The 61522-nt window shown below is 39.9% G+C and overlaps 6 protein-coding genes and 1 long non-coding RNA gene across 13 annotated transcripts; 4 read left to right on the top strand and 3 right to left on the bottom strand.

The window, feature by feature from the left end:
- Positions 1-5725: 5725 nt before the first annotated feature.
- On the top strand, positions 5726-9324 carry LOC121807219. 2 transcript variants are annotated; one of them, XM_042207436.1, is made up of 6 exons: positions 5726-6080; positions 6949-7184; positions 7261-7519; positions 8398-8577; positions 8646-8801; positions 8880-9324. In XM_042207436.1, the coding sequence occupies exons 1-6, from the start codon at positions 6051-6053 to the stop codon at positions 9051-9053; spliced, it is 1035 nt and encodes a 344-aa protein (XP_042063370.1). In that variant the 5' UTR covers positions 5726-6050; the 3' UTR covers positions 9054-9324. The 2 variants fall into 2 exon arrangements, with proteins under 2 accessions (XP_042063370.1, XP_042063372.1); XM_042207438.1 differs by lacking the exon at positions 5726-6080 and adding an exon at positions 6706-6789.
- A 941-nt stretch (positions 9325-10265) lies between these two features.
- On the top strand, positions 10266-13731 carry LOC121809704 (polyadenylate-binding protein RBP47-like). Its single transcript, XM_042210462.1, has 6 exons — positions 10266-10756; positions 11544-12051; positions 12285-12373; positions 12455-12585; positions 13066-13162; positions 13467-13731. Exons 1-6 carry the CDS (start codon positions 10406-10408, stop codon positions 13605-13607), a joined length of 1317 nt encoding a protein of 438 aa, XP_042066396.1. The 5' UTR covers positions 10266-10405; the 3' UTR covers positions 13608-13731.
- Positions 13732-14193: 462 nt separating this feature from the next.
- On the top strand, positions 14194-16675 carry LOC121807262 (serine carboxypeptidase 1-like). Its single transcript, XM_042207479.1, has 8 exons — positions 14194-14212; positions 14717-15136; positions 15227-15489; positions 15563-15805; positions 15881-15999; positions 16081-16176; positions 16254-16359; positions 16444-16675. Exons 1-8 carry the CDS (start codon positions 14194-14196, stop codon positions 16591-16593), a joined length of 1416 nt encoding a protein of 471 aa, XP_042063413.1. The 3' UTR covers positions 16594-16675.
- Positions 16676-25488: 8813 nt separating this feature from the next.
- Positions 25489-27365, bottom strand: LOC121806175. 2 transcript variants are annotated; one of them, XR_006051644.1, is made up of 3 exons: positions 26684-27326; positions 26174-26594; positions 25489-25976 (listed from the first exon to the last, which is right to left on the bottom strand). It is a non-coding gene; the product is annotated as an uncharacterized LOC121806175 (long non-coding RNA). The 2 variants fall into 2 exon arrangements; XR_006051643.1 differs by having other exon boundaries at positions 25489-26594; positions 26684-27365.
- A 2098-nt stretch (positions 27366-29463) lies between these two features.
- On the top strand, positions 29464-31881 carry LOC121806174 (serine/threonine-protein kinase SRK2E-like). Its single transcript, XM_042206117.1, has 9 exons — positions 29464-29919; positions 30019-30093; positions 30169-30270; positions 30352-30405; positions 30486-30578; positions 30658-30750; positions 31125-31229; positions 31305-31403; positions 31470-31881. The coding sequence occupies exons 1-9, from the start codon at positions 29776-29778 to the stop codon at positions 31761-31763; spliced, it is 1059 nt and encodes a 352-aa protein (XP_042062051.1). The 5' UTR covers positions 29464-29775; the 3' UTR covers positions 31764-31881.
- A 17089-nt stretch (positions 31882-48970) lies between these two features.
- LOC121807282 (pollen-specific leucine-rich repeat extensin-like protein 1) lies at positions 48971-51287 on the bottom strand. The gene has a single exon (XM_042207498.1). The coding sequence runs from the start codon at positions 51283-51285 to the stop codon at positions 49123-49125; it is 2163 nt and encodes a 720-aa protein (XP_042063432.1). The 5' UTR covers positions 51286-51287; the 3' UTR covers positions 48971-49122.
- A 1131-nt stretch (positions 51288-52418) lies between these two features.
- LOC121809535 (zinc finger BED domain-containing protein RICESLEEPER 1-like) lies at positions 52419-55922 on the bottom strand. 5 transcript variants are annotated; one of them, XM_042210231.1, is made up of 5 exons: positions 55503-55922; positions 55148-55425; positions 54841-55071; positions 53735-54567; positions 52419-53544 (listed from the first exon to the last, which is right to left on the bottom strand). In XM_042210231.1, exons 2-5 carry the CDS (start codon positions 55158-55160, stop codon positions 52627-52629), a joined length of 1995 nt encoding a protein of 664 aa, XP_042066165.1. In that variant the 5' UTR covers positions 55161-55425; positions 55503-55922; the 3' UTR covers positions 52419-52626. The 5 variants fall into 5 exon arrangements, with proteins under 5 accessions (XP_042066165.1, XP_042066167.1, XP_042066166.1 ...); XM_042210233.1 differs by having other exon boundaries at positions 55344-55425; XM_042210232.1 differs by having other exon boundaries at positions 54841-55425.
- Positions 55923-61522: the final 5600 nt, after the last annotated feature.

The following is a 61522-nucleotide window of genomic DNA, read 5'->3' as shown; positions in this document are numbered from 1 at the left end:
AATAGTAATAACTTTAGATCTTTTTTCACACATTTTTTTTGTTTGACCACAGGTATTCCGAACTCGCCTTCGGCGGAATCTGAGCTCGAGCTCGACCCGGCTTGTGGATTAATGCCTATACATATATTCAAGGGGAGTTTTCTAGAAACTTACATAAATGCTATTGTAATTAATTTAAATTTATATAGTAGGAATAACTTTAGATCATTTTTGCCACATATTTTTTTTGGTTTTACCACAGGTGTTCCGAACCCGCCTTCGGTGAAATCGGATTAAACCTACTCGACCGGGCTTGAGGATTAATGCCAAAAGTCTCCCAGCGGGTGGTGGAGTTTGAATCCATGACCTCAAGGTCATCACAGTTCCACGCTACCAACTGCACTTATTCTAATTAAATCATTCTCTTTGATCATTAGTCACACATTTTCTCTTTGTCATTATCTTTATTGTTTTTACTCCACTTAAATCATAAATTAAAATTGTATAAAATCATTTGTCGAATTTAAAATGTTTCATTTATTAGGGAGTAGTAAATTATTCATTTAGAATGAAACAAGATAAGTACCTTTCTGTTTTTTAAATCTTCTAATTACTTGGAATTTTTATTTTCTATATATTCATTATATTTTGTACTATTATTGTTTGAAGTTCTTATGTTCCGTGCATAGCACGGGTGTTAATAATAGTTTCAATATACACCAGCCCGGTTTATTTTTTTCATCTGACGAGTCTTCTGATCTTGCAGGCCATTTAAGACCCGCCATCGTTGGAAAGTTCTCGCATTCCATCCCTACTGCCCGTCAAATTCAGAAAGCCTTGGGAAACATCAAATTGAAAGGTACTTTGTTGTGGAACTTTTTAAATGCGAAGCATGTTTTCATTCAATTATCTGAGATGAGTGATTATGTGAAAATTTTAAATGGTCCAAATAATTCTCCTGTTTGGTATATTGAGCATCATCCCATGCGTGTCTTTAAGTGGACCCCCGATTTTGATCCATTCTTTGAGATCCCCATTGTTGCTTTGTGGTGCAATATTCTTGCTTTGCCTGTTCACTTATTTGAGGAGTCCGCCTTGATTGCTATTGGGAATTTGTTTGGTCACGCTGTGCAAGTGGATCGGGCCAAGATCACTAGATCACGGGTTTCTTTTGCCCGTATTTGTGTTGAGGTTGATATCTCTCAGCCTATCCCTGAGGAGATCACTTTGGATATTGCTGGGAAGAGGGTCACTTTGAAGATCAAGTGGGACAAGATATCTTTGTATTGTCGAGAGTGTCAGCATGTGGGGCACAGTGCGGACAACTGTTATGCTTTTGGCAGGCGCCCAATGCCTCCAAAAAAGGACTACTCTCATGGGGCGCCTAGTCAGCTTGGCCCATCCCATCATTGGAGGGGGAGGATCAGCCCCCAGCAAGGTAGGAGAGGGGTGATCAGCACCAGGAGACCGCTCCCGGCAGGGGACATGAGGGACAACCTCGAGGTGGGTATACTGTAGACTCCCATCACATTGGGGTCCCACAGGTGGGTAACTTTGGGGGTAAGAAACAGACTCTTGAGACACGGCAGCCAGAGCAACATCAGGTACAAAGACCAGACGTTCGTATCCTTCAGAGGGAGACTGCTCATCTGGAGCACGGCCCGAAGGCCCCGGGACACTTCTTTGATGCTGGGCATTCAGGAACAACCCTAGGGACACGTGAGACCGAGGATGATGGATTCATTGTGCCTAGGAAGAAGAAGAAGACCCGCAGTGCAGCCAGCCGGGCCAAGCAGAGGGAAAGGCGAAGACTGAAGAAGAAACAATAGCTTTTGATTCCGACAGAGGTTCAGTCAGAGGGGGGTGGTGATCATGACACAGATCGCCAGGATTCAGCTTCAAAGAGTGAGAGCGAGGGTGGATCTCTTTCTCCATCGTACAGACCCCGACATGTGAATGACTCTTTGGCTATTGTTGCGGTGGACAACAACATGTTTGGGGCATTAGAGGACTTCCCGTCCGATGATGAGGAAGAGCGACTTGTTACAAAGTTTCAGGACACTTTGATGGCTGAGGCTTCGATATCGTGCATTAGATTACTTGAGTTTGCGGCCCATGGCACCGGACACACTTCCCCTCCTTCCGAGGGTAGATTGAAGAAGGCGAAGCTCAAGGCTTCGGGGACTCACTGATCTCCTCATGTCTAGCCACTTCGTGATTTGGAATGCCAGGGCATCATGAATTCTCGCACCCAGGGCACTCTGAAGAACATAATTGATATGTACAGTGTGATGTTTGCAGCCGTGATCGAGCCTCAGACCGATCCCCGTCCTTATTTCTACAGTAGACGGTTTGGCCTTCAGTTTGCGTGTGCGAATACCAGCAGCAAGATTTGGATTTTTGCACATAGAGACTGAGAGATTGAGGTGGTTGATGACTCAGATCAGGTTTTGCATGTGAGAGTCGCGGCCGCCACCTTTCCAGTTCCCATTCACATCTCGATTGTGTATGCCAAGTGCACGAGGGTGGGCAGATAGCTTGTGGGACAAGCTCAGAGAGATGTTCATGTTGACAGATGGATCACCTTGGCTCGTTGGAGGTGACTTCAACATCTTCCTCACGGAGGATGAGCGACGGGGTGGCACAACACAGAGACACGGTGAGATGATGGATTTCGCAGATGCGATTGCAGATGCGATTGCAGATTGTCAGCTTTTTGATCCTGGCTTCCATGGTCTTGATTTCACTTGGACACGGAACGGGGTCTGGGAGAGACTGTATAGAGTTTTGCTTGGGGAGCATTGGACGACGGTTTTTGCAGCTACCCGGGTCACTCATCTGCCTAGGATTTCTTCAGATCACGCCCCCTCCTGGTTAGGTGTTAGGCTTCTTTATAGATTCCGAGGCCGTCTTTCAGGTTTCAGAACATGTGGACCCGGTATCATACTTTCAAGGAAGAGATTGCCAGGGATTGGGAAGTAGACACATGATTCTTTAGTATGCTCAATCTTCAGTTCAAGCTCAGCCGGATTAAGGGTTTTTGTCAAGAGATGGAACTGAGACGTCTTCGGGAACATCTTTGAGAGGCTGAGAGAGGCAGATGAGGCAGTTACCTTGGCACAGACGGCATATGATGGGGACCCCACACCCCCGCATAGGGCTGAGCTCAGCAGGTGCACTGCAGAGTATGTCATTCGCACTAGGATGGAGGAGGATTTCTGGAAGCAGAAAGCTGCCATTCGTTGGGCAACAGAGGGGAGTGGAATTCCAAATTCTTCCATGGGTGGGTCCGACAAAAGAGGGTGAAGTCCAGAATTCACGTGATTCAGGCAGGCGGCCAGAGCCTCACCTCAGAGGAGGAGATCAGACAGTCGGTGGTTGGGTCTTTCAGCAGCTCCTCACATCAGACATCGAGCAGCTGGAACAGCCCGACCTTGACATCCTGCATAGTTTGCCAGATTCAGTGGACCGCTAGGGTCTTTGCGCAGTTCCAGATTCAGATGAGGTCAGAGCAACAGTCTTTGGCATCAGTGGAGACAGTGCTTCAGGTCCGAATGGCTTCTCGTCCCTGTTCTTCCAGCGCTGTTAGGACATTGTGGTGCCGATGTGGTCGCCGCAGTCAAACACTTCTTCCTGGGTGCCCCTATGCCTCGCAGTTTCACAACCACGACGATCATTCTCCTGTCGAAGAAAGCCAACCCAGAGACTTGGGCAGTGGAGTACAGGCCGATCAACCTTTGCAATGTGACCAACAAGATCATCACTAAGATCTTGACTGCGCGTTTGGTGCCACTGTTTCCTCTTGTGCTGGTGTCGAACCAGAGCGGTTTTGTGAAGGGTCGCTTGCTCTGTGATAATGTTCTTCTGACTAAGGAGATGATTCATGACATCGGCAAGAGGATCCTCCAGAGGGCCCCATCACCTAATCTAGCACTCAAGCTGGACATGGCAAAGGCCTATGATAGAGTGCAGTGTTCTTTTCTCCTTATGGTGCTTGAGAGGATGGGATTCCTGTCGGGTTGGGTAAGTATGATCAGACGGTGCATCTCCTCGTACTGGTTCTCGGTCCTGGTGAATGCGACCTCTGCGGGTTTCTTCCAGTCGACGTGGGGCCTTCGCCAGGTAGATCCTCTTTCCCCATCTCTCTTCGTCCTCGCAGCAGACTACCTGTCTAGGAGCTTGGGCTTGGACAAGCTGGTTGATTCTCATCCCGATATGGCATACAGAACAGTTCGATCATCGCCTACCATCTCCCACCTCTCCTATGCCGACGACATCATCATCTTCACCAGGGCGCATAGAGAGGCGGTTGAGAGACTCGCGCACTGCCTTGACCACTATTCGGCTGTGTCTGGTCAGATGGTGAACCAGGGAAAGAGCCATTTCTTTTTGCACCCGAGGTTTGAATCATGGGCTCGTTCCCTTTCACATACCTCGGTGTGCCTATCTATAAAGGCAACCTGAAGGCTGACTACCTCCTTGACATCCGACAGAAGATGGTCGACTGGATCCACAATTGGTCCCACAGACATCTCTCTCTCCGGGGTTGCCTTGCTCTGATCAAGAGCACCTTGATGACTATCCCACTCCACATCCTTCAGGCCATGGAGCCCTATGGTTACTGGCTGCGGGAGCTAGAGCAGATTATAACCAGATTCTTTTGGGGCACCGTTGGACAGCAGAAGAAGATTCACCGGGTCAGTTGGAAGAACAAGATCTGCTTGCCTTTGGATGAGGGAGGCCTTGGTATCCATCGCCTCCCCGAGCTTGTCATCGCTTTCAGCATTAAGCTCTGGTGAAGATTCCTCTCACAAGATTCCTTATGGCGCAGTACCAATTTCAATTTCAATAAGTCATGCATATTCCTCGTTGGCGCAGTACCAATTTCAATTCCTTGGGGTTTCAATTTCAATATACACCAGCTCTGCATTAAATAACTGATGCATAATCATCGAAAAATTAGTGTCATCAGACCATCATCTTTTGGTATGACCTAAAATGAATTATTATTATACTACTACTAATAGTGTGTGTATGGGTGGCTCATGCTAAAATATCATCCAAAAGAGATAGGCAATCGTCATAGATTGGAGGACTCATATAGTCCTTGAGTACTACCTTCGTTCTAAGGAAGTTGGGACATTTCTTTTAAGAATGTGATTTATGAAATTGATTTGTTAAAGATTGAAGTGGAGAGATAGAATAAGAATAAAGTAAAATAGAAGTTAAAGTTTTTGTCAAAATAAAAAAGAACTCAACAATCTTGGTACAACTCGAAAAGAAATACTAATAACTACTTGGACTTTGTAGGTTTCATTAATAGTCGGGAAATGAGAAGGAAAGAAAATACAATAACTTTTAATTTATTAATTTCGGATTGCATAAAGCATAAAAGAAATCGAATATGGATTAGGCTAATTAATTTTGTTTTTTTCTTATTGTTCTCTTGGTATATAATAAAGAATCAATTGAATTAATTTGTCAGTTATATGCATTCTTACAATATTTTAAAAATCATGATTTGTTAATATTAATGAATCAATTAAAGCTTGTGTATATCAATTGGTATCATAGGCAAACTCGAATGAGCTTAACATATACTCCAGGAATTTTGAGACATAAATAAACAAAAAATTAATTGACTTCCGGTTCTAGTAGTTATAATCGATTGAAAATGATTAAATACCAACATAAATGATTAACAAAATCAAAGTGAGCGGCACGACGTCGTTTCAGTCAGTTAGAAGTCTCTAGTCGATATCATTTCCCACAAAGGGAGAAATAGTCTAGAGAGAGAGAGAGAGACTGTGTATGGGGAGGCGCAAATCTGATTGAAAAACAATCCTTAATCTAGGATACTGACATAGAAAGAAGGGCGCGACAACGGTCTCTCATAATTTTGATGTTCTCCGCAGAAAAAGATCATGTTTTTTGTGTTTATCCCGTCTGTAAATAGATATCTATACACGTATTGTTGCATGAAAAAAAAATCACATGAGAAACGATGGATATAGTGAAGAGGAGAAGAGTAAAGGAGACGTGAATCGAGCTCTACCTTTTGGGAATTAACAATGGCGGACGATCTCTGTTTCTGGGCCAAGGCACGCCTTTTTTAAATTCTTCTCATACTAATTTTATATCTTATTGTTAGCTCGGTTTTAATTAACGATTTGCTCCTTGATTTGTGCCCTAATAGTGTGTAGTTTTGTGTATACAGATCAGTGTTGATTCTTGATTTGGTGTGTCAATTTCTACCGTAGTTGTAAATGGAAGCTCGTATTTGTGATTTTTTATTAATTATTTTCTGTATAATGGGCAATTTTAAGATTTTGTTTAAATTAGTGGACTTTATCCTGTTTACGCTGATATATTTGAATATCATGTATTTTTTCATAAAGAAGGAATATACCTTTTGGTTATGATGTTGTTGCTCAATGAATTCTTCATTGGAGCTTAATCCTAGATTAGCTGCCATTTACTGGGATTTAGAGAGTTTTGTTAGTTATGAATTTATGCCAATTTATTAATAAAAGAATGCCTTTTTGGTTCACCGTTCAAATCCTTACCCTCACTAATATTTTGTCGCTCGGTGGCATCTTCGTTGGAGCTTAATCCAAGATTATGTGTCATTTAATGGGTTTTAGAGAGTTATGGTGATGTGCATTCATGTCTTTTTATTAAGAAAAGAAAGCCCTTTTGGTTCACTGTTCAAATCCTTACTCTTACTAGGATGTTGTTGCTCGATGGCATCTTTGTTGGAGCTTAATCCAAGATTATCATTCAATTACTGGGATTTAGAGAGTTTTGTTAGTAAGTACTGATAATTCTTTGTGGCAATTAGAATTTATGCCATTTTATTAAGAAAAGAATGCCCTTTTGAGAGATTTGTGAATAAATTATTCAGGTTTGTAAGTCTTGGATGAAAAACTGTTCTTTTTCTTATTGCTGTGATGTTTTCTTGAGTTTCAGGATAGCTTGACTGTGAAACATCCTAAGAAAAATCCTCTGGCATTGAGGATGCTGGTTTTGATTTTCGTGCTGGTGTGTGGAGTTTACATATGTGCAGTCTGTCTCAAGCAAAGTGGCGGGCACGCGACTGTGGGGTTGTTGAATTTTTCGGTGGCTGAGAGGCCTTGTGATGTAACGGATATCGATCCCTCTGAGAAGCCCTATGTACATTTCCCCAAACCAGAGACTTTTAGCAGGTTAGACTTTGTCTAGAGCTGATAATCGGGTTTGGGTTGCTGCTGGATTTGCTGATTGTTGTTTGGTAACTAATAGGGAAGAATGTGCTTGCAATCCTGTACGTTACTTTGCAATATTGTCCACGCAGAGGTCTGGGAGTGGATGGTTTGAGACGTTGCTGAACAGTCATATGAACATCAGTTCCAATGGGGAGATTTTCTCAGTTAAAGTTCGAAGAAGTAACATATCCACAATCGTGGAAACATTGGATAAGATTTATAATCTAGATTGGGTTACAAGTGCCTCAAAAAATGAGTGTACAGCTGCAGTTGGATTGAAATGGATGCTTAACCAGGTGAGCGCTCGATCTTCGGAAATCATTCACATTTGTGCTTTCAGTAATCTGTATGTGAAATAAAATGGCTGCAATATCTTTCTTTGCTTTTTCGTATCTTGAAACCTGTTTTTTAATCTACCCACCACCTTGCTGCAGAGAAGAACTTTTTCGTTTTTTTAGCACGGGGTTTCTTGTGTTATTTGGAGAAATGCTGTGTGCGTCTTCTCTTCTAAATAGAAACTTAAAGTTTCTCTAGAGGCTGTTGATGACTAGCTGACCTAGAAAAATAACCATGGGAACCTGTCTAAATAGTGCAGCTCTTGTCTATAACTATTTTACAACTGAACAAGCATTGTCTGAGCATGAATTGTGAACGATATCTGTTCTTGATGTAATTGTTATTCCAAGTTTATACCAGCTTGTAGTTTGGCAAGCGATGATCGCAATTGTGAAAGTTTCCCAGTAAATGCAAAATCAAAACAAAACTGCTTTTCAAAAGCAAATCACGAGAAGACCACCTGCATCGATACTGGTGATAAATTTTCCTCGTTTCCCTGCAATAAATATGAATCTGTAGAATAACAGGAACTACATTTGTTTCTGTGTTTTTTGTTATAAACAAAATATATTAGCTTTCTCCTGCCTTTAGAAATTTTTGTTGGCAGGCAGTCAAATTTTTTAATTGGAGATCGGCTATGTAGTTTTTCAGCTTTGTTGTTGAGATAAAAAATTGCATAAGGCTCCAAAATGGCTTGAGATTTCTGGTAAATGCCTAAGATTTTATTCATCACATTAGTTATTAGCAGACACTAACACTAACTTTAGATTGTTTTTGAAACAAAATGCTATATCTTCTATTGTAGATGATATTCTTATAGTAGTACATCTTTTTGCAGGGACTAATGCAACATCATGAAGAAATAGTGGAATACTTCAACTATAAAGGAGTTTCTGCAATTTTTCTTTTTAGACGGAATCTGCTGCGTCGTATGATTTCCATCCTAGCAAATTCTTTTGACCAGAACGCCAAGCTACTGAATGGCACTCACAAGTCTCATGTACACTCAACCCATGAGGTCCTTTCCTCACACCACCTTTCTCTCTCTCCATAATGCAGGTCATAAAATGTGTATAACCAATGCAGGCCGAGATACTTGCCAGTTACAAGCCAGTTGTTAACACAAGTTTGCTTATACCGAACCTGAGGCTAGTGGAAGATCTCGTTAATAAATCAATGGAGTATTTTAAAAGCACCCGCCATATCATCCTCTACTACGAGGATATAATAAACAATCGAACTGTAAGAGACATTTTAACAAAATCTATATTACTTTTGCTTTTTGCATCTTTAAGCTCAAGTTATCTCCTTTTACTGCAGAAATTAGTCGACGTTCAGAACTTTCTGAGGGTTCCTCTCCAGGAGCTGAGTAGCCGACAGGTGAAGATACACAAAGGATCGTTGTCTTCGCAGGTCGAAAACTGGGGAGAGATTGAGAAGACGCTTGAGGGTACGCATTATCGAAGTTATTTACATGAGGATTACAAGTTGTAGGAATATGCACCGTGTGCTTCGGCTGTATATATAAATTATTTAGGTTTATTCATTGATTCTTACCAAAGCATAAGCTAACAGGTATTTGCCCCTGTTGGAATTTTGATAGCATAGTTTTGCAGGACAACTTATCAATATTTGTTTGTTTTATTTTTTAGTTGTTTTTTTGGTAAGCAAGGTAGACTAAATTTTTTTTTCTGTATTTTAAGCTCTTTGGATTGAGATTCTGTATTTTTAACCACATTTTAGCTATATAGAGTATTATGTAAAAGCTTGAGAGTATTAACCAATCTATTATCATGATTCATGAATGGACAATCTCTGTAAATTGGTTTGGAAGTGTTTGGATTTGTAGATGTCGGTGGTGAAAAGTGGATGAATGAACTATGTAACCAATCAAATATCAAAAGTCTACGTCCTTAGCTAAGTACTACTTGTATTTAAATGAAATGAATGAAGTATAGTATAAGCAAATCTCAATAAAGTAAGACCACAAAGCCATTATTCCATCTAAGCCACTATATGTTGGAATATTTGAATGTTCTATTCCATGCACCTAACTCCAATCAAATGTATCAAACCATCCAATTTTGTTGACCCACCCCCTAAAACTAGAACATTTTGACCAGTGTATATGGTGGCCAATAAGATATCCTCGTTTTGACTACGACCTTGCCCAACCCTACCATACAATACTTCTCCATTTAACCTTGAGAAAATGGCCAATTTCATGTTGGAAGAAATAGTAGGACAAGATTCAACTTGTTTTCAATGTTCAAATTTGAGGAAGAAGAAACTATTTGCATAAAAGTTTCAATATTTTATGTTGGCTTCATTAGAAAATACGGATTAATAAGTTTCTTGAATTTGCTATCATTGTTGAATAGTTTCTTGAATTTGCTAAGATTAAACATCATTGTTGAATAATTGAGACGAATAAAATTATTTCCATTAGATTCTATAGCATATTAGTACTCCACATTGGTTTAGTTTCTCTAAATTATTAGTACTCCACTAGTGTAATTAACGGCATCTTCCAGCCGTCAATTCAGATCCAGTTGATCTTTGCTGTTATTTCCACACCAAATCTTAGCCGTTGGATCAAAGCGGGTCCCCCATTCATCACCGCAGCCCAATCGACGGCCATGATTCATCACCACACCCATCAACGGCTCAGACACGGTATCGTCAAATTCAATGCCACACGTTGAATCCACCCTAGATCCCTCACACACTTCTCTCGCCAGCCGACTTCTCTCTCTAATACCTGGTAGCTTCGACCAGGTAACCTAATCTATTGAGAGGATTTGAACTCGAGCTGAGAGGTGATTGATTTTGCTTGTGGAGTCGATATGAACGGCGGGGATTTGAATCAGAATCAGAACCAGAACCAGAACCAGAACCAGAGCAACCCGCAGCAGCAGTTGCAGCACCAGCAGTGGGTGGCGATGCAGCAGTACCAGCAGCAGTGGATGGCGATGCAGTATCCTGCTATGGCGATGCAGCAGCACATGATGTATAATCAACATTACGCCCCGTACTACCATCCGCAGCAGTATCACCAGCCGGCCGCGGCGCAGGGGCAGAAGCAGAACAATCAGATTCACAACGGAGCTGAAGATAACAAAACGATCTGGATTGGAGATCTCCAGCAGTGGATGGATGAAGCCTATATCCACTCCTGCTTTTCTCAATCTGGAGAGGTAATGGAATGTTAATTTCTTCAAATTGTTGTTCGGTTTCGGAGATTAACAATTGCTAGGTTGGTATATGATTTTACTTACTACTATCATTTTATTAGAGTTGTTATGCTGAAAGAATTATGTGTTTTAGTTGGATTTTTTAGTCATCTGTAAATTTTATCTGTATGTGTTAAGGATGGCGACTTAGAAAAACAAACAATGTTTCTATGTGATTTTTCACCATTAAGGGTGCTTAAAGCTGGATTAGAAGACCAGGGAGGTATTCAAATAATTGATGTTGGAATTAAATGTGCAAACAGTTCATGATTCTAATGAAAATCGAGCCACTCTTAATTAACGTATTTAGTAATTAAAAGAAAATTTAATACTCCTACTAGATTGAAGGCCAATTTAAGTTAATTGAGAACGCAAGATTCCGGCTTTGGGGATTCGAGATCTTAGCAAAGTAGTCTGTATTCTACAGACTAATAAACGTGAGACTACAACTCAGATATTGCTATATTTTTTTATATGATGTCTGATTGAAATAAATGGAGTAACTTAGAGCATTACAACCATGTCATAACACCACATAAGATTACAGCACTATAAACATATCTGTATCCATGAGAGTGTCCTAGTGAAAGGCTTGGATTAATCGATGGTGCTTTCACATGTGTCTTAGAACATTAGTCTATCAGTTATGAAGAACAATAATTAAAATAGACTCTAATAGAAGATATGTAATAGTCATTGTTTTGAACCCCTTGAACACTAAAATTCTGTTCTCCTGCATCATATTTTGTAGGTTGTCTCAGCCAAGGTAATCCGCAATAAGCAGACAGGGCACTCCGAGAGATATGGATTCATCGAGTTCAGTTCTCATGAAGCTGCAGAGAAAGTTCTGCAGAGCTTCAACGGAACCAACATGCCAAATACAGAGCAACCATTTCGCTTGAACTGGGCAGCCTTTAGCGCTGGTGATAGGCGCCCTAACACTGGTGGTGGTGGTGGTGGTGGTGATATTGGTTCTGATCTGTCAATATTCGTTGGAGATTTGGCCTCTGATGTTACTGATGCAATGTTGACTGACATCTTTGCTGGTAGATATCCATCTGTAAAAGGTGCTAAAGTTGTGGTTGATGCAAATAGTGGGCGTTCAAAAGGTTATGGGTTTGTCAGGTTTGGAGATGAAAACGAGAGGACCCGAGCCATGAATGAGATGAATGGTGTTTATTGTTCTAGCAGACCTATGCGAATTGGTGTTGCAACCCCTAAAAAGACTTCTCAACAACAACAACAATATTCTTCCCAAGGTGTGAATTACACATTTGTGTTAGATTGTCTTTTGTGATCCACTGGCCATTCTGGTAATCCACTGAATAGATTTCTGTAGCATAAAAGATTCCTAATTTAGTTCAACTGGTCCTTCGATTTATGTGTATTAATAAAGCATCTTTCTTTGTGTGAAAAATGTTTCACATGTTTTCCTTTGGAGTTTGTAATTTTATCCACTTCATAACATCTTTATTTCACTTTCTTGATTTAGCTGTCATATTAGCTGGTGGTGGTGGTGGTGGATATGCAAATGGTGTTGTCCCCCAAGGTCATTCTGAGAATGACTCAGCTAACACAACAGTAAGTCCTGGACCCTCTTTTACAAGTCAATTGTATAATGCTAAGTTACCGAATAATCTATATTGTCCATGCTTTCCATAGATATTTGTCGGAGGACTCGACTCTGATGTAACTGATGAAGAACTGAGACAGTCGTTTACTCCATTTGGAGAAGTTGTCTCTGTGAAAATACCAGCAGGAAAGGGATGCGGTTTTGTTCAATATGCAAACAGGTTAACTCTGATGTTTCTTTTGATAGTAGACTGTATGGAATTTCTGCCCTTGCCAAAAGAATGGACAAAACATTCCATAAAATGTCTCGATCAAATAAAACATTTGTTCTTTGGTAATTCAGTTGTGGGTAGGCTTCAGTTTTGAGTAGTGAAACTCAATGACATGCTTTTCCTTCCAATTTCCTTTATCAAAAGATAGTGATTACCAGACCAATTGCACTTTTACCGGAATACATGCATAACACACAGCATACCTTTAACTGATTTGTGGAATCGGTATATAGTTTGTATACTCATCTTATTTTCATTTAATGTACCGGTGAGTGCTATTTACTGGTATATGTGCAAGTGAAATTATTTGTGTTAGAACATATACTATATCAGATATATGCATGGAAGTATAGTTGTGATTGTTGGGCAAGTGTTGCTATGTCGGAAGTTGCATAACCATGGAATGACACTAGATACTCTCTTTGACAGGAGCAATGCAGAGAATGCTATTGAAAGACTAAACGGGACGGTTATTGGCAAGCAGACTGTTCGTCTATCATGGGGTCGAAGTACGGGTAACAAGCAGGTAAGTCTTTCATCTTCAAGTCTTTCTGTGTGATTGGATTAGTCCTGGTATATACCTTCTTCAGATTACATTGTTTAGCCTTGACATAAAGTGGAAGCTTGTCATGACAATGTACAGTAAGTTTGTTGAACCATATCAGTATCCGGAAACTATTTCTACTAATACACAACCGTACACTGATAAAAACAAATAATAGAACGGAGATTTGGCTCGAACAAATCCTTGGCTACACTCAATTGCTATTGCGGCATTCTTGAATATGAGATGTAACAAGTCTGAAGCTTTTCTTCATTTCCATTTGCAGTCGAGGATGGATGCTAACGGTCAGTGGAACGGGGCTTATTACGAGAGGCAAGGGTACAACGGCTATGGATATGCTGCAGCAAGCCCATCATACGGGGCTCCTTCAAATGGTCACGGGAATCTCCAGCAGCCGGTCAGCTAAAACCTGCTCGATTGTGTGTCTTCGAGCTCTTATTTATCGAGGGAAAAAATGTATCCAAACCCAGAGGTTGTCTGGGGAAAAAGAATTTTGTAGCTGGATTTATATATCGCATGAGACTTGCTTACTTTTCTTCTCTTTCTTTTTCACTTTTTTGAACTCAGTTAGAGATTTTTACTTCTAAACAGACTTACAATGGCTCTAGTTATTACCTGCACACGGTTTGAGGCCTCATAATGATAAACAGAAAATTGTTGTACCATTTTTTATCGTCATTTTCGCCCTTCCATTAAAAGTGGTGTTTCCATTTTGGACGTATTTTTTTTATACTTTAGGCATCATTAATACTAATTATTTATAATAAATCAACACTTTAAAAACTGAAAATAAAACGGTAATTAAAATAAATTCGTTTTTAGTTTTATGTATATGAATAAATCGGTGTGTTGCGGTTGGCCGACATGGCGGTGCATTTTCGACTTGCGAAGGAAGCTGCAGTGCGACGAGGCATTGGCCCTGCCCCTACATTGGCAGTTGTGGATGCTCAAGGGAGGCTAAAAAAGTGTATGAGACAGTAGAAAGAAGACGTATGCAAACTAGTGTTGGAGGTATTTATTAAGTATTTAATTTAGAATGAAGACGTATGCGAACTAGTCTTGGGGTATTTAATTTAGATTTCTCTCTTCTTAACTTATACACTTGGTCTCATCATCATTTTTGGAATATGTAAGTCAGAAACTCACAAACACAATCTCTACATATACTAGGAGTACTCATTTTGCAACAAAAGGCCTGAACAGATTTTTCCATCAAAGCCAAAGAAGAGAAACAACCAATGAAATACTAAATAAGCCGGCTGTTAACCTATCCTTTTCTTGATAATGAATAACGTTTATTAACTTGTTGTAGCTTTGAAACTATTACTATAAGTCCAAAAACATAGGCCCTCAAAACCAAAATACAAAAATTTACTTAATAAATTCCTAAGCCATAGTTGTAAACAAGAATTTCACACCCCCTCTTGTTATATAACAAGAATGTTGCTCTTATTCCATTCATTGCAAACATGATCAAAGCTGCAATTCTCCTCCTCTCTCTTTTCTGCATTGCAGAATGCCACCGAGGGAGTCCATACGACCCCCTTCGAGTGCTGCAAAAGTCGCATGCAATATCAAGAAAATCATCTCAACAGCACACCCAAGATGTCTTCAAATCAACCCAATACTCACCGGTTTACATGGCATCTCAGGACGGCCTCAAGGAAGCCGACATGATCGATTCCTTGCCCGGTCAGCCACCTGTCGGATTCTCACAATATTCCGGGTATGTGACAGTCGACCCCAGTGCTGGCCGAGCCCTCTTCTACTATTTTGCTGAGGCCGAGGACCCCTCCACCAAGCCCCTCGTGCTGTGGCTCAACGGAGGGCCTGGGTGCTCTTCACTAGGGGCAGGGGCAATGACAGAACTCGGGCCATTCCGCGTGAATCCAGACGGGAAAACGCTGTGGTACAACAAGTACGCTTGGAACAAGGGTGAGTTTTAGGAAATGAATTATTACAAGTATATACTTTACTACTTTTGTGGCAAGTTTAATTTGTTGAAAAGTGTTTGGCGCATTGCAGTGGCAAATGTGGTGTTCTTGGAATCACCGGCTGGTGTGGGATTCTCGTACTCGAACAGATCGTCCGACTATGTGACGGGGGACTCAAAGACGGCCGCGGATGCTTACACCTTCCTAGTGAACTGGGTGGAGAGGTTCCCGGAGTACAAGACACGCGATTTTTACATAACCGGAGAGAGCTACGCTGGCCACTATGTGCCTCAGCTGGCTGATTTAGTCCTCCAAAACAACAAAGTGACAAACATAAACTTGAAAGGCATTGCTGTAAGTTAGTCACTCTGTCCTAGACTCCTAGCTCCAAACCAACCTTGTCATTACCATATCTTTTCCAAAACAGATTGGCAACGCGTACATTGACTACATGGATAGGTGGACGGGCACGTACGACCATTTCTGGACGAGCGCGCTCATATCAGATGAGACGCACCAGGGGATTCTGGACAACTGCAACTTCACCTCAGATACCACCGTTTCGGATGTGTGTGACGACTACCAAGACAAGGCGTTTGAGGAGAGCGGAAACGTGTACATCTACGACATCTACGCGCCCTTGTGCGGGTCAGCTTCCACTGCTCCATCGGTATGGCATATTAGGATAGTGTATTAGTGTGTATATATGGTTGGTAACTAACTAGGTTTGTGTAAGTGGAATCAGTTATCTAGTTATGATCCATGCTCGGATGTGTATGCAACCACTTACTTGAACTCACCACAAGTTCAGAAGGCTCTCCATGCTAACATTACTGGCCTTCCTGGCCCATGGGAGCTTTGCAAGTGGAGTACCATCTCTAATCAAATCCCTCTCTCTAATCAAATTTAATCCCGACTATTAATTGTCCGTTAATTTATGTGTAGTGATCCGATATTCTATTCCTGGAATGATTCACCTCTCACTGTTCTACCAGTGATCCAAAAGCTGATGGCCAGCGGCATACGCGTCTGGATCTACAGGTGATCACCATTCCGTTACTCAACAAGAGCTATACATATATATTTACTCGACTCCTATATATGTATTGGAATTGCAGTGGAGATACAGACGGTATAGTTCCTGTAACCACCACTAGATACTCAATGCCCAAACTAGGGGCACCGGTCAAGACTCCATGGTACCCATGGGACTTTCAAGGCCAGGTAATTAACGAATCCTAATTAAACTCAAAACATTTTTTTATTTTTTATTTTTTCGTTTTAGCTAATTTTACCTTGCATATGTAGGTGGGAGGATATGTAGTTGGATATGAGAATGTGTCATTTGTGAGCATAAGAGGAGCTGGCCATTTCGTTCCAGGCTATCAACCTCAAAGAGCTCTTGCTTTCTTCTCCAGCTTTCTTCAGGGAAACCTACCTTCTCCTCAGAAGAACTAAATAAAATTTCAATATATGTTGTACTACTACCTTTTTAAATTACTCCATATAAAGAGAGATGCCATAATCATCTTCACCGCTTTATCATTTTCAAAACTGCATTTCCTCAACGTGTGTTTGTGAGAGTAGAAAGAAGGAAGCTAGGTATGTAACTAAATATCCATACCAATTGGATTCTAGTTACTAGTATAAAAAAGAAGATTATCTTTATTGAATCTCTCTCTCTATATATATATACCTTCTCTTTCTACATTGATAGTACTCCTATTATTGTAGATAGTGAATAGTGATGATAGGTGTGACGCATAGCTCAAGACAAGAAGGGAAAAATAACACAACTAAAAACACTCAAAGCCATCATTTTCTTGATTTAAACAAAGCTGAAGCAGATATGTTATAATGAAAAACAAGACATTTCCTTCTTTTCTTAAAACTATATAAGATAGATATAAGCCATATCGGGTTCAATTCAGGATAAATAGAGTAAATAGTAGTACGTCGGTTCAACGCATGCATGCACCTACAAGTATAAACTAAAAAGAAAAACAAAACAAATTGGGTCAGATAGTATAATTACGACATTTAGAAACAAAATGCATCGGTTCAAGAACCTAATGAAACAAAAATTTGTATAAGAACCTAGTATAATACTCCCACAATCCCATAAAATAGGCTAATTGGAAATGACACGGACTTTAATATATCCGTAAAGTAAGGTTGAAGAAGAAAAAATAGTTAAAATAGTACTCCCTCCGTCCCGGGCTACTCGCTCCTTTCCTTTTCGGCACGGAGATTAAGGAATGAGTGTATAGGAAAGTCAAAAATGACGGCTGTAGGTGAAAATTTTTACTAAAAATGGAAAGAGTGCAAGTAACTTGGGACGCCCAAAAAGGAAATAAGTGCGAGTAGCTTGGGACGGAGGGAGTATATGGAATTGAGGGGGCCATAAATAATAAAGTAAAATAGAATTAGAAAAAATTTCATAAATAAATATAGCTTATTTCTTTGGAACGGACAAAAAAGAAATTCAGCTATTTGTGTGGGATGCTTAAGAGCATTAGCAATGGGGCGCCCTAAGGCGCGCCACGTCAGCAGTTTTATTCTCCTACCTCCCCACCTGCAGTGGGGCGCCCTATGGCGCGCCACATCATCATTTTATTGTTTTGTTTAATTAATTTAACTGTTTTCAAATAATAAGTAACGAGTAAATAAAAAACAGTCAAAATAACAAACGACGAAGTTTTAATAAAAAATAGTTACATCATTGAACTAATAAAAAAAAAACTAAGTCGGACCAATTCCCAACTTACGACGCAGCTCACCGAGTAACGCCCGGAGATATTCGGCTTCGTCGGGGTCGGTACACTTCTTGAGGGCCCTGTGCGTCTGCAACATCGTCCTTGCCATCGACGCTGTTGCTAACGACTCAAACGCGGTGGCCGTCTGGGTCGGGAGCTCTACCGGGACCGAAGCTTGGGTTGCAGCGGTCGACGATGAGGTCGCCTTCCCCTTGACCTTCGCAGCCTTGACGCCGGGAGGACGCCGGACGGACACCGGTGTGCCGGAACTCCCTTCATCCACGTACGTCCGGTTGAGGTCAACCGGGTGATTGCCGCTGTCGCTGCTCGTGTAATCACCAGCTTCAGTGGTCTTCATCCTCTTCGGCGCACCAGTGTGCAGAATTCCACCTTGGAACTTCTGCTTGTCCCTCAAGAGCGCCCAGATGGCCTCGTGCTTGAAGTCGCCGTACATCGACCGGTACGACAACAGCGCTTTAGCGCGCACGTCGCTCAAGCTCTCGCCGCTCCCCTGTGACCGCGTGAACTTCTCGAACTCCGCCGCGTACAAGTTCACTTGCTTCTTGACTTGATCCCAGTGCTTGCGGAGTTGTTCACGCTTGCGCTTGTACGTGGTCGGCGGCTTGACCGAATTGTAGAGGTCCGCGATGCGTTCCCAGTACGCGATCTGTCGCTGGTTGTTCGCGAATATCGGATCTTCCGATATATCTACCCAACACCGGGCCAAAGTGAGAGTTTCGTCGTCGTTGTAGTTAGTACGGCCGAGGGCGTACTCATCGCAATCACCGGGAGGCGGCAACTTCTGTGTCCGTTGCCGGTTCCGCTTCTTTCTGGCTGGGGCGGAAGCGGTCGCGGCGGGGTCGGGATCGGCCGCTGCGGTTGGGCGGTGCGGAGACGGCTCCATGTCAGACAACCCATACGATTCCGTACTGAAATCAGGATCGTAATGGGTGTTGGTGTCGAACGAACGATAATCGCCGGGTTCTGTACCCGGCCAATGCGCCCCTGCGCTAAACGTAGGACTATTGGGGCTTGAATCCATTTCGTAGTAATTATGTAAATGTAAGTTTCAAAAATGAAATCGAGTGAAATGAAATGTTACAAATGAACGGTATTTATAAAAAAACGAAACCGCGTGCCATCGTCCGCGGTTGATCGTCCGCGACCTCCACAATGGGGCGGACGATGGCGCGGACGATGGCAATCGTCCGCGGCCATCGTCCGCTACAGCCGCAATGGGTGCGGACGATGGATGGCGCGGACGATGCGCGCCATCGGGCGTGCCATCGTCCGCCCATTGCGGATGCCCTAATAGTTAATACAGAGACCTCTAGATATATATATTTTACCAAATACAATTGAATAAGAAATAAAATTAGAAAACAAAGCCATTGTTACTTTGCAAAATCTTTTTTAAAAAACGATAGATGGAGATGGAGGCTTTCAGACATTGTTCATTACTACAGAGACGGCCAATAGGAGGAAGCGAAGGTTGGGACGATGCCACGGGGGCGAACTCCGTTGGTGGGTGGCGCCGCTGCACATTCCTCGACAAAAGCTGCACATTCATATGGTCAAATTGAATCCATAGAGGAATCTCTCTATAAAATGGTAGTTAAAATTGTTACAAGCAAACTTGAATGTCATCTAATAGTTCTGTTTGGGTGGATAAAAAGGGGACACAAGCAATAAAATGAAAGTGCGCCACCCACTTTCTAAAATGAGTGCATTACAGTATTCACAATAGTGGAGCCCAAGGGAAAGCCCAAGCCACCAAAACTTGATCAAAGCCGAGAAACTTGGCCATTCCACAAATAAATAATTTTTTTTTCATTTTTTCATTCATTTTAATTTAACTAGAATAAAAAATTTTGGACTATAATAATTGAAAAAATTTGCATAATTTAATAACAAAAAAAAAAATCAAAAATGTGTAAAAAAAATTGCATAATTTTTTGGAATCATCACCTCCACCTTGCATTTTTGAGAGTATAAAAATTGTAGAGAAGGCAAATTAGGGTGTAAAAATGTGTGAGAAGTGAAAATGGATGGAATGAGTATATATAAACAATTTTAAAAAATTATTAAAAATTAAATATGAAAAATGGCGAGGGTCGCGGCTCTCGGCCACCGCAATAGGGGGCCGTGCCTCGCGCCCAAGGGCCCCGGCAGGGCCGGCTATGCGGCTCTCCCATGGGCTACCCCCCCAGCCACGCCTCTCTGTGGCTCCAGCAATAGGGGGCCGCGCCCGAGCCACCTCCGGGCCGGGAGCCGCAGCCCCCTATTGTGGACGCTCTTATCGCTTCTAACAATTCATTCTTTGCCACTTTTGAATTCTTATTATGAAAAAAGGTCCAATAAGAAACACCCTTTTTAATCTGGTATCATATAAATATTCTGAAAACTCATCTTTAAAATAGTAGTAGGAGAAGGAGTAGTATTTTTATTTCTGAGATAGAGATACTGAAAAAGAAAAAAAAAAGTTTAAAAAAAAGATACAGTAGAACTTAGTAATTAAGGGGGCTCAGTGACAGTACAAAAATCATAAAAGCAAGCAACTGTAGCAAAACATAATTGAGGTAGACTGAAAAATACTTTGTACTATTTGCAACAATTCCCTATTAATTTTTATACGAAATCAAAACCTTAAATCCATACATTTCTCGATCAATGTGTACAATTCGCAGGCTCCCTAATTTGATTATGAAACTGGTTTTTACTCCATAACAATTTATCAAATGTAATCTTATAGCACCACCATAACATAACATAACATAACATAACATAAATTAATTGGTCACAACAACATTAACAGAATGTCACATCATAAAAATAATCAGCAAAAAAAAAGAAGGGAGCGAAAAAGACCTTGGATTTGATATGAAGATCTAGTCATGCTGTTGTTGTTTTTGAGTTTGAGGATGAGGATGATTAGGCACAACCCGGGGAGGAGGCGGGTCGAGGCCGCCATCAATGCAAGAGGCGCATATGGTCTCGACCCATTTCTCGAAATCGTAGCGGGCGTGTCCCCTTATGCCCCGACCCGAACAGAGCCGCCCGATCATGACCGCGATTGCCCTGAGAATCGTTATCACCACAAGAACTCCAATCACGGGCCCCTTGCCCGGATGCATCGGCGCCGCCTCTAATGGCTCTATTACCGGACCGGAATTCGCCATTTTTAGCTTTGATGACTCAGAAAACAAGTCAAGGATTAGAGGATGGTAAAACAAGGAAAATGGCATCAAATCTTAGGTTTTCTCAAGAATGTTGGATAATTAAAATGAACCTAAAAAGAGTGGGAGACTCTTTTAAACTCTTTCTCTATTGGTCGCATTGTTTTAAATATAAAACCTTGAGAAATCCAACTGTGAAAACAGGTAGGAAAAAAGTGGAGGGAAAGGGATTTTTCTTCCTATCTCTTCTCTGTCTTTATTGTTGTTGTCTTTTTTTTAAAAATCCAATACTCTTAATTCTTAAACATGGCACTCATAAAATCAAATAGTTTTATAAATGAACTTTGTTAGGTGACAAAAGATCACTCTTTTTTTGCATGGCAATTTCAAGAAATTTAAAGAAAATATTTTGTGCAGTAAAGGGACTAGAGAATAGAGATGCAGATAGCAGCTAGCAGCAGGCTGGTTTCAGTCTCATGTTGTGTATACATCCTTATATTTATTTTCAACTTTTTTTTGGTAATCATTTATATGGGACCACAGTAAAATACTTAATTAATTTGGTTGTGGGATTTATTTATGGTTGATTTTGGACATTGATTTCTGTCCAATAACATAGGTATTGGTGGGTTTCCAAAATGGTTATTAGAAGCTCCTATTCATGGTCCACAAATATTGCTAGTAGATTTTTAGACCTTAGGATTTTGGGTTCCAAATATATTTTGTTTCTTGAGTGACAAAGGAGGAAATTTAGAGTTTGTGTTGTAAGGTTTTGAGCTTTGGGATACAATGAAAGAAGCATCACAACACTACACTAATTCCACGCACTTTGTGCATGTTAGCGGAGAACAAACACGGGGTGCTTACACACAACCGATTGTACGCATAAGCATTTAGAATCACTTTACCTGTGCATGCAAGCTAGCCAAGTACATGCATTCATTGTGGCGCGTGTTGCACACGTTGTGCTCGTGCGTGTGGGATCAAATTGTATCCGTTTTGATATTTTTTGTCGGTGAAAAACTGGTTTTTTAATCCAATTTCGTCTATAAATACCATACTTCCCTTCGCATCATTCACACCAAATTCCAAATCTCGATAATTTTTTTCTTCCGAATCCTCCCATAATAAATTTCTTCTATCATTTTTTTTGCAAATTTCACTATTCCGAATCCAAATAAAGTAGCTCATTCCTCGGCCATTTTAGTGACCAAACCAAACAGCCAATTCCAATTTAGGTCGTAGTCAAGTTTAAAAGCTTCAGCGGTTTCGTCTATAAATTGGATTTTATTTATATCTTTGATGCAATTTTATATTATTATATATAAAACTAGTATATATAATTTATTCATAAATGAATTTAATTTAAATATATTGTACTATATAATAGTAGTAGCTTATTATGTGAATAAATATATATGTATACGTATCGATTAGGAATACAAAAAAAAAAATTGCCAATTTTTTGTGCCATTTATTTCCAACTTTTTGACGATATGCAAACGATGGAAAAGTAATGATCGGCTGAAGGGAAAGTTTTCTTTTGGCGGGTTGGATCATATCTGTAATTAATGAAGTTATTCTATTTTCAATGTAGAGATATAATTCACTGTATAGGAGTACATTTTATTTCTCTTTTTTCAAACAAAATACACTGTTATAATTAATACCTCAATAGTTGAACATTTTATATTTTGATTCTTTCGTATCAATCATAGCCCAATGTGATCAGCTTGAAAATTGGACTAGTTGTCACATACTTATATGCTTATACAAATATAATTTTTTTTTCTAGAATGAATATTGTAGTTTAAAACTTAATTAGAAGTTACCGTTGAAAGTTTAAAGTCTTAGACGAAACATTTAATTCTTAAGGAAAGTAATTAAATAAATTTGAAAATTTCAGGGGCAAATATAGAAGTGGACATATATGTATTTATGATTTGCGCATTATTATATCTATTAAATTACAAAGCGACATAATTATAATTGCCTTACAGTTATTTAAGTTGAGCCGTAGTTTGTTTCTTTGTGTGAAAAGTGAGTAATAGATAATACCTTATTAATTAGGAGATATACATGAAATGCACCGGCCACCTAATTAAAGAAGAGGTATTTAAATTTTATGAAAAGTCTAAAGGGAATCTTTACGAAATTTACCCTTTCATATAAATAAGTTATTTATAAAATAACTAATTACAAAGAAAGTTAATTTTTTTGATGTAAAAGATAATGATGCAAAACATGACTAGATGTTAATGAATTATCGCACACAACTCAAATTCCTTAATTCTAAGTAGGCCATTTTAACATCTAATGATGTATAAAATATTTAACCCTTCAAATATATTACAGTATTTAATAAAAAAAAATTAAAATAATAAGAGAAATTAGGAAAATGTAATGATCTTGTATGCAGTCTAGTCCACTCCGGCCTGACCCAGCCCACTTACTAAGTAGGCATATATTGGGCTTGTTCTAGATTTATAGAAAGAAACATAACTTATCAATGCTCAACCCACTCAAGCTATGCAGCCCGAGGTGGTCTGGGCTGGGCCGGCTCACAGCCCAGCTCATTTGGGAACTCTTAGTTGCTAAAGCTTGTTATACTAACAATGGTCGATTTACTCGTAATAATGTATACCAGGTTATATAGGCAAGTTTTAAGGAGTTTGAGTTGCGTGCAATAACTCATTCTTCAGTTTGTTCATGCATGAAAATAAGTTGTTCAATTTGCCTTTTAAAGCACAATCAAGAAACGAAGGCTATGGAAATTTCAAAAAGTGATTGCGTGAAATAGTTAATTTTTATATGGGAGTATTAAGTAATTCCAATCAAACAAATCTCCCTCACTACAAGAGTCACATACATGATTGCATGGAACTAGATTCTCTATTTTACTTAAATAACTATGACAAGATCAAATTATGGACAATTAGAACATTCTAATTTATGTGATGGAAAACTAATTTAGTTAATTCAATTCAAATTTATCCATTTCACCTAACATTTTTTGGGCATTCTATAATGGAGCCACCAATATGGGCCAACACACTATATGATTATATCTTATCGTGAAGATTCTTCCTCCATTATTTTGTTTGTGAAAGAGACTCTGTTCTACATTTTTGGACAAATATAAAAACATTTTATTTTTTGTAAAGTGTGATCAGTGATTAAGGACGGATCATTATATTATTTTCTTGTGACTTGTGGCTTTCAGGGGTTCATTTTCTTATCCAAAGATCCATATAGTATTATGAATTATGATACTCCCTCGGTCCCATATAATTTGTCATCATTTGACTAAACACGGGTTTTAAGAAATATAGTAGCATGTGAGTCCTACTTTTATATATTAATTTTATAATAAAATATGAATAGGAATGAGTTAGTGAAATGTGTAGTCCATTGCTAAAAGTGAAAAGTGGCTAATTTTTAGGGACGAACGAAAATTAAAATAAGTGATAAATTTTCAAGTAAGGAAGGAGTATCAATTATCACACGCATTAAGATTCTTCAATTTCTTATGAAGTCATTTTTTCATGATAGTTCGTTGGATTAAGTTTTGTTTAATGGATTGATGACGTTGATGTCGTAACCAATGTTTATTATTTTTCTAAACATGATAAATGTATATGTAGCTGACTAGCCGCTGATACTAGACGTTTGGACATATCATTCAATAAATTAGTATCTAAAATACGAATGTAATAGTAGTACATAACAAGCTCTCCACCATGATTCATTGTTTGCAATTGCATTATATATATTTGGATTCATTTTACGTTATCTCTCTATTGCTTTATTGTAATTAATAGTATTAGTTTTTCGTTGCTTTCTTTTTTATAGTATTATATACCTAAGAATATACTATTTCGCTTGTAAAACATCTCTTTACGAAGATGCCTGTCAAAAATTCATTCTCTCTCAAAATGGCTTTTCATTTCCTTTCACTCTACCTTTATTCTAGTCCTTCCTATCTGTTGTTTGAAGTTGAATAAATCAAGATTCCCCTCTTTGTCTACTTGTGATTTGTGAAATATAGTACTCCATTAATCTATTTACTCAAAGAATATATATTTTAATTCTTGGATTATCAAAAAATCTCCTTTAGTTGCAAGAGCAGGTGGATTAAACAATGAGTCAACGAAAAAAGCCATATATTGCAGCATTTTTTTTACAAAAAAAACAGAGACGATATTTATAAATTCCAAACTCCAAATCATGGGCTAATCCCCACTGACTGATTAGTTTAACCAAGCAGATTATTAAAAGTACAGTAATAAACAAGAATCACAAATCACATCTATATGTATAGTATCCAGTAATAACTGTTTAATTTAAATAACATAAAAAGGTGGTGCCTTTTCAAATGGTTGATTGAAAATTTGGATTGTCCTCGTTACATTGTTTAGATATAAAGATCAAATTATTGAAAATTCTGTATTCAGAAAAGCCGATGGGGTAACCTAATGCTGCAAAAATTTGATACAACTGTGCCTCATGATATTCGATTCGTATTTTGTGTATTTTAGTAAGATCAAATCCCTGCCATGTACTATATCTGCAAAACTCATGGTGGCCATTTATACACTATTGCACCCATGATATGAGTAAGAGTAGTATGCTGATCATTCTTCGTCCAGGGTGTCACTCGATAAATGAAGAGGGCCTTCGGGGGAGCCATTGCTATGCTCCAAGGATTCGCCAAATTGTTCTCGGACCAACAGATTGGGGGGATTTTTCTCATGTGCAGCCGATACTTCTGAAAGGGAAGTCAAGAAGCAGTAGCATCAATTTTGTCTTACAATGAGAGATAAAAACAAAACCTGTAAATGACTCTTCACTTGGTCATTGGTTAGACCATCTACTTGCATATGTTCTCTGATCTGCTTGGGAGTAGCAGCTGTAAAGCATAGAGCGACAATTACAAGGAGGCTATTCAAAGGAAACAAATTTGTAAGGCTGAGTTTAGCAACTTTGTCCTGATAAATGCAGAGCCACAAACATTGATTGCACCAAAACTCACAAACACTTGATATTTTTTTTCTCATCAGTAATTCAGCACATTTGAATGGAGTGATAAGTTTGCAAGTTTCAGACCTTGCGGGCCTCCAAGATGCTGCAGGGCATTGACAAAGATCAGGCGACAAGCATCTCCGTTGCTTCCTAGGAGATGAGCTTGATCTTGATCTGGTAAGGCTGGATTGATTGAATTCTTGATTCCAGGCGTACAAAGAGAAAGAGGCAACTCATCCATGTCCTTCATTACTGGGAGAAGAGGCACAAATCCGTTCTTCTTCCCACTCTCAGATAAAGCATCTTGAATAATTAGCACTATCAAATTAAATACTCCCCATCTCTACTACTCCTATTACCTTTGTTTTTGTCGCTAGTGTAATCAGCATTTTGATCATCGGAGTTCCATAACTGCACACAACTCTTTTTATCATCAAATAGGAATCAACTCTTCCAGATTTTAATTTCTTACACACTGCTACCTCCTCCTGAACTATCATAATTCCTGTAATCGAAGAAATCATCAAAACCTAATTATCTTCAGTAAAAATCATACAACTTCATATCAAAATCAATAGTATAATCAAAATAAACCTAAAACCAGAGAAAAAGGATGAACGGATTGCACTGTCGGTGATGATAAGCATGCAAAGAGGTAGCTCGCGTTTGAAGGCGTCGATCTTCTTCATCTCGTCTATCAGCTGATTAACAAAACCGTCTAGCTGCAAAATCTTATCCGATACGTCGGCCAGAAACCGGCCGATTCGTTTCGGAAGCCACGATTTGGTTGAAAATCGGGAATCCAGATTGATTAGCGATACCATTTCCCCATCAGATCTTACAGATTTCTCCGATTTTCGTTATTTTCCAGTGGATTTATTAAATACTACTACTACTACTCAGTAAGGAGAAGTGATTTGAGTGAGTTTAGAAATCAAAGATTCTGTTAAACAACGCCGAGTTTTGACAAAAATCAAGATGTGTGTAGATATAGAATTTATACGTATTCAAAAAAGTCATTTTCTAGTCCTCACATATGTATACTACTACTATCTCTTTTCTTTTAATTTCTATGCTGAAGATTTTTCTTGGAATCTTGGAATATAAATACAAAATATTAGGCGATTATAGATGCTTGTTTTAAAAAAACGTGTGCTGCAATTAATAATCCACGATTCATAATAAGAATATTAATACTCCATCTTATGAGAAGATGTAGATATTTTTGGCTTACCTTTCCACGTCCTAACATTTTGTATATATTCCAATTGATATATGATCTCTCAATATTTTTTAAATAACTATTCGTTTGATATTTTTGATTGGATATATATAATGTTAGGTGAAAAAAGCATGTTATTCTATACTTGCATATAGTGGTTAATTTTTTATTACTAGCTGTTTGTTCCACTAAATATTCAACAATAATATATATTCATATTTAATTAGGGTTCACATAGTATTATCATCTCTGTTTCTCTTCTCAACTCTTTTGATCCATCTCAAATCATAGTACATTTCCTTCCTCGAACCAAGTTTATCCTCTTCTGTTGTCATCTCCACACGCGATGAAGAATTTGAGCTAGATTTTCCTAAATCAAGAGCGAAGCAACTATAGAGTTTTGAGGCCCTTATAATTTTTATAGATATAAAATATTTATATTTAAATTCAAAAGAGTTTTCAACTACTTAGAGCAAGTTAGTATATTAAAAAGAGTTTTTACATATTCTTAAATTCAGGGACGGATCTAGGAATTTATATGAAGAGGGGCAAAAATATACGTAGATAATATTTAAGAGATTCAAGAGGGGCAATTAGTGAGAAATTAAAACAAATATATTTTATAATGTATAATTTATGTATATGTGATGAAATTTGAGGTGGGGCATTTGCCCATGCTAACTATTAGCTGGATCCGTCCCTGCTTAAATTCAATATGCATTCAAATTTACACTCTATTAAACAAAAGTTATTAACTGGGTTTCCTTATTGTAGGCCCATTATATGTATATGAAACGGACTATATCCGTGCAGTAATAACCCAATTGGTAATTATTTATTTTTATTATTATTACTCCACTATCAACTCTTATAAATAAATCTGGAACATGGATAAAATGAAATCATTTACGTTTAATGAAACTAGCCCAACCAAGAGTGATGGACTGCGGCCCATCATCACACGTGTCATAAAAAATGCAAATGCCTTGAAAAAAAAGGAAATACTGTATTAAAATATGTTTGCGTATTGATCCTATAGAAGCATCCAGTACGCACGCACGCGGTTCCCCCACCGTTCCTTAACCGTTCTTTAAACTACTATTTGCGGGCCTCACTGTACTTTTTAACTTCATTCCTTAACTAAGGAACGAAACCTGCAACCCTCCATTCCTTATCCGTTTCTTAACCGTTCCTTAAATTACTATTCATTCAATTTAATTTATTATTTTTATTTCCAACACAATTCAATTAAAACAAACACACTTCATTAAAATTAAAATAACATTATAACTTAAAATTCAAAAAAATAGAAAAAAATATAATTAAAATCCTATAAAAATAAAAATGACATAATTTAAAAAATAGAAAAAGACATAATTAAAATCCTACATCGAAAGTGGAACATAAAACATTCAAGAATGTCTCTATAAAAGAGAAACAACCAAGAGTGTGTTTGTCCCACATCGAAAGTGGAACATAAAACATTCAAGGATGTCTCTATAAAAGAGTGAGTTTGTCCCACATCGAAAGTGGAACATAAAACATTCAAGGATATCTCTATAAAAGAGAAACAACTATGAGTGAGTTTGTCCCATATCAAAAGTGGAACATAAAACATTCAAGGATGTCTCTATAAAATAGAAACAACCAAGAATAAGTTTCATAAATTCGCAAGCCCATCAAATATATATGGGCTATTACGAATTTCTTGTATTTATTTATTTGTAAAAATTATTTTTAAATATAAAAAACAATTTTTATAAATAAAAAATATTTTTTTTAAAAAAATGAATTATTGCGTCAGTACGTGACGACGCCCACTCGCGGGCCGGCGAGTGGCCGTCACGCATGCGCTGGGAGCTCGCCACGTCGCCTCGGCGCGTGGCGAGACGTGTCGTGCCGCGTCTCGCGGCTACGACTCACGGCACGGCATGGGGACGACACGGGCTGCTGCAATGCGTGTCTCCGCGGTTTCGTTCCGCAGATACGGAACGCGGCACCGTGAAGGCACGTGTTGGCGAATGCCCTAAAAAGCAGTTTCACTTCACGAGCTCCGTCTGTCTCTCATCTCTCTCTACAGACACATTGATTCACGCATATAGAGCAGATAATAATGAGGGGGAGGGGTCGGGGTCGGGGTCGGGGTCGGGGTGTGTCTCTCAACTGATGGATTCCACTTTATTCTAACCTATAACGCCAATAAAGCGACGCACTAGGATCATGGAAATCCGATACAAAAGAGGAGGTTATGGTGAAATTATTGGTGGTGAGGTGTGAGCTTGTTCACGAGGGCATGCTGCACACCTATCTCTATCTTTACTCACCTCAACTCGTCCTTCCGTGATTCACCTCTCGCCACGTCGCTTCTTTTCTGGGGGGGGGGGCTTATTTTACTGGGATTTCCAAGGTTTTTTGGGGTTAATGGGAGGTGCTTGATTGCGGCCATCGTGCTTAATTTGGGGATATGGACATGCCGATCATGCACGATAGCGACAGGTATGAGCTGGTTAGGGATATCGGGTCTGGTAATTTCGGAGTCGCTCGGCTCATGAGGGATCGTCAGACGGGAGAGCTTGTTGCTGTTAAGTACATCGAGAGGGGGGAGAAGGTAACTTTTTTTTTTTTTTTTTTTCCAATTAAATGCTTGTAAATGATGGTTTCTTTTATCATTTGTTGTTGTCTAACTCTTTTGTGCTTCTTGTCATAGATTGATGAAAATGTGCAGAGAGAAATCATCAACCATAGGTCTCTCAGACACCCAAATATCGTCAGATTCAAAGAGGTGGAACACTTTTAGTACTAGTATCTATTTCTTGATCTTGATGATAATATCTCTCTGCATAAATTTCTATTTTAGGTTATACTGACGCCGACACATTTAGCCATTGTGATGGAGTACGCATCTGGAGGAGAACTTTTCGAACGGATATGCAATGCAGGCCGATTCAGTGAGGACGAGGTACCTTAGCTTAGCTTCTTAATCTTATATACGACTACGACTATCAAACAATGTACTCACATTTTTGTATTTGGTATTTAGGCAAGGTTTTTCTTCCAGCAACTAATATCAGGGGTCAGCTACTGTCATGCTATGGTATTTGGTCATCAATCTGTCTTTTCTGTGTTCCCATATTTCTCAACTGTTTTACTTATTTATGTACTCCATGTATGAAGCAAATTTGCCACCGTGATTTGAAGTTGGAGAATACGTTGCTCGATGGAAGCCCAGCTCCTCGGCTGAAAATTTGTGATTTTGGGTACTCAAAGGTATCCACTTGATCACTTAATTTATGCCCCTTTTCTTTAAGTTGTTATTGAATGTTGAGACATTGCTTGCTTGTTTTAGTCGTCTGTGCTTCATTCACAACCAAAGTCGACAGTCGGTACCCCTGCATATATTGCCCCAGAAGTGTTGCTCAAAAAGGAATATGATGGAAAGGTGAGTAGTTAGTTTATGAGCTTCAGTTCTATGCAAACTGAAACTCAAAACTTTCCTTTTCCCATTAGTCTATAGCTATAGCCTATAAACAAGTGTTATGTTCCCCCAGAAACATACTTTCAAGATAGAGTTGACTAAGTGAAATAAAGAAATCGGTTAGGCAGTAAGTAGTTCCACTAAGATCTGGAGATTGGTCTAGAAGAACGTAGAAAGATTCCGAAAGAGGAAATAAAATAGTAAAATACATTATGCCATGACAGCTTGCTCTAAAGAGGAAGTTAGTTGAGCACAGAGAGAAGTCAACACATTACAAACAAATGTTATATTGTGCAGTGTAAGATAAATAATGGGTTGTTTATTACTATTATATATAGATCGCAGACGTCTGGTCTTGTGGAGTAACTCTGTATGTGATGTTGGTTGGTGCATATCCATTCGAGGACCCTGAGGAACCCAAGAACTTTAGAAAGACTATACAGGTACCTAGTGATAGTGCATCCTAACTCCCTTTGTGTCTTGTCCTTTCCTCATTGGGGCATTGGCGTGTTTGGCAGAGAATCTTGAACGTCCAGTACACCATCCCAGACTACGTTCATATATCCCCAGAATGTCGTCATCTGATCTCAAGGATCTTCGTGGCGGACCCTGCAAAGGTCGGTAGTCTATCATCTTCACAATCTTGAATATCATCCTTTTATAATGTACGTTTGTTTCGACAGAGGATTTCAATCCCAGAGATCAAGAACCACGGGTGGTTTCTAAAGAACCTGCCTTCGGATTTGATGGACAACAACATGGAAAACAATCAGTTTGAAGAACCAGAACAACCTATGCAGAGTGATAGTGAGATTATGCAGATAATAACTGAGGCTACCATCCCACCTGCTGGAACCAACAGTCTTAACCAGTATCTCACGGGAAGCCTCGACATTGATGATGACATGGACGAGGACCTTGAAAGCGATCCTGATCTTGACATCGATAGCAGTGGAGAAATAGTGTATGCTATGTGATTGGATGTTTCTGTTAGAACATGGATTCTTTGTTTCCAGCTCTCCATTGTATTTAGGCCTGCAAGCAAAGAAAGTTTGTTATTTTCTCTAGAAATGGCATTCTGTAGTTTGATGATGATTTCCAAATCAACTACTAGTACTACTTTGGTTGCTGTGTTTCAACCTTACCACTGTCTTAACTGCTGGAATTAAGTATTTTTATAGAATTAATACTTAGTTGTGGATGAATTTGAAATCATTTCATACAGAAGCACAAATGAATAAAATTAATTTTGAAGAATTAACAGCAGGCGCTTAATATACATTTGTTCATATATGTATGATAAAAAAAGTATTCCCTCCGTCCCGACTAAAATGACGCATATCTTGGCTGACACGGAATTTTAGGACTTACTGGTTAAAGTGTTTAATTGGAGAGAGAAAAAGTGAGTGTAAGTATTAAAATAGAGAGAGAAAGAAAGATGAATATTTTAATATGAATGAGAAAAAGTGGTTGAATGTATGAATTGGAGAGAGAGAGAGTTTCTAAAAAAAGAAATGTGTCATCTTAATTGAGGCAAACTAAAAAGAAAAACGTGTTATCTTAAGCGGGATAGAGGGAGTAATACTCACTCCATCTCAATTTGAAGAGTTCTAACACTGGGCCTTATTTGGCCAACACTTTAAGTCATTTTGTCAAGGACAAACCCAATTATAAAACAGAAAAAATGCAATGGACTAGTACTCCCTCTGTCATTAGGAGTCCCACTCTTTGGCGACACGAGTAGTGGGTGAAAAAAAGTTAGTGGAATAGGGGTCCCACTTGTATATATTAGTTTGAAATGAAATGTGAGTGACATGAGGTGGTGGAAGATGAGACCATATTATCATTTATGATAAAAATGAACCGGGACTCCTATTCGCAGATGGACTAAAATGGAAAAACGAGACTCCTATTCACGGACGGAGGGAGTACTAATTAAAAAACTCCAAATACATTATTACCACTAATTTACTACAAAGTACAAATCAGAAAAGTTTAATAGACACAGTTATGTTATTTGCAACTATCATCAAATGATAAGCATGACAATCGAAGATTCCAAAAATAATGTCCCACTTGGTATGACATTTTACAATGGCATTGCCTTGAGCAAGCATGATTTGTGTAGGGTCAACAAAACAAAAAAATGAAATGGAATATGCTTTTCTGTTATAGCGTACAAACACTTTTGTTTCCTATGACCCCACCATTGCTCCTCTCTCCTCCCTCAATAGGAGTCACTCTGGATATAAATACAAGTTTTAAGAAAAGTAATGAATAATGAGTTAGAAAAGTCAGTGAAATATGAGATCATATTTTTATATTGATTTTATAATAAAATGAGAGGGAAGTGACTTAGTGGAATGTAAGACCTACTTACTAGTTATAGTAAAAAGTGAAATGCGACTCTTATTGTGAGATGAATCGAAATGACAAAATGCGACTCTTATTGTGGGACGAAGGAAGTAGTAGTTTTTATCAACTACTCCCTCCTACACTAAGAATCTTATTTTGTCATTTTTCGCCCATCCACAATAAGAGCCTTATTTCACTTTTACCATAAATGGTAAGTAAGTCTCACTTTCCATCAACTTATTTTACTAACATTTTATTATAAAATTAATACTCTAAATAAGTGGGATCCAAATTCCACTAAATTATTCAAATCACTTTTCTTTACATTTATTAAAATTTGTCATACCAAATTGTACTATATTCAATTGAATGTAATTATAATTATAAAAATCTTCTTTTGTTTTCAAAAAAGAGAAATAATGCCTATTGTGAGACGGATGGAATGGAGTATATTTGAAATGGATAAGGCACATGGTTTCATAATATATGATGATATTTGTAGATAAGCAATAACTGTATCAAGACAAATTATATAGGACCGTGTCAATTGTCATGGTCCTAATGTAACACTTTATGAATTAATTAATTTAGATCGAACCACTTTTAGTCCTTTAATATTGAGTAAATTAGATCGATCCAACCCTTCGAGCTTAGGAGCAGATAACACCACCATTTGTTAAAGCGTTTTTTCAAGTGTATGTTAATATATATTGTTAGGTATGAAACAACTAAGGCAGATAATATTATTGATTTAAATATTTGATACAATAAAAAGACGATAGTTGAGTGTAATTTTTATTTAATTCTGGTTCAAATTGTAATTTTGTAACCAGTAAAATTTTTAAGGTTGACAAGAATTGCTAACTTACTTTGTGATATTATCAAATGTTAATCAAAATGATGTCAAATTGTAGGCGACAACGAAACGCTCCACATTGTATTATACTATCTACCACCTTATTCTTTCTTAATATAAACCATAATTCAACACATGACATTAATTAATAGTATAATACGATATTATTTTGTTGCCTAACATTATTTATGCTAACATTCGATAGTGGTAGTAAACCACCAAAGTCGTGTTAGCATTAAAATCTTGATTGACTGTAGAATCAAAACAAATCACTAGTCCGATAATTTATAACAAATTTAATAGATAATTTATATAAAAATTTACTACTTTACACCCAAATTACCTAGTAAAATGGACCGTCTCTTCTTGTATGCTTAAATTATAGTAGTGATTTTTATTAATGATTACGATATTTTGATATTTAGGGATCAAGTTGGAGGTATGATTAGAACTCATTCTTTTTTTTTATTCAATATATTAAATTTAAATAACAAAGAAAGTGAGGGCAAGATATTACATGAGGGTCGAGCCCTCTTCGGAACCTAACACACACACCAAAGCATGAATACTTGGTGCAGGATAGCTATGGACAAGCCCATGGTCAGCTAAAGTACGCCCTAACTTCAATCCTAAGCAAAACCATACATCTCGGTATTAGACCTCATTCTTAATAATGCTTGTAGTTGAGAAATGTAAGTTCACTCAATTTGTTCCTTGGTGTTTCGAAAAGCCACACACACACAACAATATGAAGCTTTACTTTCAACCTAGTAAATTCGTAAAAACATATAAATACATCATTTATTGAGAGAGAGAGAGAAGTAGTAGTGCAAGAATGGTGATGGTGCAGAGGCTGGAAATATGGTTTGGATTGGTGAAGATGATGGTGCAGTGTATGTTAGATTTCGTGGATGTGGTTGGCTTTGTCGTAAATCAAGTCAACTCAGCCATTTCTTCAAATGGTGGATACCCAATTTCATCACTTCCATATGTGGGTATTTTTCCTTAAAATGAGAGAGAAAGTTAGATTGGTTTTGTGGAAGTATAAAAGTTTTGTTTTGCTTATGAAATGCAAGAGTTATAAATATATGTTCGATGGAGGTGATTTGATAAAAGCGGGATTGTTGGTCTACAACGGTAGATCAAGGGTCCCGTATGTAAAATCATGGAAATTTTCTCATCGTGCGCCAGCACTACGCATCGATCAAAGTGTCGTGTGTTTAATTTCTAACAGTAACACCACGTGTTTATATGATGAACCTAGAATCTGTAGAGAAACCTGGATGTTATAAAACTCACTACTTCTCTCTCATCAGAAAAGAATCACTCAAAGCAATATGCTACGACGACTCGTCCTATCATCTTCCAGACAACCTGATGCTCGAAACCTTTCAAACACTGCCACTCAACTCAGTCTTCAAGAGGTGGAACGAGTGCTACAGGCGACACCACCACTCCACTCATCCTCCTTTGCTCTCTTCTACACTGGTTTCATCCCAGAAACAAATCACCCTTGCCATATCCCTCCATCCCAACACTACTCCACCTTCCCCCTAAATTCCGAATCCTTCAAAAACAGATCCACTCGTCGATCAGCGACCACCCAACATTCTGGATAGTCCAGATTCTTGCCACCGCCTCCCCTTCCTTAGGTTTCCAAGTCTACTGTTCCAACAACAGCCCTCTTCAAGCTTTCGGCCTTGCCTAATGACCGCATACGCAGAGGGATCATCACAGTCTCCTGCATTACTATGAGCTGAGTAAGTACGACCTGGCTTTGAGAGTGTGGGTGGTGAAGCATGTGATAAGGCATCAACATTACTTGGCCTTGGGGATTCTTATTTCTTTGAATGGCACTTCAAACATGATACGAGCATGAAGAACAATAGTGTATTATCTCAGCAAACATCAATTACAACCAAAAAAGTAAGCAAAGGGGAAATGTACAGTGGAAAACAGAACAGAACATAGCAAGTGGGCCGATTTTGCAATCAAAATGGACTAGAAACGTCATTTGGGTAGCATTTTCATCCCTTTAATAAAACAGAGGGAGTCAAGTAGCAATAGCCTCCCAACAGCGCAGGGCAATTCGAACTAAGATTCAGAGACTATTTACAAATACAAGTAGTGAGAGGTGTTTGTCCAAATGCATTTTGTCAATAACTGTTGGTTTGTTGGGCTGTTAATTTTGGTGGACATCATTTGAGCTGTTAATAACCTGGGCCCAAGTGTTACTGGGCTTGTTACTTGCCCTAGCCCGCTTACCTGTTAGGCTATATGCTTTCCTCTCCTATGCACCGTTTCATTATCTCTCTTTTCACTCTCTCTCTTCACTCTCTGGCGATTTCCTTCCTTCGAGTGTTTTCTTCATCTTTGTGATGATTTCTTAAGTTCTTCTCTGAGATCCTTCATGTTTTAGTGGTGTTTGATCTTTGGTGAGAAGTGTGGAGGGTAACCATTTCGGTTTCCTGAGTTCTGGAAACTTAGCGTTTCCTTGTGTGAGAGTTGTAGTGAGATCCTTTCGGATAGATTGACAGATCTGGTGTGTAGGAGAGGATAGAGGCTGGTTTCTGGTGTGTGTGAGGTGATTCACGGTTGAAACCTCCTGTGCTCCCTAGATATGTGTTCTTGTGAATAGATCTTCACTATTGCCGGGTGTCTGAGCCATAGTCTTCGATCTATAGTTCTTTGCAATCTATTTCTGTATTTCTTAATCGTTTTGCACTTGATCCGAGTGGATCTGTTTCCTTGTGTTTCTAACGAAGGTTTTGAGTGTGCAGGTTCTTTGAAGCTTATCTTGGAGTGATTCAGTTCGAGGACTTAGTCTGTAATAGCTGTTGTGTTCATTGACTGTAATAGCTAGGCTCTTTGTATATATTAGTCGCTTGGTTGGTGGTTTGACTGAGCCATCTTGTAACAAGACCAAAGAGGTCTCTGTAAATAGTGAATCCGGAATTCGTCTGATCCCTACAGTGGTATCAGAGCCACGGGGGGACAATTCCGGCACGCCGAGTCGCAATAAGGTTTGGGAATTTTGCTGCTGGTAGACAGCCTTGGCAAGGCTTAAGGTTTCTCTGTGTTTCCCTGTGTGTTTTACTTGCTTCCGTGGTTTTCTTAGTGTTCTCTGATCTCTTATCTCATTTCACCTGGCCACCAAGCATCTTATACTGCCTAAGTGACCCCTGCGCCCTCCAAGAGTGAGTGATTGCGAACTGGGATAGCCTTAGCCAGTGTTGCTCGTGACAATCAGGGTATTGAGGTCTGACCTGTGTGGTTCTTGTGCTCTCTGTTTTCTTGGGTGACTTCTGTGAGAATCTGTGTTTCTGACCTTGTGTGCATGTCTCTGTTATCTCTTGTGTGCAAAGTTGTGTGTTCTTATCTTGCTCACTGTGTTCTTGCTGATTTGGTGTCCAAAATGTCTCAGCCTATTGGTTTGGTTCCATTTAATGGAAAGAATGATTTTATGATTTGGAAACAAAAATTGAAATGTATCTTGATTCAGCAAAAGGTTTTCAAATCTGTTGAGGGTACTTTGTCTGATGATCTTTCTCAAGAAAAACAATCTGAAATGAATGAGTTGGCTAGGGCTACTATAATTCTCAATTTGTCTGATTCTGTGATTAGAAAGGTTGATCATGTTGAATCTGCCTCTGAAATGTGGAAATTACTTGATACTTTGTTCACTGAAACTTACATGTCCTCTATAATGTATTTGCTTGAAAAGCTGTTCAAATTTAAGCTTGATCTGTCTAGGGATATTGATGACAATGTGGATAGATTTCAGAAGCTTGTTCAGGATATTAAAAGATCTGGTGATAAAACCATTGATGAATATACTAGCATTGCCCTGATGAATGCCATACCTGATTCCTATAGTGATGTAAAGGCTGCCATTAAATATGGCAGAGACTCTGCTCCTCTTGACCTGATAATTAGCTCCCTTAAATCTAAGGAACTTGAATTAAGGGAAAAGGGGTTCTGATAAATCTACTGCCAACAAGGTGTTCAATGTTAGGGGTAGGTCTAACTCAAGAGGGGGATATGAATCAAATGGTGGTTTTAACACTAGATCCAACTCCAGAAAGAAATTTAGGTCCAGATCCAGCAGTAGGGACCCTAAATCCTTTAGAAAATGTTACAACTGTGGAGAAACTGGGCATTACAAAAAGAAATGTACCAAGCCTAAGAAGAATAAGCCTCCTCACCATAATAACAATAACTCTCAGATTGAAAACATTGCCAGTGTGGCCAAATATGAAACTGACAATGAATCTGTGTTTATGGTGCATGATTTGTTGAATATCAATGCCTCCCCTATGTGCCCTTATACTTCAAATGACTGGTTATGTGATTCTGGATGTACTTATCATGTGAGTCCCTTCAAAGAAATGTTTTTATGAAATAAAGCATGTTTCAAATACTTATGTGTCAATGGCTGATGACAAGAAGTGTGAAATTCTTAGGATTGGCACTGTGTGTTTAAAATTTAATAATGGCTATGTGCTGAATTTGAAGGATGTTAGATATGTTCCAGATCTATGCTATAATTTGATGTCTTGTACTGCTCTTGAAACTTCTGGATTGAGTGGCAAGTGGGGGGATGGTTGTATGAAAATCTGTAAAGGCTCAATGTGTCTGTTTAAGGCTCAAAGAAAGTGTGGTTTGTATGTCTGTAATGCAGTTCCTCTTACTTGTGATAAAGCTTCTGCCAATGTTGTAAAATCTGACAAATTATTGTTGTGGCACAATAGGCTAGGTCACATGAGTGAAAAGGGGTTGAATATTCTGAAAAAACATGCCATTTTGTCCGATTCTGATGTTTGTGGTGAATTGCCTTTTTGTGACACATGTGTGCTTGACAAACAACATAGAGTGACTTTTCCTACACTTGTTCCTGCTAATGTTAGTAAAAATGTGTTGGAATATCTGCATATGGATGTTTGGGGACCTGCTCCTGTGTCATCTTACTCTGGTTCTGTTTATTTTCTTTCTGTAATTGATGACTTCTTAAGAAAAGTGTGGTCTTTTCTGATGAAACATAAGTATGATGTGTTTGGAAAATTTACTACTTGGAAAACCTTGATTGAAAACCAAACTGGAAAGAAAATTAAAGGAATCTGAACTGACAATGGTCTTGAATTCTGTAATAAACAAATGGATGACTTGTGTGCTGGTTTTGGAATTAAGAGGCATAAAACTGTTCCTTATACTCCTCAACAGAATGGAGTAGCTGAGAGAATGAATAGGACCTTACTTGAAAAAGTTAGATGCATGCTTTCAAAATCTGGTTTATCAAAGAAATTTTGGGGTGAAGCCTTGTTGACTGCTACTTATCTAGTAAATAGGTCTCCCTCTGTACCATTGTTAGGGCAATGCCCTGAATATGTGTTTACTAGAAAATCCTTGAATCTTTCTCACCTAAGGGTGTTTGGCTGTTCTGCTTTTGTGCATACTAAGACTGACAAACTTGATCCTAGGTCTAGAAATGGTGTTTTCTTGGGATATCCTGAGGGTGTTAAAGGATATAGAATTTGGCTAAGAGATGAGCTTGGTTTTAAGGTCATCATCAGCAGGGATGTAATCTTTAATGAGATTGAATTCCCATGTCTGAGATTGACTGATAGCTCAGCTCTAGAGAATGTGGACAGTGACCCTCCAAGTGAGGTGGAGTCCACAGAAATGCCCACTGATGTAGAGCATCATGTGAATGCTTCAAGTGAGGTGGAGCAACTATTTTGGGACTCTGTGCCAGACTATACTCCTAGTGACACACCCAATGAGGGAAACTTACATGATAATGATGAGAACAATGTGGCTTTACCTCATGATAATATGCATGCTAGTTCTATTAGGGGGAATGCTCCTTTACCTGCTCAGAATGTGCTAAACAGTCCTTCTGGAGTTCAAAATGCTATTGATGCCTCTACTTTGAATGATTATGTGCTATCTAGAGATAGACCTAGAAGGGTGAATGTGAATAAACCTACTAGGTATGTAGGGCTTATTGCTCTAATAAACTTGACTTTCAATGTGCATGAATCTGATGAGGATGAGCCTCAGACTTACAAACATGCAACCAAATCTAAATTCTGGGATAAGTGGCATAATGCAATGATGGAAGAGATGAACTCTCTGAAAATAAATCTTACCTGGATTCTTGTTCCTCTACCTCTGAGTGCTTCTGTGGTTGATTGCATGTGGTTGTATAAGCTCTAGGGATAGACCTAGAAGGGTGAATGTGAATAAACCTACTAGGTATGTAGGGCTTATTGCTCTAATAAACTTGGCTTTCAATGTGCATGAATCTGATGGGGATGAGCCTCAGACTTACAAACATGCAACCAAATCTAAATTCTGGGATAAGTGGCATAATGCAATGATGGAAGAGATGAACTCTCTGAAAATAAATCTTACCTGGATTCTTGTTCCTCTACCTCTGAGTGCTTCTGTGGTTGATTGCATGTGGTTGTATAAGCTTAAGAATGAGGTGGAGGGCCTCAGGTATAAAGCCAGATTAGTGGCAAAAGGTTTTACTCAACAAGATGAGGTAGATTATACTGAAATATTTGCTCCTGTTGTTAAATTTACTACTGTGAGACTTATGCTCACTTTGTGTGCTCATTTTGATTGGGAATTGAAACAAATGGATGTGAAAACTGCCTTCTTGCATGGTGATTTAGATAAACCTATATACATGAGACAACCTGAAGGTTTTGTAGATCCTAAGTTTCCTAATCATGTTTGCTTGTTGAAAAAAGCTTTGTATGGTTTAAAACAGTCTCCTAGACAATGGACCATTAAGTTCAATACTTGTATGCATAAGTTGAGATTTGTTAGGAGTACCTTTGATGCATGTTTGTATACAAAGAACCTTGGTTCTATTCCTGTGTTTTTGCTGTTATATGTTGATGACATGCTGATTATGGGACCTTGTTTGAAAACCATAAGTGTTGTGCAAGCTGCCTTAACTGAAAATTTTGACATGAAAGACTTACGGGATGCTCAGAAAATATTAGGAATCAATATTTTCAGGGATAGAAAGAAGTATGCTCTTGTTTTGCATCAAGAACCCTATGTGTACAAAATTCTGAAAAAATTTAACATGTATGATGCTAAGCCTGCTTCAGTGCCCTTAGCTGCTCATTTTATGTTGAGTAAAGATCTTTGCTCTCAATCTGATCATGATATCAATGCCATGAAAAAGGTTCCCTATGCTAATGCTATTGGATCTGTGATGTATTTGATGGTTAGCACCAGGCCTGATATTGCATATGTTGTGTCTTGCTTGAGTAGATATATGTCTAATCCTGGTCCTGTGCATTGGGAAGCTTTGAAATGGTTATTGAGATACCTTAAGCATACTGCAAAGTATGGTTTATGCTATTCTAGATGTGAAGAAGGTGTAAAACTGGGTATGTTGATTCTAACTATGCTAATGACAGGGATAAGAGGAAGTCCACCACTTCCTATGTTTTTACTGTGTGTAGGTCTTGCATTAGTTGGAAATCACAGCTGCAGCATATAGTGGCTCTATCTACTACTGAGTCTGAATACATAGCTATCACTGAAGCCATGAAAGAAGCTGTGTGGTTAAAGGGAGTGCTTTCTGAACTTAATTTTGTGAAAACTCCTCCTGTCGTATTCTCTGACTCTCAATCTGCTATCCAGTTGTGTAAAAATCCTGTTTTCCATGATAGAACTAAGCATATTGATGTAAGGTTTCATTACATTAGGGATATTGTAGAAAAATGTGAAGTTTTTCTTTCAAAAGTGCATACTGATAAGAATCCAGCTGACATGGATACTAAATGCTTACCTCTTGAAAAACTACTTTACTGCATCAAATATTTGCACTTTGACCTAGGATAGGTGCATGTCCCGGGGGTAAAAGACCTCAGTCACTTAGTCTACTGTGGTAAGGGTGACTAGTGGCTGGAGGCATTAAGTCCTATAGGCTAATGGGTGTCAGCCCCTCTGGAGCCTATTAGGCAGGCCTGGTGGTTTCCCTATGCATGTGAACTTTGTTCTTGATGCTGTGGGAACTACCTTGTAGGCTATGATGAATTTTAACCTTAGCTAATAGTGAGATTGGTTTCCTAGAATGATGTCCAAGGTGGAGCATGTTGGTTTGTTGGGCTGTTAATTTTGGTGGACATCATTTGAGCTGTTAATAATCTGGGCCCAAGTGTTACTGGGCTTGTTACTTGCCCTAGCCCGCTTACCTGTTAGGCTATATGATTTCCTCTCCTATGCGCTGTTTCATTATCTCTCTTTTCACTCTCTTTCTTCACTCACTGGCGATTTCCTTCCTCCGAGTGTTTTCTTCATCTTTGTGATGATTTCTTGAGTTCTTCTCTGAGATCCTTCATGTTCTAGTGGTGTTTGATCTTTGGTGAGAAGTGTGGAGGGTAACCATTTCGATTTCCTGAGTTCTGGAAACTTAGGGTTTCCTTGTGTGAGAGTTGTAGTGAGATCCTTTCGGATAGATTGACAGATCTGGTGTGTAGGAGAGGATTGAGGCTGGTTTCTGGTGTGTGTGAGGTGATTCACGGTTGAAACCTCCCGTGCTCCCTTGGATATGTGTTCTTGTGAATAGATCTTCACTATTGCCGGGTGTCTAAGCCATAGTCTTCGATCTATAGTTCTTTGCAATCTATTTCTGTATTTCTTAATCGTTTTGCACTTGATCCGAGTGGATCCGTTTCCTTGTGTTTCTAACGAGGGTTTTGAGTGTGCAGGTTCTTTGAAGCTTATCTTGGAGTGATTAAGTTCGAGGACTTAGTCTGTAATAGCTGTTGTGTTCATTGACTGTAATAGCTAGGCTCTTTGTATATATCAGTCGCTTGGTTGGTGGTTTGACTGATCCATCTTGTAACAAGACCAAAGAGGTCTCTGTAAATAGTGAATTCGGAATTCGTCTGATCCCTACAGTAACAATTTCTGCAACTTTCAAGCAGCAGCAGGCATTGAAGTAGAGATAACCAAGTAAGTCAGATACTGAAGTCCTTCCTGCAATTTACTCAGATCTGTGCTGTGATCAGTTCGGAGATTTTCTGTGAACAAAATCGCCTTTTCCTCAATCGACTTCTGAGGAAGACCTTGCGACTCAGTAGAAGAAGCATTTCTCATGGCTTCTGAATACGATTCTGCTATGTCTGATATGCCTGAGCAGAACAATATAAATAAAGAGACCGTTTTATGGAACAATATTAAGTTACTAAAAACTAAGGCAAGGAAATCAAAGTTAATATTTTACCAGTAATTGGTCTTTGGGCTTGGTGCTTGGCCCAAACTAATCTTTTTAGACCACCGCCGAGTCAGCAGTCTAAGTGGCTTGACACGTCTAAGTGGCTTGACACGTCGTCAAGCGAGGCACAGTCACGGCTGCCACATAAGAAATCCACACGCTCCACACGCGAAAGGCACACTCCTGCCACACGCTCGTAACCGCCGGCGGTTACGAATCTGCCATGATGAGCCTTCATGGCTTGGTTGACCCTGTATGGTGGCTTGGCCTATAAATAGGCTAGCCATTCCACTGCATTAGTATAACATTATTCACAAGCATTCTCATCATCATAAGCTCTCTCCCTCTCTGCATTGTTTTTCTGTCGAAAACTCTGCCCTCTCCTCCATCCCGTTCGCCGGAGCTCTGCTGATTGCGGTGCTGCATCAAAAGAGACGTAGCCGTTTTACCTTTGGGGACGGCACGCCAAACCGAGAGCACTACCGGGGCGTATCTCGTCTTGCGGGAAGAGGCCTCCTCGACTCGGCTATCATACCATACTGGTTTAGTTGCTTCATTTTTAAGTTGTAATTTCAGTTCAGTTCTTCCTTCTGTATTCTTTTTTTTGGGTTGTATTATGCCCGGATTTGCTATCTTGTAATCCAGAAACCAACAAATCCTACTAAATATAATAGATAATGTCAAAAGGATATTTACCCTGCAGCCAATTCAGCAGCCTTGCGAACACTGGAATCGTGCAACTTTTTCAATTCATTCATGCTGTCATCATTTCCAGCCCCTTTTTTCTTCCCTTTTTCTGAATATGTAACACTGCCATCAAGTTCAGAGCCTAAATAAAATATGCTTCGGACTTCTTTCAACTTCCCATCATAAACAGATTTTTCTTCCGAAGATAGTTTAGCCTTTCTTCGGTTGTATAACAATGCGTAGTGGTTGGATAGTGCCTCCAATTCCTACAGGTAAGATTATACACGCACTTTATAGCAACTAATTTGAGCAAAATTTGTTACAGATGGATATTTAGGAGCTAGAGGATACACCCCCAACTGTTCTGGACCTCCATAAATATAGAAGCACCTATCAAATGAAATCTCTTCATACATTTGATCTTCATCGCCATTACAATCAGATTTCTTGTCAACTAGGATCCCAGTTTCTGAAATTAAAAGATCCATGGTATCTTTTCCTACTTGCTCTAGCACATGCATGCCCTTAGCTGTAAAAGCTTTTCCAGTCTGCATTAACATAGTAAGCAAAAGTGATAAAACAGACAAAAACTCTGGAATTGAGAAGGTAACAAGATGGCAGACAAACCTCTAATAAAGATGGTGCAACCGGACCAGTAGAGCCAGGTAGGTTGCTATGTTGAATTGAATCAGCTATATTTGTAGCTGAGTTCTCAATCCTAGGAGATATGAAAAATGACCAAGGGGTCAGCGACTAGTAGTACTCCATAATTTCATTATGCTGTATCAACAAATAATAAAGCATGTAGATAAAAGAGCCTCAAATGAACAAAAGACTAGCACCGATTCAAAAGCATTCCACATATAAAATGGGCAACCATGTCAAAAGAATTTCACACTATCGTGATGTGCTCGTAAGCTAGAGTTTCTCACCCTTTCCATGCAGTTCCAAGAGCTTGCCAAACCCTGCATTTACAGAACACAATTGTATATGAAATATCAGAGCTAGCTTTTGCAAACAGTAAATGGATACATTCTGTACTTTTCTTTTTTTTAATTAATGGAATTTTTTTTCCTATTTGAGTCGAAATTTTAATTCCGTAAATTGTTTAATTCCGGAAATTGTTTAATTTGTGAATTTGTGGTTTTTTTAATTGTGGGAAGTCCTTCGAAAAGTCCTTGGGGATATCCGCCACTGTGCAGTGGAAAGTCCTTATGATGTGGGAGTGCAGTGGGAAGTCCGTATGACGTGGCAGGAGGTATTTTTGGGAATTTCGCGGGGAATTCCCACTGAAATTCTGCGCCACTGCTGATGCTCTAATAGAAAAACGGAATACCAATTTTTTGCGTAGAAAAAAGTTAGTTTTGTTTTAAATGTGTGACACAAAGAAAGTTGTAGTCTACGGAATTTGCTAAAAAATGTTTAAATACATAAGATTTTAAGATATTAAAGAATTTATATAAGAAAAAAGTTTGGTTTAACTCAGGATTTATTTATTAATTTGTCAAAAATGCAATGTTACTCCCTCCATCCATAAAGGTCTCCTATTTGACCGGCATGAGTTTTAAGAAATTATTTGACTTTTTAAAGTAGAGTGGATAGAAAAAGTGAGTGAAACGTGAGACCTACTTTTATATATTGGTTTATGATAAAATGTGAGTTAAATGAGTTAATAGAATATAGGGCTCACTATAAGTATAATAAAAGTAAAATGAGACATTTATTGATGGGCTGATAAAAAAAAAGAAAAATAGATCCTTTAATAGCTTCTGGAACGGAGTACAATTTAAATTCATTGTGATATGAGGTTATATTAAGTAGAGTTATAACGAGTGTTTATTGTGCCACGCAATATTGATAAACCATTTTTGTTACTCCTTTAAAACAAAAACCGGTAACTCATGTGACACGTTAAAGATGGGCTGAATTGGACTTTTGTATTAGAGCATCTCCAATACATGACACGTTAAAGATGGGCTGAATTGGACTTTTGTATTAGAGCATCTCCAATAGTACTGGACGTCAAATAGCCATCAAATAGCCTTCACACTGCCACATCATCAGCACTACAATTCTCCTGCCACATCAGCTTGCCACATCAACTGGACATCAAATTGCCCTCACATAGCCTTCACACTACCTTTCCACATCACTAATAACAATTATATAATTTAATTTACACTTGTATCAACATACGGAATTTAATTTACGAGACAAATACGGAAAATTCGAATAATAATATTAAAATTTAAAAAGTACATTAATTTAAAAAAAATACAATAATATAAAAAAGTACAAAAATTAAAAAGTACATTAATTTAAAAAAGTAAAACAAAATCACTCATCGCCGCCGTCGCCCAGCGCTTCTTCACCGTCGTCGCCGCCGCCTCCGTCGCCACCTACGCCGCGGCTATTCCCGCCGGTGTCCCTCCTCATCGCCTCCAATTCTTCACGCTGGCTCTGGAGCAATACACGAAGAAAATCCTTCACCTCGTGGTCCACCGCCGCTTGGAAGTCGGCTAAGGTCTTCACCATTTGAGCGCGCGTTTGTTGGCGCGCGAAGAATTTGAGCTCCTCGGTAGACCTGCCGAGGGGGGATGCCGAATGGACGTCCTGGGAACTCGGGGTGCCCCCCCTCGCAACCTGCTGCGCCCGCCTTTGCCCAACCGGGCGAGGTCTGCGACCGAACGACCGAGGAGTCGGGACCTCCTGGGCCGTCTCAGGGAGGTCTGACGAACCACGGCTGCTGCCGCTATAATCTCCGGTATAGTTCAGTCTCTGCCTCTTCGGCCAGCCAGCGTCGACGCCTGCCCGAATTTCTCCGACTCGTTGAGCACAACGTAGCAGTTCCAGTAGGTGAACTCATAGTACTTCTTATCCGGATCGGGGTAGGCTCTCTCCGCAATCCTCCTGCAGTCTTCCTCTGTTTGGCCACTGGTCTGCATGCGGAGGGCGTTGGCGTACAAACCCGAAAATCGAGAGACGTCAGCCCTGATTCGGTCCCAGCACTTCCGGACCTCCTCCCCGGTGCACGGTCTCCCTTCAGGGCAAAATGCCCTGTAGGCTGCGGCTATCTTGGCCCACAAGTTGACGATCCTCTGGTTGTTCGAAACCAGAGGATCGTCGCAGACACTCACCCACGCCTTGGCAACCGCAACGTTCTCCGCGTCTGTCCACTTCCTCCGGCCCCGGATTTCGGCTTGGGGCTGCGACGACTCGCCGACCTTCTTTGCCTTGCCCTTCTTCTTACCCCGCCCTACTCCCTGACTTTGAATGAGAGTTTCCGAAACCTCGTTAATATCAAAACCCAAGTCCGCTAAGGAGAAGGTCTCCGTATACTGTGCATCCGTTGGGGTCGATGTGTGCGAAGAACCGGTGGAAAAATCAAAAGTCGGCCGATAGGCGTTGTCCCCCCCGTGCGTCCCCTGCGCCGGGGGAATCATCTGTTGCGCCGGTGGCATCATCTGCTACGCCGGTGGCTGCATGCCGGGTGCCCACCCCGGCATCATCTGCATAGGGGGCTGCATGCCGGGTGCCTACCCCGGAATCATATGCTGCCACGGGTACATGTTGTAGTACCCGCTCATCGGAGGCCAACCACCTCCCCCAGGAGCCGGGGAAGTATGGGACCCTGCCCCGGGAGTCGGGGGCGTCTGAGACCCTACACCGGGAGGCGGGGGAGTCTGAGACCATCCCCCGGGATTAACTGGAGTACCTTCGTAGTTGTTCTCCATTGCTCGTTATTGATCTTGTACAGAAAGTAAGGTAGAGAGAGAGTACTCGTTAAAACAAGTGGTGCGAATGAAAATGAGGTTCAACGCGCGTATATATAGTGTTTTCGAAAAAAAAAAAATTTTAAATCCGACGCCGGTTTGGCGCCGATCCGGGACGCACAATGGCGCCCGTGAGGATCGGCGTCGGAACCGGCGTCAGCGCGGGAATCGGCATGGCGACGCCGATTTTGACGCCGATTTCGCCCACGCCGGTTTCAATGGTTCGGCGTCAAACCGGCGTGGGCGAAAAATCGGCGTCGCGGTGGTGACGCCGGTTATTGGAGATGCTCTTACCCATTCATCCTAAGATAGGTTACTTAAAAGACATTTTTTGGCACAAAGATTAAGATGGTAGTAGAAGTAGTCAATATTATGTCCATTCCATGTTAATAGAATTATTTTTTTTATTTTGAAAAGTTTCAAGTTAATTAAATCAATTTTATTTTTGGTAAAAGTAATTTTACCTACTTTATTATCTCCTTATCTCTCTTACCTTCTTCTCTAGTAGTACTTTTATTTTGAAAATTTTCAAGTTAATTAAATCAATTTTATTTTTGGTAAAAGTAATTTCACCTACTTTATTATCTCCTTATCTCTCTTACCTTCTTCTCTAGTAGTACTTTTATTTTGAAAAATTTCAAGTTAATTAAATCAATTTTATTTTTGGCAAAAATAATTTTACCTTTTGCTTTATTATCTCTTCTTCTCTCTTATTTTCTTATCTAGTCGTACTTTTTTTCACCATCTATTTAACACAATATTCTTAAACTCTGTGCCGAAAAAATATCCCCATTAAATATGGAACACAGAGCGTACTATTTAAAGGTTTGGAGAGAAAAAAATATAAAGTACAAAAGAAATAATAAAATTTTTGTTAAAAAAATGTAACTTAAAGACAAAGAACAAGAGTATTGGGTTCATGTTAATTCTGATTTTGATGTACATTATATCTATATTATATAATGTTGTATAAAAGTATTTTATCATAATATTCAATATATGTGGTATGAGATACGCTAGTCTTGTTAGGTTGACAAATATCTTAAATTGATAACTGACAATTATGTCAACAACCAAGGTTATGGTCAATTAAATGTTGTTGACATATATATGTGTTCGTGTTGACATCTATAATGTAAGTTTTAACATAGTTGTCAGTTATAAATTTAAGATAGTTTTTAACGGATCATATCCCGAGGTACGAAATGTAAGGCAACACCCGAGGTAAAAAATGTCTCAAAATGGAAGGTAATTTTTCTGGTGTTGTGTTTATCTAAGAGAATGTACTAGTTGAAAACCTCAAAATGATACTAGTAATAAAGAAAAAAAGAGAGAGAAGGTGGAGCTTAAGGAAGTAAGTTCGCGTTGTACATTAGTTGACAAGAATTAGGCAGATTTGATGACATTACAAAGTTTTTTTAGTAGCCCTGGATTGCTGGTGGCGGAGGAGATTGGTATTTGGCGCCCAAGTTCATCGGAAGTTCGATTGGAGTGAATGTAGGCGGTGCTGGTGGTGGTGGAAAGAGGACGGGCGGTGGCGGAGAGTACACTGGCGGGGGTGGAGAGAAGACGGGCGGAGGTGGAGAGTGGACTGGTGGTGGCGGAGAGGGCACTGGTGGGGGCGGGGAATGGACTGGTGGTGGCGGAGAATGGACCGGCGGGGGTGGGGAATGGACCGGAGGTGGAGGAGAGTGGACTGGCGGGGGCGGGGAATGGACGGGTGGTGGTGGAGAATGGACTGGTGGTGGTGGGGAGTGAACAGGTGGTGGGGAGTGGACGGGTGGAGGCGGAGAGAGCATTGGCGGTGGATGGGATTGGACGCCCGATGGAGATGACTGGGAGTGGATGCCCGATGGAGGAGACGAGTGCACGGGTTGAGAAGGAGATAGATCAAACCATGGACTCGACTCTGGTTTCAAAGGCACCGGTTCCTGCGAAGGAGAAGGAGAGAGACCCTTCTGATGTGACTTGGAAGGAGGCGAAAATGTCTCAGATTGTGACGGAGAAGGGGCCTTAGAAGGTAGAGGATGCGTCTCAGATTGTGACGGAGAAGGGGCCATCTCATGTGACTTGGATGGCGGAGGAAGCGTGTCAGGTTGTGACTGAGAGGGAGAGGGAGTCTTCTGCCCCGACTTGGATGGCGGAGGAAACGTCTCAGGTTGTGACTGAGATGGCGTCTCAGCTTGCCCCGGCTTGGATGGCGGAGGAAGCGTGTCAGGTTGTGACTGAGAGGGAGAGGGAGCCTTCTGCCCCGACTTGGATGGCGTCTCAGGTTGCCCTGGCTTGGATGGCGGTTGTGGCATGGGTGGAGTCGACTTGGATGGCGGATGCAGCTTCTCCTTCTGGTTGGGCTTGGACGGCGGAGAGATGGTCTCAGGTTGTGGCGGAGTGGAAGTCGTCATCTTTGGCTTGGACGGTAGTGGACGTGTGTCTAGTTGTGGCGGTGATTCATCCTTCCCCTTGGGAGACTCTCCGTGCTCCGACTCACGACACCCTTGAGCTTTACAATCCACTGTGTTGCTCAAAACATCTTGACATTGCTTCTCAGGCCTCTGCGCTAACTCCCCAGGAATGCAGTTGTTAGCACCTTCGAACATCACCTCCGGGATGGCGCTGTGGTCGCAGCTTGCATGCTTGGCATCGAAGTAATTGTAGGCGTAGGTGAAGTTCTTCAAGTTAGGCAAGCTGCACACGCTCTCCGGCACGTTGCTCCTGAACTTGTTCATGGCTATGTTCACAACCTCCAACCTCTGCATGTATTCCATCCCCACCGGCAAGTCCCCCACGAACCTGTTCCTGCTCACGTCGAAAATCACTGTCGAGTTCAGTAGGGTGACCTCCTCCGGCATGCATCCTGATAGTTTATTATCCGAAACGATGAGTTCATCCAGACTGCCGGCCATCTTGCCGATGCTGTGTGGAAGGCAGCCTATGAGGTTGTTACTAGACAACACTACTACAGAAGCAGGGGAGTTCCCAAGATTCTCAGGAATGGTGGACCTGAATCTATTGTTGTTCATGAATATGGCATCCAGCTCCTTATCAAACAAATTTTCCGGAAGCTCTCCTTCGAAGTCATTGAACCTTAGATCAAGGTACTTGAGCTGCGGCAGCTCAAGGACAACCTCAGGGAATGGTCCCACGAAGCGGTTGTTGCTTAGATCCAGCTCATATAAAAGCTTAAGCTTCTTGATGCTCTCGGGAACGATCCCGCAGAATCTGTTGGAGTTCAAGTGGAGGAGACTGAGGTCGGTAAGCTGGCCGATCTCATCGGGGAGGTGGCCGGCGATGTCCCCATGGTTGAGGTCGACTCCCGCCACCACGGTGAGCGAGGGGTCGTCGGGAGCCTGGGCACAAACAACGCCGTGGTAGGAGCAGACGTCGGGGCCAACCCAGTTGGCGGTGAAGTTCATTGGATCGGAGTAGATGGCTTGCTTCCATGCCTCGAAGGCATGGTGCGCTTGCTTCAGCCTGTTGTTTGGTACCAACTCATTATTTTTGGCATGTGCGGAGAAGAAGAGGAAGAAGATGCACACGATGAGAAAACAACCGTAAGCATTCGTTCTCCAAGGGTTCTCCATTCCTACCCCTAGGACAAGCCTAAGGCCGTTGATTGTGTATTGTGAATAAGAAAACCACAAATCACCGCGTTTTTTGCATCCTCAAACTAGTTTATGGAACCACCATTTTCCTCTCACCACCACAACATTTGAGAGGTCTTTCACCATTTTTTATATTATTTCAATCACATATTTTACACCACGTGTAAACTCTAATTACTATTTATAAACCTTGCCTCACATAGATAATAATCAAACCATGAACTAATCGTAAATAATTTCATTACTACTATATTAAGCTAACCTTTATATATCTATAAGAAACTGCAATCACAAGGTCAATGTGTCTCGTGCTCAGGTGGATGGGAGTACCAAGCAGCGCCTATTTTCGTAGCTCGGAGCAGTCTTAGAAAATGAAATAGGTGATCTGATCATGTACATGTTGCAAGGATTTCAGAAGCAGATCACAAGCATCGTCTATCTCAGAATCTCAATGCCATATTCAAGAATCAAGAAGATAAATCTTTGAGTTCAAAGTAGGTCTGCCAGCAGCCATAGGAGTCATCTACTTTGAGTTTCTGAAAACGGAACGGCAAACGGCAGGGCCTCTGGATTTCGAACACTGCCACAAGCCATTGGATTCGACACGGAAACAGTTGGCCAAGCAATTCAAAGACGCAATCTGCGTATTCATCATCTCTTCTTCCTTTAAACGATCAGAGTTGTGCTAGCATACTGTCGGATTAAGATGAGATCTTTTTTGAATTGATATTTGTTGTTTATACGGTTATGGCGGGGATCGTGACATACAAATATTGGCCGTTGATGGGGTGTTGGTGATATCTCAGCTGCCCGTATATTCGGATTTGAAACAATGGGCGCTTGTTTTATTGAAGATTTCTTTTATTCTACTTCCTCAGTTATAAGACCCGTTTATGTTTAAATTTTAAATATGTTTAGTGATGAAAGAATATAAGTAACTAATTTATCAAAAATAAAAATAATTTTATTATGTTAAAGGATATTGATAAGCCCAAAGATCATGTATTTATAAGCACAGAACAGCATCATCTTGTGCAACAGTTGCTTTGGTGATTGTGAACAGATTGTGGGAGTTGACTCTAACTATCACAATGCTCTGTAAGATAAGGAACTTCAGATTGAAGAGCTTGAATATACCATAACCAAAAAAAATTCAGATAAGCAATATTATGAAACGCATAAATTAGCAATCACTGAACTAACCATGGTCAGGCAGCTGTAGCTGCAGCCGCAACTATAGGTGGTGCCCGTATTCAATAATGATCCTTGCATCAACCCTGACCTGTACATACTGCATTATCAATGATACACTAGTCTGATTCATAACACTTGCTTCTTTTCAAATCTCCTACTGCTACTCTCTGTTGCTGAAGCAACTTGCAGCTCCACTATCCTTTCACTGTCAATCTCAGTAGATTTATGCTTCAGCTTAATCCCGTTTTGCATCCATGAATTCACACAGAGCAAAGCTTGTGTATCATGTTGTGATATGGAGGACCTCTGTCTATCGATTTCATTACCCTTGGCACAGAATATGTGCTCAGGCAATGACACGGTCGATTGCACAGCAAGAAAATCACGAGCCATCAAAGACAACCTTGGATACCTAGAGCTGTTCACCTTCCACCAGTCGAGAGCATCTGTTTGCATCGGAACGGGGGGCTCAGACAAGTACTGCGTAAGCTCATCGGTAGTGGAACTCATGGTGGCCCTCCTTTTCTTACGAGCAATTTCCTCTGCAAAAGATGCATTCCCTCTGTCCTCTGGATCCTGAGTAGTGTATGAGTTGCCGACAGATGAAAAATAGGGGGCGGAGTAATTTCTGATGAAATGATTTCTAGCCTCCTCCATGTAGTTTTCTAAGTTGAGATACTCGGGAATGAGCTCAACCTTTATCCGGGGATCAAGAACCGCAGTCATGTATATGAACGCATTGCAGACCTGGTTGCTATAGTATTGCACTTTGGCATACATATCTTCAGCAGCTTTCTTGAGCCATTCAGGGGTTTGCCTCGAGTCTTTGCAGGCCAATATTGTCTCAGAGATATGATCCATGAAAAAGAGAGCCATACCTACTGGGAGCAATTTACTCATGCACATATCGTTTATGGTCTTATAAAAGGGTTCAAAATACTTGTGCATGATGTTAACAACATTTTTCTCTGCAGTATTGAGCAGCAACCTTCTACCCAATTGTTCTTCGTGCTTCCTGACTACAGTTTCCATCGACTTACCAGCCTGCAAAGAAAGCATATTTCTTGAATGTGAGTGTTTAAGCAAAAAAGTTTACTTTTTAGCCACTCTACATTCTTTTTAAAAGCTATGAATAAATAAAGTGTATCAAACCACCATGAGCATACTGTCAAGTTAAACCAAAGTTATGTGCAAGGTTTCATATATCTCTGGTAATAGAAGGGATGGGGTTTACCTTCCGTGCTATATCAAGCATCTGATAGTTTCCACTCCACCGAGATGAGGCATCAAGTGGGAACTGCCAGTTTCCTTCATGGTATGCTGTAGTAAACTGAACGAAATCCTCAGACATTTCTGGTGATGAATTCAGTTCCATAACAAACTCCCTGATCTTAATAATCACATGTTCTGTACTTCTTAACCCATCAGTTACAATTGAATTAAGAGTATAAGCAGCACAAGGAACACAAAATAAGGTAGACAGTTTCTGACTGTCCATGTCGCCTTTCAGGGTACATGAGAGAATCTTAGTCTCAAGATTGTACAATCTTAGAACTTTCAACAAAACATAATAGATGTCAGAACTCTCACAAGGGCTTGGAATGTGACAAACATCAAGAAGAACATTTTGGAAGGACCAGCTTTCATCAATCCACTGACACGAAACACTCATGTAGTTAATTTGCTGATATGAAGTCCAGGAATCAAGACTTATAGAAACTTTGGAAGAAACCTGCTCCAGAGTTAGTCTCACAGTCTCCTGCATGCTTCTGAAAACTTCGTGCAGCACTTTGTGGAATTTCTCCACATTCCAAAGCTCAAAAGACGGATTCAGAAACTTAAATGTGTTTGCCAGCCACCTTTCTGCCAAAGTAGAAGAAGGAAGGGATGCTACAAGGAGCCACTTAACAAGCAACCAGTTCAAGTGGTCAACCTCCACGGCAGGCAATTTAGTTGGCAGTTGAGATTTCTTAGCAATGGTGACAGGCTGTGGAGCAGGGCTGGTGGAGCACTCCCCCATCTTATCGTATCCTGGATGTCGATTGCTGAGATGCCTCCCCAAATTGCCTTCAACACATGAGAAAATCTTGAAAATCTTTAGTAACAATAATCAGGAATGCATACAAGTCAAATCTTCAACAAGAAATGTTAATGTTTCATCAGCAATTAAAGCTTTCAGGTAATAACAAGAATATACTGAGGGCCGTTACAAAGAATTTCTAGCAATTGGAGTTGCAGCCTCAAAATCAGTCTGAACATAACATTACATAATTACCGGCCATGTGCATCTGTCCAAATGGCAATAGAATAATGAAGTGAGAAAATCAGTTGAGAAATAACCTGTTGCAGTGGCAATAGAATAGCTTTGGCCGCAGAATTTGCACCTTCGACTCTTCCCATCCATCACTGTTTCAAAATATTTAAGATATACCGAGGTCATGGTCTTTTTCCTGGGCTTTGTATTAGGAACGGAACTCCCCTTCTCCATAGAACCCAACCCAATATCAGATGGATCAATTGGGGGGATGACTGCTGCACTCATCGCCCCCAGAGACTTCGGATCCATATCCACTACAAAATAAAAAAGGAATCTTCATTGAAGTGTATAACGCAACTTTAACCATTTTAAAACAAGAAGCACTGCTACATTTCCACTTCATTGCACTAATATCTGTCTTCAAAGGCTCATTCCCCTTCTAATAATGCATTCAAGTGATCTCAGTTCGAACAATTTCTTCTTCTTCTTCTTCTTCTTCTTCTTCTTCTTCTTCTTCTTCTTCTTATATATTGCACTTAAATATGCATAAAGTCTAATTCTTCGAGATTCCTAAAAGTGAAATTACACTATAAAGCATGTTCTTCAATCCGAAATCAAATGCCCGAGCTCAAAAGAACCAAGGGAGCAAGCTTCGATGACTTCACAACCTAGATTCAAATAAGCGATTCACACAACAGAAAATCCACAAAACAAAAAAAAAAAAAAATAGAGAAAGAACACCAACCTTTCAGCGACTGATTACTGTATGAATTGTTAAAACCCCAATCCATCACATTTCGAGCTGCAACCGATTCTTAATCTGTTTGAAACTCAAAAACCAAATTAGAAGCTAATACAGAAAAGAAGCGACCGAATTCAAACTGAGGCATCCAATTTCATGCTGCGAGACAGATTGAGAACCCGGATCAAGAGAATCCGAGGTCGCGTAAATGGAGTTCTAGGCGTTGGTGATCAATCGATCAGAGAGGATGAAAAATGGAGGGAAGATACAGAGATTGAAGTTTATTTGAAAGAGTTGGAGCTGAGATTGTAGAGCGAGCCGCATCTGAGCCGCCGAGAGGAATATACTGAGATGAGAGAGAGTACGAGATATGAGAGAGAGAGCTGTTCACGTCTCTCATATAAGCAGAGCCAGCCGTCAGTCACGCCAACACCTACTTTATTTACATAAAAATGAACATTACTAGTTGTGTTTCTTTATGTAAATTCACTATATATTCAAAATGAGACATTTATTTCATTTATAATGTGAGAATTTTTTGAGTGAGGAAATAGTGGTTGATTAGTAGTACTCCATATTTTACTTTTTGGACTGCACGAGTTTTAATATAAAATTAGTAAAGTAAAGAGATGTAGAGAGAAAAAGTAATTAAAGTATTATTAGTGGAGAATGATCTCACCTTGTTAGAGAGAAAAGACTTTTCAAAATAAAAATTACATATTCTTGTGGCACGGACTAAAAAGGAAAGAGTGCAAATTCTTATTGGACGGAGGGAGTAGTATTTTACAAAATTACCGAGATTATTACTCCCTCGTCCCGCTTTACCAAACGAATGCGCAAAAGTAACTGAGACTGCTAAAGCGGGATGAAAGGAGTATGACGTTGATTCATTAATATTTTTGGTACATTATGATTTATTGTGTTTTAGAGTTTGTTTGTTTTTTATGGTTAAATGAATTTTAAATTTAAAGGCTCCAGCACGAAGGATTTGAATTAAAACTTTGGTCTTAAGGTATTAAACTCTCTACCGCTCGGTCAACTCACACACGAGTTTATTTAGTTAAAACTCACTGTCACACGCAATTGCAATTGGTGTACTCCCTCCGTGCCTCGTTAAGTGAGATATTTCTTTTCATCATAGAATTTAAAAGGATGAGCTTTTGTTAATTAAGTGGAAGAAAATAAAGTAAGAAATGAAATACAATGTAGAAAAATAAATAATGGAGAGAATGCCAAAAAAAGAAATGATTCATATATCTTGATTTGTGCATCACTTTTTTTTGGTACAAACGTTCAAACCAAAAGATGACAATCTAAGTAGTATAACAAATACAAAACATGATACAAATAGCATAATTAGTGATGAAATCAATGTACACCAAAAGAACAGCAAGAAAATTGAAGCAAATGAACAACACACTTGAGATCGTTATATGTCAATCCTTATTCCCGGCGACAAGTTGTCTCACTGCAACTCTAAACTAAACCAGAAGTTCTAATAAAATATTAAAACAATTATTATTGTGGGAGAAAAGGGTGTCCGAGAAGATTTTCAATTATCGTCGTGGGAGGATCCAGAGATTTTCAAGCCAGAGAGATTTGTTGAGTCAACGATAGATTTGAAGGGTTTTGATTTCGAGTTGATCCCATTAATTTGGAGCTGGAAGGAAGGGGTGTCTGGGGATAACTTATGTTGATGCTGTTATTGAGTATTTGTTCGCAAATCCTGTGCACAAATTTGACTGGAGATTGGGTGAGGGGGAAGAGATGGACATGAGTTGTTGGTTTCTGGATTACAAGAGATAAAATCGGGCGTAATACAATACAAAAGAAGGAATACAAAGGAACAACTGAAACGAAATTACAAAGTGGAAATTGAAACAGTAAACCGTAAAGGAGGAAATAAGCCGAGTCGATGAGGCATCTTTCCTCAAGACAAGATACGCCCTGATAGTGCTCTCGGATTGGCATGTCGTCCCCAAAGATAAAACGACTTTCGTCTCTAATGAAGCAGCACCGCTATCAACAGAGCTCCGACGAACTGGATGGAGGAGATGACAGAGCTTCGACAGAAAAGACAATGTAGAGAGGGAGAGAGCTTATGTTGTGTATGCTTGTGAATTGGTGTAGATATGCATGGAATGGCTAGCCTATTTATAGGCTCAGTCCACTGCAGGGGTCAACCAGCCAGGATGGCTGTCATCATTGCGAGGCTGTAACCGCCGACCGTTACAAGGCGTTACAAACCGTTACGAGAGCTGGAGAGGCTGACCCTGGACTGATGTATCGGGACACGCTGCTCGTCTAGGTTCGTTCACGACGTGGACTTCATCAGGTGTCAGCCATGTAGGCTTTACCGCGTCATACTGACGATGTGTCATCCCGCTTGGCTCGCTGACGTGGAAACGTTGGTGCTCTAAAAAGAACTAGACCAACCAGCCTTGGGTTGAGCCCAAGCACCGAGCCCCACGACCAGGCCCAAAGAACAGTCCAAACACCACCTAAAGACCAATTGCCAAGATCCAAGATCCAAGATCCAAGTCCAAGTCCAAGTCCAAGTCCAAGGACACGGACACAAGCTCGAGGCTCGCGGCGGCGCGCGCGTGTGGGCTCTACAGCCCATCTTAGTCCACTAGAATTATTACATGTAATAATCCTACTTATTAAATACTTGTTTAACAAGCTTGTTACTTTCAATATGGGATAATTAACTCACTTAATTAATCTCATGAGTTCTCTCATAGCTTATTTAAATAGCTCACAATTTTACACGACTTTAATCCATTATTTCTCACTCACCGGAAATCAGATTTGAGAAAATGAATATACCACGGTCATCTACTCCGAACGTAGATCGACGCTATATCATTTAATTTCACAAAATAAAATGTCTCGTTAGAAATATTATTAGTCAAAGTCCTCTGACCGGGCATACGGTTCCAACAATCCCCTACATGATTGGAAATAGCCAAATGCATATGCATGCAGACACAAGCTCAACCCTCGAGAGGTATATAAGCATAAGAATAGGTAGTTGTTGGCTTTGAACCATCCATAGTTAACACCATCGGATGCACAGGCGGCCTAGTAGCGCGATGCTTTGAACTATTCCTCTACGGCGTGCACCGAGACAATGGTGTTAATACCTAAACACCTCAACCTCATCCGTTCTCACGTTATGCGTCCTTTGCGGCCTTGGACACCACTTTGGATTCATAAGTGTGTTATTTGAAGCGACCACACTTCACACTTACATAGGTGATTCCTAATCGAGTATCTTGCCTTACTCGGTCTCCTTGAGAACTCAATCTCCTCGAGATCCTTAGGAGTCATTAAAGGTCATAGACTTAGCCTCACCACTAGGCAAGTTTTTCAACACTCTATTGCTCTCTAGGTAATAGATATAGATGAGTGTTTCACACGAACTCTCATAGCTTAGTTTTCCCATTGAACCAAGTTCTTGAGATCTCCAGTCATCATGGTTGGGTTACCACTATGACAATTCTTTAGTTAGTGGATTTCAAGCGCATTCCTTCTAGCAACTTATTCATTTGATCACGGTTTAACCTTTTGGTTAGCGGATCCGCTGGATTATCTATTGACTTCACATAGTCAATTGTAATCACCCCCGTTGTGATCAAATGTCACGGTATTATGTCGTCGGTGTTATAGAAGTCATTGTTTGCCCTTCCAATAGCAGTTTGGCTATCACAGTGGATCAACACTGGTGGCACTAGCTTAGACCAACATGGAATATCTTCAAAAACGTTCTTAAGCCACTCGGATTCCTCACCACCTTTATCTAAAGCTATGAATTTTGATTCCATAGTTGGTCTGGCTATACATGTCTGTTTCGTGGAATTCCACAAGACAGCACCACCCTCAATAGTAAAAACGTATCCACTTGTTGAAAGTGAGTCTTTATTGTCGGATATCCAATTTGCATCACAGTACCCTTCGAGTACCGAGGGGTATCTCGAGAAGTGTAGCTCGTGATTTTGAGTATATTAAGTATCTCAAAACTCTTGCAAGAGCTCTCCAATGCTCCTTGGTTGGATTGCTCGTGTAACGACTCAACCTGTTCACGGCACAAGCAATGTCAGGTCGAGTGCAATTAGTCAAGTACATAATGCACCCGATGACTTGTGCATACTCTTCTTGTGCAACGGGCTCGCCTTTGTTTTTGCTCAAGTGAATGTTGAGTTCAATAGGAGTCTTAACCGGCGCGACATCATAGGCTTTGAATTTCTTCAATATTTTCTCAACATAATGTGATTGTGTTAAGATAATTCTGTTAGATGTTCTTAGAATCTTCATTCCAAGAATTACATCAACTAGACCCATGTCTTTCATGTCAAAAGTTCTCTTTAACATGACCTTTGTATCATTAATCACTTGAGTGTTACTACCCAATATTAACATATCATCAACGTATAGACACACTATAACTTGACCGTTATAAGTGCTCTTAATGTAGACACATTTGTCGCATTCGTTGATTTTGAACCCATTTGATAACATCACATTATCAAACTTCAAGTGCCATTGCAACGGCGCTTGTTTCAATCCATATATGGAATTTACGAGTTTGCATACATTTTTCTCTTGTCCAGGTACTAGAAACCCTTCGGGTTGTTCCATATAGATTTCATCTTGTAATTCACCATTTAGAAACACAGTTTTTACATCCATTTGATGAATCTCAAGATTGTGCAGTGCAGCAATCGCGAGAAGCGCTCGGATAGATGTAATCCTTGTTACAGGTGAATAGGTATCGAAGAAGTCGTGTCCTTCCTTTTGTTTAAAACCCTTTACTACCAGTCGGGCCTTATATATATCAACTGTTCCATCGGCCTTAAATTTTCTTTTAAGGACCCATTTTCATCCTAAATGTTTCGCACCTTCAGGTAGATTAACCAACACCCAAGTGTAGTTTAGCAAAATTGATAAATTTCGCTTTGAACAGCTTCTCTCCAATGTAGCCCGCCTGGGCCATCAAAGGCTACTTTTATAGATGTTGTGTAATACCCCGACTTTTTCTACCTTTTTATTTATTCTTGAAAGGACGTCGTTTGTACACTCGAAAAATTTTCGCCTTTGTTTCCATATTGAGAAAAAAAATACATATTTGGACCTATGAAATTTATTTATTTTTTTTTACAAGTCCAATTGATTTTCTTGAGGAAGCCCATTTATTCTTTTGAGCCCTAATTCAACTTCATTATTTTCTGTAAATCAGCCCAACTAATTCCCTAATTTTGTCATGTGTTTGTTTCACAAATCTGTTCCACAAAATCCGGAAGAAGAGAACAAATCGGTCTCTACTCCCCATTCCATGAAATCAGTTCCCCATGATCCCACGTTCATCACTTTCAGTTAGCATCATTTTATTTCACCAGTTTCAGGCTTGAGAGTTTCAAAGAGAATTAGAGAAAGAGAATGAGAGAGAGAGTCGATGGAGAGATGGAGAGGGATTAGAGACATGAGTGAGCCTCTGATTTCGTAAAATATTGGAGAAGAAAGTTGAGAGTGGGAGAGGGACTATTTTAGAAAGAAGAAGGAGATGAGAGATGGGTGTTTCTCTGATTTTGGGAAGAGATTGGCGCTGGACTGAAGAAGCTCCGACAGTGCAGCGGCGACGGCAGAGGCGGCGCTACACGGCCGTGAAAAGTACAGCAGCGACAGATCAGCGGCGACAACCGAACAGCGACGAACAGCAGCCGTGTGCGACCATTCAGCCACGAGCTTGGAGGCAGCGACGACGGAGAGACCGGGATGGATGGCGGCAGGTTGCAGCGCTGGCTGGACTCGGAGCAGCAACAGCTGTTCGGTAGTTCCAGGCGGTTTCAGAACAAGGAGATGGCAGCAACGGCATGGCAGACAAGGCTACCGATGTGGATGCGAGGAAGGAGGGAGCTTCCGATTTGAAATTTCCTGAATTTGAGTTTTAGAGAGGTGGATCGATTAGAGAGAAAGATGGAAGAGATGAGGTGACAACAATGAGAATTTGGGTTTGAATTTGG

Source organism: Salvia splendens, chromosome 6 (genome assembly GCF_004379255.2).
Source record: "Salvia splendens isolate huo1 chromosome 6, SspV2, whole genome shotgun sequence".
In the NCBI taxonomy this organism is placed as follows: domain Eukaryota; kingdom Viridiplantae; phylum Streptophyta; class Magnoliopsida; order Lamiales; family Lamiaceae; genus Salvia; species Salvia splendens.
Note: the sequence above shows the minus strand (reverse complement) of the source record. Positions and strands in the feature narration are given on the sequence as shown.

Excerpts from the sequence above, each read along its gene's own strand:
- LOC121807219 (XM_042207436.1), top strand. The coding sequence starts at position 6,051 with ATGGCGGACGATCTCTGTTTCTGGGCCAAG. Across the intron at positions 7,185-7,260 it reads AAACCAGAGACTTTTAGCAG|GGAAGAATGTGCTTGCAATC; the intron begins GTTAGACTTTGT and ends GGTAACTAATAG. Across the intron at positions 7,520-8,397 it reads TGAAATGGATGCTTAACCAG|GGACTAATGCAACATCATGA; the intron begins GTGAGCGCTCGA and ends ATCTTTTTGCAG.
- LOC121809704 (XM_042210462.1), top strand. The coding sequence starts at position 10,406 with ATGAACGGCGGGGATTTGAATCAGAATCAGAACCAGAACCAGAACCAG. Across the intron at positions 12,374-12,454 it reads ATGACTCAGCTAACACAACA|ATATTTGTCGGAGGACTCGA; the intron begins GTAAGTCCTGGA and ends TGCTTTCCATAG. Across the intron at positions 13,163-13,466 it reads GAAGTACGGGTAACAAGCAG|TCGAGGATGGATGCTAACGG; the intron begins GTAAGTCTTTCA and ends TTCCATTTGCAG.
- LOC121807262 (XM_042207479.1), top strand. Across the intron at positions 15,490-15,562 it reads TAAACTTGAAAGGCATTGCT|ATTGGCAACGCGTACATTGA; the intron begins GTAAGTTAGTCA and ends TTTCCAAAACAG. Across the intron at positions 16,360-16,443 it reads CATGGGACTTTCAAGGCCAG|GTGGGAGGATATGTAGTTGG; the intron begins GTAATTAACGAA and ends TTGCATATGTAG.
- LOC121806174 (XM_042206117.1), top strand. The coding sequence starts at position 29,776 with ATGGACATGCCGATCATGCACGATAGCGACAGGTATGAGCTGGTTAGG. Across the intron at positions 30,751-31,124 it reads AAAAGGAATATGATGGAAAG|ATCGCAGACGTCTGGTCTTG; the intron begins GTGAGTAGTTAG and ends TATTATATATAG. Across the intron at positions 31,230-31,304 it reads ACTTTAGAAAGACTATACAG|AGAATCTTGAACGTCCAGTA; the intron begins GTACCTAGTGAT and ends CGTGTTTGGCAG.
- LOC121807282 (XM_042207498.1), bottom strand. The coding sequence starts at position 51,285 with ATGGAGAACCCTTGGAGAACGAATGCTTACGGTTGTTTTCTCATCGTG.
- LOC121809535 (XM_042210230.1), bottom strand. The coding sequence starts at position 55,548 with ATGGATTGGGGTTTTAACAATTCATACAGTAATCAGTCGCTGAAAG. Across the intron at positions 55,072-55,502 it reads CAGTAATCAGTCGCTGAAAG|TGGATATGGATCCGAAGTCT; the intron begins GTTGGTGTTCTT and ends TTTATTTTGTAG. Across the intron at positions 53,545-53,734 it reads TGCTTGATATAGCACGGAAG|GCTGGTAAGTCGATGGAAAC; the intron begins GTAAACCCCATC and ends CTTTCTTTGCAG.